General features: G+C 33.0%; 8 protein-coding genes across 9 annotated transcripts; 4 read left to right on the top strand and 4 right to left on the bottom strand.

Annotated features, from left to right (window-relative positions):
• The first annotated feature begins 18,956 nt into the window (after positions 1-18,956).
• Positions 18,957-20,580, top strand: LOC131848466 (transmembrane protein 11 homolog, mitochondrial). Its single transcript, XM_059198341.1, has 3 exons — positions 18,957-19,098; positions 19,288-19,508; positions 20,002-20,580. The coding sequence occupies exons 1-3, from the start codon at positions 19,076-19,078 to the stop codon at positions 20,280-20,282; spliced, it is 525 nt and encodes a 174-aa protein (XP_059054324.1). The 5' UTR covers positions 18,957-19,075; the 3' UTR covers positions 20,283-20,580.
• A 721-nt stretch (positions 20,581-21,301) lies between these two features.
• Positions 21,302-23,695, bottom strand: LOC131848463 (dehydrogenase/reductase SDR family protein 7-like). Its single transcript, XM_059198338.1, has 5 exons — positions 23,147-23,695; positions 22,886-23,029; positions 22,352-22,571; positions 21,961-22,206; positions 21,302-21,875 (listed from the first exon to the last, which is right to left on the bottom strand). The coding sequence occupies exons 1-5, from the start codon at positions 23,285-23,287 to the stop codon at positions 21,679-21,681; spliced, it is 948 nt and encodes a 315-aa protein (XP_059054321.1). The 5' UTR covers positions 23,288-23,695; the 3' UTR covers positions 21,302-21,678.
• Positions 23,696-24,552: 857 nt separating this feature from the next.
• LOC131848454 (nipped-B-like protein B) lies at positions 24,553-41,225 on the top strand. The gene is made up of 26 exons (XM_059198326.1): positions 24,553-25,096; positions 28,294-28,462; positions 28,816-29,417; positions 29,501-29,682; positions 29,758-29,989; positions 30,641-30,802; positions 31,228-31,415; positions 31,501-31,738; positions 31,886-32,163; positions 32,297-32,548; positions 32,730-32,948; positions 33,051-33,233; positions 33,307-34,059; positions 34,348-34,668; positions 34,748-34,886; positions 34,966-35,090; positions 35,179-35,413; positions 35,501-35,655; positions 35,914-36,178; positions 36,824-37,014; positions 37,407-37,603; positions 37,719-37,842; positions 37,926-38,072; positions 38,323-38,516; positions 39,249-39,423; positions 40,387-41,225. Exons 1-26 carry the CDS (start codon positions 25,030-25,032, stop codon positions 40,570-40,572), a joined length of 5,979 nt encoding a protein of 1,992 aa, XP_059054309.1. The 5' UTR covers positions 24,553-25,029; the 3' UTR covers positions 40,573-41,225.
• A 410-nt stretch (positions 41,226-41,635) lies between these two features.
• Positions 41,636-45,945, bottom strand: LOC131848468 (uncharacterized). The gene is made up of 3 exons (XM_059198344.1): positions 45,755-45,945; positions 43,322-43,510; positions 41,636-41,797 (listed from the first exon to the last, which is right to left on the bottom strand). Exons 2-3 carry the CDS (start codon positions 43,502-43,504, stop codon positions 41,636-41,638), a joined length of 345 nt encoding a protein of 114 aa, XP_059054327.1. The 5' UTR covers positions 43,505-43,510; positions 45,755-45,945.
• A 1,067-nt stretch (positions 45,946-47,012) lies between these two features.
• Positions 47,013-51,240, bottom strand: LOC131848458 (uncharacterized). Its single transcript, XM_059198331.1, has 3 exons — positions 51,142-51,240; positions 49,385-49,490; positions 47,013-49,264 (listed from the first exon to the last, which is right to left on the bottom strand). Exons 1-3 carry the CDS (start codon positions 51,193-51,195, stop codon positions 47,343-47,345), a joined length of 2,082 nt encoding a protein of 693 aa, XP_059054314.1. The 5' UTR covers positions 51,196-51,240; the 3' UTR covers positions 47,013-47,342.
• A 1,617-nt stretch (positions 51,241-52,857) lies between these two features.
• On the top strand, positions 52,858-53,649 carry LOC131848528 (uncharacterized). Its single transcript, XM_059198426.1, has one exon. It carries the CDS (start codon positions 52,858-52,860, stop codon positions 53,647-53,649), a length of 792 nt encoding a protein of 263 aa, XP_059054409.1.
• Positions 53,649-54,284, top strand: LOC131848527 (uncharacterized). Its single transcript, XM_059198425.1, has one exon. The coding sequence runs from the start codon at positions 53,649-53,651 to the stop codon at positions 54,282-54,284; it is 636 nt and encodes a 211-aa protein (XP_059054408.1).
• A 2,440-nt stretch (positions 54,285-56,724) lies between these two features.
• On the bottom strand, positions 56,725-68,255 carry LOC131848455 (VPS35 endosomal protein-sorting factor-like). 2 transcript variants are annotated; one of them, XM_059198327.1, is made up of 18 exons: positions 68,010-68,255; positions 67,522-67,612; positions 66,814-66,924; positions 66,222-66,363; positions 65,284-65,453; positions 64,403-64,575; positions 63,092-63,434; positions 62,427-62,605; positions 62,251-62,354; positions 61,600-61,781; positions 60,879-61,025; positions 60,143-60,312; positions 59,821-59,983; positions 58,939-59,122; positions 58,466-58,605; positions 58,017-58,185; positions 57,550-57,815; positions 56,725-56,900 (listed from the first exon to the last, which is right to left on the bottom strand). In XM_059198327.1, the coding sequence occupies exons 1-18, from the start codon at positions 68,045-68,047 to the stop codon at positions 56,814-56,816; spliced, it is 2,859 nt and encodes a 952-aa protein (XP_059054310.1). In that variant the 5' UTR covers positions 68,048-68,255; the 3' UTR covers positions 56,725-56,813. The 2 variants fall into 2 exon arrangements, with proteins under 2 accessions (XP_059054310.1, XP_059054311.1); XM_059198328.1 differs by having other exon boundaries at positions 65,284-65,438.
• Between the last annotated feature and the right edge of the window lie 3,834 nt (positions 68,256-72,089).

The following is a 72,089-nucleotide window of genomic DNA, read 5'->3' as shown; positions in this document are numbered from 1 at the left end:
ATTAAAGTTACCTTCGGCAGCTTTGGCAAGCGACCAAAAGGCACGACTTCCAGAAGGATGTCGTGCTAGTCGTTCTCCAATTTTACTGACGAAGTCGAATTTGGCTCTAGCAATTACTCTCTTACTAAACCTGGATGCAGCATTTAAATTCCGCCTTGCATCAGATACGTCAACATCACTGTTGGAACGAGCCGTGGTCCAAGCCTGATAAGCAGTTTGTTTAGCCTGTCTGGCTTCTCTGCATGACCTATTAAACCACGGTCGCTTTTTCGCCCCTGAAGAAACAAGCAGATTTGGAATAAAACATTCCATAGCCGCAAGTATGACTTCAGTAACGGCGGCTGTACAGGTATCGGCGTCTTCTGATGCAAAGCAGTACTGCTTCCATGATACGTAAAATTCTCGCAATCTGTCCCAATCTGCAGACTTATAATGTCACATACGACGTTGACAAGGAGGTCGGGATATGGCAGGTTTTGTGCACAGTACCTGGGATCAGACAAGGCAGTGATCTGAAGAACCAAGTGGTGCCTCCACGGTCACTGAATATCCGTCCGGTCGTGTAGTCAGCAGAAGGTCCAGTAAGGAGCTCGTATGGGTCTCGATATCAGGTATTCTCGTTGGAGAATGAACCAGTTGCGAGAATCCATAGGCCAGAGCAAACTCGTGAGCAGTTCTCCCCGCGTGGTCGGTGAGCCGAGAACGGAGCCACTCGATGTGATGGGCATTGAAGTCTCCAAGTATCACTAGACTTGCGGAGGGATACTGCTCAAGAACTTTATCAGACGTCAATTGAAGGTGCTCAAACAGACGAGTCGTATCCTCGTCACCGCTATGAGACCTGTACAGGCACGCATAGATGCCGGTGTAGTCACCCTGATCAATGCGAACCCATAGGATTGACAGGTCTTTTTCTTCTAGATCAAGAAGGCGGCGACAGCAGATATCTTCCCGGACATTCAAACAAACTCCGGCACGACGCACAAATTTGTGCTCGAGTTTATACCCAGGGTACAGCAGGTACGAAGTATCAGCCGGAGAGGATATCTGCGTCTCCGTAAGGAATAAAAGGGTCGGCTTGGTGGTCTCAAGGTGATTGGTGGACCGCATTGATGTTTCCGTGGAGTCCCCTGATAGTACAGAAATCCATATCTAATGTGGATTGGGGTGCCGCTGAAGTACTAAATTTCCTTTTTTTGCTTCTGGTCATGGTAGTTAGGCAGTATTTTTTTTAAGGTTAAAGGGGAATGTTTGCGCCGGTATCAGAAAGGGCAAAAGGTGCATCAACGCACCCCAGCATTGCACAGGTTGGGCGACTTGGTGGCACGGCGGCCGGAAGGGCCCCCGGTCCCCCCACTGGTGTAGCAGCCGGGTCCACTCCGGTTTCCTCCTCCGGCACGACTACTACACCAGGGATTATGCACAGGCGGCGGTTCAGCCTCCCAGGGCGGAGATTATGTAATCCCTGGGTTCGGGAACCCAACAACCTGCGGGCGGCCAGCGGTTAGCCGTTTCACCGGGTCTCCCTGAACGCCGCGCCACCACGTCGCGCCTATGCACTGTTGGACACACAGGTCCACCAATACCAGCACAACCCATCCCCATGGGGCTCTGGTCACCTTACTCACTACAGGAACACAGTGCTGTTGTGTAGTGCAAGTACAACACTGTTTGGCTGCGGTTTTCCGCTTGGTGGAGGTACTACGCCAGTTCGGGCCGCCCCAAGTCGAGCAAGATATATCGAAATACATCTTGCTGTGCTCTCCCTTCTTTGAAGGATGAAATTACGGAGATTAAAATACAATTTATTAGTATCTTTAATAAAATCCGTCTGTATTTTAGAGAGTCAGCTCAATTATCAATGTCTATTAAATTTCTATGGTTAATTCTAAAAACAAAAAAAAGATCATTCACCACTGTTCACTAAAATTAGGAACAGTTACACTACTGTTCCTAATTTTAGTGAACAGTAGTGAATGATCTTGTTAGGATTATTAGGATTTGGCAAATAAATAAGTAGACTGAATATAACTCTGTTCACGTGATTATTTGGCATTGTTGGATATGAAATAATGTCCTACAGTTCATAATCCTTGATAAAAAAAAATAACCATGAAAATTCGTATTCAACATTCAACTATATCTAATATAAAAAATCTATATGTTAACTATTTTTGAAACATCATATTCTTTAGAACAAAAAATTACTACATATAAACATATAAGCTTTATTGTTTTCAATAACATGAAGACTTTATTATAAAAAATTAACACCTTTAATCCTGAGCTCATAGTACTAAACTACGCCTGCAGGTTCAATGTGTTAAATACATATTTTTTTGTTATTATAATATTAATAGGTTTTAAACTACTCTGAACTTAGACAGTTTTATTCCTATTACAGCTTGCTATCAAATAATATTCACTAAAAGTTAATAAATTCTACCTGTTTATTAGTCGCTCACCACTACTTACGCTTACCATGGCATCACATCTGTATTCAAAAGCTATAAGAAACAGGCTTTAACGATTCGTGTAACAAGTCTTGATTATTTTTTTATACAGTGGCTAATATAAAATGTCTAGATTATATTTAGCTTTATTAGGTAGAGAAATACATCATTTTATAAACATCTAATTAAATTTAATAGATGTTATATTTATTGATACTATTTAGACTAGAAAAGTCAGGCCCTATAATGATAGGTAAAATACCTATGCATAACTTAATTGTTTATAGCAATAATTGTGTGAAAGACAGAATAAAATGACATTCGTCTATAAAGAAAATTTAAGTATAAATAGAATAAATAAGTTTTGTAAATAAATTTGAAGACAAAGAAAACGTAAGTCCTAAGTTACCTAACAAACAATATAATAATAGTTTTTCAGTCTTTAATATTTCCGAAACGTACAAAAAATTTAGACGATATTTTTTTGTGGAAATAATCACTTTATTACATACTGATATTAGATTGTAAGACTGTGGCGAGAAGAATCGTGTTCTCGGCGATTTTATTGCACTTAACATTTGTGACGCTTCGATGATTATGAGTAAATAACTATGCTTTTGTATTAAAATATTCTATTATGTTATCTGTGACCTGGTTCACATTAACAACAATATATTATTATTATATTTTTAGCATTATTCGTTGCTATGAGCTAATGAACGCGGTTTTAGTCATTTGCAAACAACACGACTTCTGTTAAGTCGAAACTGATGATGTCAACTGGGCGGATGATGACGGAAGCACCTACAAGGTAAGTCAGAGGTTTGTATCAACATACGGTTGCAATATGTTACCTACGAAGTCCTTCGTCGACTTTGATTGTTTAGTGAGCCAATCGCTTTTCGATAAGTGAAGTAAGAAGCGTCATTTTCGCGCAGAATAAATTCCACGTTCTTATAAAATATTCGCACATAAGTGATTTATTCAAAAAGTCAATTAATATGGAATAAATCACTTATGTGCGTATATTTAATAATTTTATTTACCAAAAATCTTGTCAATTTATCAAATAACCCTAAACAAGAGATCATCATTTATTCTTCAACTTTTGCGTGTAAAGTAACGCAACGTCATGTCCTTAAAATCAAATTCTAAATCGGACTTTATTATTTATTGTGCAATCATAGATCAGCATCGATGTTGGAAGGACAACGCAAGCTTATTTCTTTAAATAAAATAAGTTTAACTGTAGTAACGAATTACAGTCGCTCAGAGTTTGTTTCTGACAGGTCGAGATCCAATAATCAATTGTTTCTTTTTGTAGTGATGTGACCAAATAACCTTGAAACAGCGCAGTTTGATGTGGTTTGATTTTTAAAAACCATTGTTTTTGTATTTTTTAAGTAGTTTATAGTTAATAATTTTGGCCCGAAATTAATACGTTTATAGTAAGTTGAAATAATTAATACATTTTTAATGTTATCCACTCGTTAATAAGGCAAATAAAAGATATTAAAAGTTTGCCGTAAATTGTACGTCAGTTCAAAGTTATATCACCATTCGATCCCGACCTGTCTAAAAGACAAACTCTGATTGGCCAGCCTGTTTGTTTTTGTGTAAAATAACATTAATTCAAAAATTACATGTTATGTGATAAGTTGTAATATTCTATACTTATTGTAACGATTATTTGTTGTCAATTAGACTGCACCTAACTGGTATTTAATAGTGTAAGTCAAGACCCCATTATATATTCTAAATACATAGTAAGTTTCTAAATCTTCCCCCAATGACCAAATCCTATAAGAGTCCCTACAAAATTACTTGTTCCAAAAAACTTCGGCGTCCAATTTTATTGGTTGGTTATGTAATCATATTATAGCGGTGTACAGAGATAGGTATATAGTGCCGTTAGATGCGTGTACACAATAAACAAAGCTTGCAGCACAGCGCTTTATAATTAAACAAACGAGCAGTGAGAGACCAGTTTCCGTCAAACATGGATTTCACGGGAGTTCAATGCTCGCGCGTTTAAGCAGATGGTAACTGCAGCTTAGGCGACTATGAGACGACCATGTCTTACGGTATACTATGATCTTACCGGTGTCTACATCGGTCATGTCTCTCATCATGACCGAATAATCTAAGAAGCTAAGTACATCGACTATTTATTAGTCCATTAAACTTTGGAAAATATTGTAACAAATGTAATTTTATTATTAATAGACAAACAGTAACACTATATAATATTACTTATACCATGTGCATACGTAAAGATTAATTATTGATAAATAACTGCCATTAATATGGATGTATAAGGTGTTTACACCTACCCATAAAATACCGGTTCTTTGGAATTATTTAGCTGACAGTTTATTGCAGTTCGATGTCTAATGTCAGAAAGCCAAATAATATTCAAAAATTTATTCGACAAATAACTCATATTGCAAATTGAGCAAATCAACACAAGAATAAAAGATAATTTATTAAAAATCAAAATTAATAAATCCCCTACATAAAAATCCTTAGTAATACAGCTAAAGTTGTACATTTACAATATATATAAATGTATTTGTAATAGTTACTGTTTACATATATATTACAAATAAAAAGCAACAAAACTAAATGGACGCAATTTCTCATCTTTGAAAATTTGATATCCGTAATAATTAAATACTTTTGATTGAAGTTAACCCTCTTATATAAGCCCCACCTACACATATATATATTTATAATATGGTACTGGACTTTACTGGATAAATAACTAAATAAAATATATAATCAATAAATAATTATTATGTTAAATTTATAATTATAAAATAACCTTAAATGCATTGTAATAACGTAGTTACTAAGAAACAAATAGCAAAGCGAAATGAAGTTAATAGTTACAAATCAAGTATATTTCCCGTTGAACTCTTTTGTTAGTGCGCTCACTCGCCCAGCAATAAAGGTACCGCTCGCTTCCAAAGTAATAAGTAAAACACCGAACCCGTCACACAACAATGAAGTATTATAGGAAACTGGGCCCAACTTAGATTTCATCACAGATATTCAAAGTTACCTACTAAAGTTTATGAAGCGAACGCTACAGTGCCGCTACGCTTCGGAAGAAAGTTATGATACTGATCTTTGCCGTCATTAGACGCCAATTTTGCTTTTGATTATAATCTACGGATAGGAGCAACGTAACGTAACTATTCATTAAATATCGCAAACCCGATTAATTCGTAGTACGTAGTACATACTCATCGTTCTGTACAAGATTTCTTATATATTTTTTGCCATATGCCCTTATATGTAATTTTTGCTTTCTTACTTCATTCAAAAATGAAAATAATATCTAGATATCTCATCAGATACACAAAAACAGTGTTGTTTTTTATTAGTGACAGCATATAACAATTTATAGATACTTTTATCTCTATAGTTTATCTCAGTGCAGTCCTTTGTGGTTGTTGTGAATTATGTAATGAATATATAGGCAGTAGATAATCAGCCAAAGGTCACCGTGTTCACTGGCCGTGGCGGATGCGGAGCGTGCGGCGGGAAGAAGGTACGAGTACACCGACTCAGGGGCTTAGAGACAATAGCACAGTACCCGACATGTATATTAAATACAAGCAAATCCCGCGACTTCGTAACTGCGCACCGTGCTATTCAGAATCATAATAGTCAATAGCTTTTTGTTTGTAAAGCGATTAAAAGAATCAATCGATAAATTATATGCGAACATGACCACAATATATTTCTAAAAACTACACTTAGCTCAAAATTCTAACAATCATTGCTTTAGATTTTATTAAATTAGTAATGTCTCTAAAAACAATTTTTTCTCATCTATCTTCCATGTGCAGACAGTGTTCTTATATATAATAAAGAACGCTTAGTGTTAACATTAAAAACTCTGTATGTACGTTTTTCAGCCACATCATCGTCTAAATGCATTATGCGCATGTGATTATTTTTTTATACAGTGGCACTGAAGTAGATTCTACCGCTTATAATAATGAACCGGATACATCTAATAGTTAAAAGAATCATTTAGGTATGTCATTATGTAAGTACGTACCTAACATTCAGTCTAGATTATATTTAGCTTTATTAGGTAGAGAAATACATCATTTTATAAATATCTAATTAAATTTAATAGATGTTATATTTATTGATACTATTTAGACTAATTCTATTTAAAAAAGAAAAGTCAGGCCCTATAATGATAGGTAAAATACCTATGCATAACTTAATTGTTTATAGCAATAATTGTGTGAAAGACAGAATACAATGACACCCGATTTTCACTGCCTATACCGTAAAGTGATAGATAGATTTTTAGTTTGTTATAAAAAAATGACACTAATAGATTCGTTTCACGCAGTATCATCAAGTTCCAAAGCAGTGCTTATAGTTAAAGTAGCATCTGATATATATCTTTCATTGAAATAGAAAAATAGTTAAAGACCTACCCAGTTACCTACCCAGACTTTCCAAAATCTGTTGTTAGAATTATAATAACTATAGAGAATAAATTATTATTTTTTAATACAGTCCACGTCATTCGTTAAAGGTGAAAAAAATCAACTAACGAATAATATTTTTTTCCTTTATTTAATAGTTTAGATAAATTAAAGAACCACACAGGCCAATATAACCAGATATCGGAATTAATTAAAGCAAATGTTTGTATAACACCGATATTATAGTCAGCATTAATTGACAATGAGTAAATTAAAAACAAAGATTGAGATAAATTTTATTGTGATAGTGAAAAACAGTGAAATATCACATTATTTGCATTTTGGAGAAGCACAAACCACCAAACAATGTTGTGGCTAACTAACCGTGCAATCATTAGTAATAAGTCGAATTTACCGCAAACCCGCCGCAAGGGACCTATTACGCACTTATTATATGCAGACAGCCACACCGCCGTCCGTCCGTGGCATTGCCCAGGATATGGCTGCTTCCGTTCCTCGCAGTCCCATGAGGTGACTAGTCTAACGGTCATAAACTCAATAAACATGCCGTAACTTTCTTGAGGGAGAATAAATCTAAAGTGGCGAGAAGAATCGTGTTCTCGGCGATTTTATTGCACTTAACATTTGTGACGCTTCGATGATTACGAGTAAATAACTATGCTTTTGTATTAAAATATTCTATTATGTTATCTGTGACCTGGTTCACATACATGCCATCAGGACACAAATATAAAATATTCTTTAACCATAATATATATTCTATTAAATAAACCACAAAGGCTGTTTATCTACTAAGTATGATTACAGTATTATTTCTGTTACTTACATTAAATGTTAATATATTATTATTATATTTTTAGCTGTAATTTTTCACTCACACCTATACTATCCTGTTTGAGATAGTTTATAACATGGCTAAATTCTATAATTCTTGAATCTGGTAGTAGTGTTTTTACGTGGGAATAAAAGTGAAGAGCCTGTTCCTGAGTCTCCTCGGGTTTACCAACGAGACGAATTTATACCATATCTACTCGTAATACACTGTATTTGTTACTACTACCTATTTTTTTACAACTAATTAAACATTTTTATTTGCAGCGAAGGTACTTCATATAAATAATCTATGTTCTTAGAACTATTTATTTCTATAATAATTAATAATATCAATATTATATAAAATATAACACTTTAAAAGATAATAAATATTACAAATTTTAATAGTACAATAAAACAACATTTTAATTTATCAATCCTCTAGCAGCTATCGTTATATAATAATATATACTTTAAAAATGTCATTTAAACTAACAAAATCAACTAACAGACTATAAAATGTATGCATGCATGCATTCAAATATATGCATACTAAATCTTTAAAGAAAAAATATTAAATTCAATAACTACCATAATAGTATCAACTCTTTATGATAATGTATCATTTATTCGTGTCCAACAAGTTATATTGGGTACGATAAGAGCAGGCATATGTTAGTCATGACAATGTAATTAATTTTATTATTAAATAAAAGTATGAGCAATTTTGATACAATTACTATTAATCCCAACTCAACAGATAAATCGATGACCATAATCGATGTGTATTTTAAGCAGATCCATCTTATCAAATTTTAGGGGTACCGGAGGGTAATGTCGTACCCACGACAGCCAAACTGATCTGCCTTTGACTTGATTCAGCCTATAATTCTTTACTGGTACCCCACAAGCGGATACCGCTACCACAGGTGTTAACACCAATCCATCATCATTCATTACAAAAATCAATTGCAAACTGTAACACCAATTGATTTTGTTAAAGTCTATTGTGACTGCCGCAAATTGTATTATATTTAAAAGTATTAAGCATATTAAATAGCAATTAATATGCTCACATAGCAATTCAAGCTTCTGTTTTATTTAAAATGTCATATATACTTCATATTACCTTTTGTAACTTCCATTATAATTCATTTCATTTCCAGCGCTATAACATTTTATTTGGCTGTCGAGTAAAAAATAAATTATTATTCTGGAGGGCACTGAGTTCGTGGCATGTGATGTTGCCGTAAGTGGAATGATGCACACACATGTACACGTAGTTGGAGATATTCACATCCATATGTGCATGTGCAGTAACTACAGGAATGCACATCATTGTTTATATTTTGTATCGTTAGATTCTATAATAGGCGATTATATCAACTTTAAAGAAACCGTGCAATTTGTATTGTAACTCCACTATACAAATTGATCAGATATATTTACATAATTTAACCACAGTCTCAGTTGTGGAAGATATTTAAAGTAAGTATAAATTTAAAATTATAAATACTTGTTTACTCGTCAGAGTTTAACCTATTATTACCACACTGACCAAGCGCCTGCGATTAGAATTTTATTTTTAATTTTATTCTTCTTCCAAGGATATATTTATTTAAGCTTTGTTTTATTTCACAGGTACAAATACAAATCTACTTTATCTACTACCGTTAAATAGAAGTCGGTAGGTATGATAAGACATTGGTTCAAAGTAGATCAATTATGGACCATATTTCCTGCCTTATCCGCACAATAAAAATAGTTAAAAAAGAGAAATATGATATGTTGTTAGATGTCATATGTTTATATTTTGAATAGTCATTGTTAAGTCAACCTATTATAAAATCCCAAGAATGTAAAGAAACCGTGGCAATTTGTATTGTAACTCTATCACTATACGGATAAATTGTCTATACATCATATATTTACATAATTTAACCACAGTCTAGGTTAGTGTGCACGCTTTAATGATATTTGAACAAGTGAATGTAAGGGTCACTTACCTTTAAAATTATAAATTCCCATATGTTTACTTGTACCTTGTATGTTACACCTATTGCAAAATACACACACAATCGGACGAGAGGTTTAGTGGTTTCTTGCCCTATATTGCCTTAATATCTGTTAGTAGCTTTTTAGTTTCATCCCGAACACCGCTTATCATCTTAGCCCAAGCACAAGATGTATTCCTTGCTTTGTTTTACTTCACAGGTATTGAAATACAAATCTACTTTATCTACTACCGTTAAATAGAGCAGATGTCTCTTTCACCTGTCTTTTCATCCTTGCAGTAAGACATTGGTTCCTAGAAGTTATTGGTATAAAACCCGTATCCATACACATATTTCCTGCCTTATCCGCTTTCAAACACAAATAGTTATAATTAATTAGTATTAAATATGTTACATATTTCTGTAACTCTTCGAATTAATTATAATTATTCTCTAATATATGAAAATATTTAGAATTATAAATGAATAGTCATTGTTAAGTAACAACAACAATGACTGAGAATCTTGAAGACCCCGAAGGAACGTCGTAGTCGTGAGCGCAAGGCAAAATGGAGCGGGTCCGAAGCCGAGTTTTGAGTAGGGTTGCCAGAAAATTATATATATATATCTTATTCTATGCTTAAATACCGAACTCACAATTTTAAACTCTTTAAAATAATAAAGAAGAAAGAAAGTATAGAATAGAAAATCATTTATTCAAATAAACTTACATTGAAGAACGAGCAAGAAACTTACGTGTTGCTTTTTTAAATAATTTTATTATTACTTTACATTTTTAAGTTTAAGTATGTGAATACAAACCACCAATTAGCACTAATTCAATTAAATAATCAAATAGAAAAAATATTGAATATATAACCAACTAGTTAAACAATTAATAAGAGGAAATCAGTCATAATGATTAGAGCAGACCAGTCCCTACAAGCAGCACCCGTTCACGAGTATGAGGGATGAGCCAGCCATCACTGCGCTCGACCACATTTTAGGGAGCCCAATGACCCGGCCCATCACGCCGCCACAAGTCTGGACATTTTAGTGAGCATGACTATGACAAAACACTAGACCACAAAATAGCTGACTTTGGCACAATTGCCATCTGATAGTTATAGTATTCACATTTTACATAAGAATGCATGTGGCAATCAATATAAAAACCGCTTTCATATTTCTAAAATAATTAAATCAAGAAAGCAATAAGAAAAATAAATTATAACGTTGTATGCTAATAAACTAATTATTTACTTGATATGTTGTCATTTATGAATTCGTCTATCCTGTAATAGGCTTTCTTACACAAAAATTGTTTAATATAAGATTTGAATTGCCTCTCTGTCAAATTTAGTGCAAATTCTGGCAGTTTATTATAAAATCTTACGCAATTACCGTAGAATGAATTTACTGATTTTGTGCAGAAGGCATTTAGGTAAAATTAACTTATTTTTATTGCGTAAGTTTCCACTTGTACAGCCTTTGAGTTTTTTAAAACTCTACTTCCGTGTATACATGATATTTTCATAAATGTATGGTGAGGATATTTGATTCTTAAAAGCACTGAAGTAATGACTCTCTTGAACCCATACCATAAATAGAACGTATGGCTCTCTTTTGTAAAATAAACATAGTATTTATATCGGCTGGTTTACCCCACAGCAGTATGCTATATGACATTATGCTATGGAAATACCTAAAATATACAAGTTTAGCTGTCACCACGTCTGTTAATTGCCTAATTCTTCTAATTGCATATGCAGCAGAACTGAGTCTACTGTCCAATGTCTGGCGTCGACTATTATGGGACAGCCCCCATTGTAATTTCGAGTCCACTGTTATACCTAAAAAAATTGTATCATTAACAAAATTTACTATTTCGTCATTAAGCAATAACTGTGTATTTATTAGTCTTACATTAGGAAGTGAAAATTTGATACACTTTGTTTTGCTGGAATTTAATAACAGGTTATTACATGTAAACCAATTTAATATAGCAGATATTTACATCGTCTAATTGATTACTTTGACGTACTTGTACAATTTTAAACATTAACGAAGTATCATCCGCAAACAGCACTATATCTGCAATTTTTTCTACCATAAAGGTCATTTATGTAAATTAAAAAGAAAAAGGGGCCTAAGATTGATCCGTGTGGAACGCCCATCTTAATATTAGCTCCCTTAGATTTTACACCGTCAATATCTACAGTTTGGACTCTATCCCCTAAATAAGTTCTCATTAATTTTAGATCATTATCTCTTGTACCATAATGTTCGAGCTTGTACAAAAGCGTTTTATGATCCACGCAATCAAATGCCTTTGATAGATCACAAAAAACTCCGAGTGCATCCTGTGACTTCTCCCATGATTCGAAAATATGTGTTATTAGTCCTACACCTGCGTCAGTGGTAGACTTGCCGGCGGTGAAACCATATTGCTGACTGAGAAGCAGTCCGTTATCCCTGAAGTGTTGTAACATTTGATTTAACATTATCTTTTCAAACAGCTTACTTAGAACTGGCAAAATAGATATAGGTCTATAGTTCCCTGGCACAAATTTATCTCCTGATTTAAATAGTGGGATTAATTTGCTAAATTTCATTAATTGTGGAAAAACGCCATTATCAATACATTTATTAAAAATAGTGGCTAGATATGGAGCAGCAATATCTATGAATGAACTAACTACTTTAACTGAAATGCCCCATCTTCCGTATTTTTTAAATTTAACTGTTTGAATATTTTTATTATATGAAAAGGGCTGACGTGTGAAAATTTAAATCTTAAAGAACAACAACCGATATTAGTCTCTAGTAATGTTTTTGCTCGAGTTTTGGAATATTTGCATTTGAAATTTGGAATATTAGCAAAAATCTTTAAAAATATTAACTACATCTTTTGTTGTTGTTATTAATTTATTATCATAATTTAATGTAAATTGATTACAGGCTATTTTAGACCTTCCAGTTTCTTTATTTATATTGCTCCAGATGGTTTTAATTTTGTCAGAAGACTGCTTAATTGGTTTATTAATATAATTAGATGTAGCCAAAATAAAAACTTTTTTAAAAAATTTTGAATAATTTTTCACATATCTATGTGGTGAATTTGTCATCAAATCGATATTTTTTTGATTGTATAAATCAAACAAAATATTTCTACTTTTAAGTATTCCTACTCTTGCCCATTCGGTGAATTTAGATTAAACATGAACTTCTTTTTTCTTAAAAAAATGTTCATATTCTCCTGATAAAATATTGATTAGCTTGGTGTAAAGATAATCAGGATTATTACTAGATTGTAACAGCAAATCCAATTTATTTTTAATCGCGCTTTTGTATTTATTAATTTGTAAACATTTATTTGTCTTTTTGATTTTTCATTATTGTTGACTTTATTGATTTGACTGCTAAACTTAACAACTTGATCACAGTGATCTGAAGGAAGTTTATTTATTATGAATTTTTCTGTATACTCGCAGTTACAAAACACATTGTCAAGACAAGTAGCAGACGTGGCAATTACACGAGTGGGTTCATGAAAGACATGACTTAAATCAAATGACTGAAATAATTTTTGTAAATGTGGGTGTGTTACAAAGAATATCAACGTTAAAACCTCCACATACAATATTTTTTCATCCATCCATCATTCCATCACCCCTTCAAAAACATTGTAATCATTATTAGGAGGCCTGTACACACATATAAGGATATAATTTTCTAGTTCTATACAAGATAATTCTATACAATACTCAATAGAAAGTCTAACAATATCAGCACGTTCCTTTACTTTAATATTATTTCTTGCAATTACCATAGACCCACCTCTGTTAATTGACTTTCTATTGAAGCAGCTGACAACGTTATAATTATTTAAATTGAACATCATATTGCTCTTTTTAAGCCAATGTTCTGTGAAACAGACAATATCAATATTATACTTTTCTAAAAATAATTGTATAATTAACTCGCTGCCGGGAAATCTTTGTATGTTCTGATGAACAATTATTAATTCTGATTGCTTTCCCTTTGTCTTTGTGAGCAGTTTAAATCTGCAGTCATAGTACTATTAAAAGAATTATTTGTTATGTCAGTATTTTTATGTCTAAGTTTACCATGTAAACTGTTCATGTAGTCAATATTATAAGCCACTAAAGTGGCTATTTTGTTTTTAGATGATTTAGAAAGATATATTGTATCTTTTGTCAAATAAAAATCACTAATAAAACTATTAGTATCAAAAAATGTAAAAATGTCACTATGACGACATGTCAATGTATGTAATAAGTTATTCAGGTAATGTACCTTACTGTTAATTTTTCTATGAAGATGACTATTTGTGTAAGAAAAAGCGCACAATACAATCTTATACACATTTAATTAAATAAAAGATATACATATATAATAAATTAGTAAGGCGATATTTGGGTACCTACTGTATTTGAAGAAAGAATTATCGAATCGAAAGAATAATCCTACACTTCTCCGTGTTACTTCAAACATCGATAAAGTAATTACTACTGTTCATATTGTACATTTTGTATTGTATGATTAACAATAATTAATCTGTGAAGAAGTTTCTAGCAAATGCAAAATATTACATAAATAAAAAAAATACCTGGAAAGATTGGTACCTATGTTGAGTACTGCAATTAACAACGGATATCAGTTATTAAGGTCGTTATCCGATGCAATCACATGATATTATAAAAGTATTAATATACTCGTCATATAGGAGTACTTTTACTCTGTACAGAAATCCAAGCTTTGATGATTATTATCTTAAGATTTATGTGTTCCCAGCTGGTAACCCTAAATGCATGGCAAGAACGGCACAGGCGGGCGTAGCGAGCCGTGCGTCGCGGTCGTGATACCTGCGGATGGTCGGGTTCATTACCCGCGCCGGTTCCGTCGCACACCACCCACAGTACCGCCATACCATACGCGACTAAATATAATAAACCACCGTTTTTGTAACTTTATATGGAATTTCCATTAAAAAAAAGTTAATATTATAACCATAGGAACTAAAATATTAGTAACTATGTAACGGCTGACAAATGTATCTATATCTTGATTTATATGAACGGCACGAAAGAGTTCACTGTGCACACATATCGCCATTATGTTAGTATTCAATTGGTATGCTAGTACATGACACGTTTTTTTTAAACTATAGGTACTACCAGTACCTACCTTATATAATATAAATTTAATAATAAAACCTTTGTAGTAAATTAGTATCTACCCAATATTGGAATAATCCCATTCCATAAAAAGAATCCTCTAAATCGAATTCAGGTCAAACAAATCAAAATGTCAATTACAGACACTTATGTTAGCGAATGTTATTGTAATTTAATATAAAAAACATAATTATTAAAGATTAGGTTTAGGTGTATACAGTGACCGGCAGCATGTATTTAATTAAATTAATTTTCTGTAAATAAAGATTTCAATTCACACACATAAGATAACTCATTATATTACATTATTAATAATTCATACAGACAGTCTAAGAATTTTTCCTATTTTGACGTCGATTTATTATTATATTCGTATAAAGAAACTGTACCGAATTTTTCAAAGAAACTATGTCGCATCTGCGTAGCGTAACGGCTGTCTAGGTGGTAACTACACAAAGAAATAAGAACAATATTTGCATTTAATTGAAATAAAACATACATATATGTGTGTGCCACCTACTTTACTATGATGCTTTCGTAGAGGTACTTGGCCGCTCTTGTTTCTTTGTTATGATATAAACATGCGGAAGATACATATACACAATTATTTTAATTAGATATGCTTAATTATTATTATACGTAAATACTATGTAAAATTGACATATGCATTAATAGTTAACATGTTTCGAAACAAAAATATAGTGCACACTCAATCTCCCTTCATGCATTTAAAATTGACTACTAGATGTAGAGTTGCCAACCGTCCTATTTTCCCAGGCCATGTCCGAGTTTTTGTAGTATCCTGTGACTTTCTGTATAGTTTTTATGCAGCGTCCTCGATTATATTTTTTTTTATTTTATTCACCTAAACCTTAACACCTAAACTTCACCTAATTTCACTACATATTAATTTAACTCCTATAACTCTATTACGCCGTCCGTTTTTTGAACTAAATTGTCCTAGTTTTTCCAACTCCTAATCCTAGTTTGTTTTTAGGGTAAACCACGTAGCTATAAAGTCGCTAAAGTATTTTATTGTTAGGCGTTTGCTTATACTCAAGCTACTAAACGACACTTTAAAGCATAGAATACTAAAAACACATATTTTTACATATACATATACATATGTATATGAAAAAAATTACCTATAATATAACAACTACTTGTTTTAAATTCTAATTTTATAGACAAGTAGGTAAATTTAAAACAACATTTAATATAATTTTCCTTTAGGGGCAACAGGTGACAATCCTAGGTCTTGTTCTTGAAATAAAAATAATAATATCACTAATACTTTATTTCTTTAATATATAAGGTACCTAAATACCGTTAAAGATCTTGACTGTGTAAAAAATATGTAAAATAAAATAACATTTACAGAAAATCATCAGAATAGTAGTAGTTAAGAACCGTCCTTAGACTTCGCGCTGTTTTAAACCATAACTTTTTATGGTATACTTATATAGTATCTAAAATATGGCGAAAATTTAAGATGTTTTATTAATTTGCATAAATTTTTTACAGAAATTTATGCAAGTTTTTAGTAATTCAGGTATTTTAAATTCAGGTATCTAAAAATAACAACCTAGGACAGGGATAACAAATCCGAAGTCTCATCTTTTATCTTATTACCTACATAACACCACAATAGAAATAATAATATAATATAATAATATTTATTCTTAATTGATGATTTGTGATTCTTATTATTATTTCTTAATAACTATTCTTGATTCATGATTATTATTATTATTACAATAGAAATAGTAGTAGCAACACAATAAAATAGAATAAAAAAATATTTATACACAAAAGAAAATTTAAATTAATTGTACCTAATAAACATGCGAAGGGTAGGTATAGTATGCTTTATACATAAGCATACTATGCCTACCCTTCGCATGATACCCTAATCTAGATATTTTTAGTTTTTATTCATGCGTTTAGGCACTAATTTTTTGCTGTAGATACTGAAGGATATTTAGTAATAAAATTTACTACCGTTAATATTTTACCTTCTTCTATGCTTATGCACGTAATAAGAATTATTTTGCGTGGGATGCCGGGAAATCATACTAATGTTTAATGGAACCTGTGGGTAGCACCTATAAGGTCAGCCTTGCACCCACACGTGCCTTTTAAGTTTTAACTTACCACTGTGCTCGGCGCCAAGGAGATAATGAAAGGAACGCAAGTGACAATAGCTGAACAAGTTATACTATACTTTAATACATTAGCCACAAAAGTCAATATTATAAACTGGTATCTAATAATTTTTAGTTACATTTGTTAGAAACTCTGTTTGCAACATTCACCTTTTCCTTAACAGGCAAGCGGATTTTGTAATGGCGAGTAGTGGGCGACAGCTGAACGAGGCAGAAAATAGACATTTGTTTCATTGAATTAATACATTTATCTAAAATAATCTACTGACCCTTGTTGTTTAATAAAATACTAGCAATTTAAAAATTGCAAAATTTCTTTATTTAGTCGCTTCATCCATCAAATCAAAAAATCAAGAATCGGAATTACTCCGGCCTGAAGTCCGATCTTCTTGTCTACAGCCGCATCCGTCAATCTGTAAAATTGGAGTGCCTTTTGCACTCGTCCTCATTTTCGTTTAGTGAAGGTATAAAAGCCAGCTGCCATACAATAGTTAGACAAAAACTGTAGTTTATAAATTTAAAATCAGAAATAAAATTACTTTAAGTCTTAAAGTAACATTGTTAACAGCAAAGGCCATGTCGCCTAAAAATTTACGACTGTTCTTCAAGAAGCACAGAATACTTAGGCGGGAGGATTAAGGATAAGGAATGGGACCTAGTGGTTCCATTGAAGAAATCGCCACGATGGGTTGATTGAGCTGACTTTATCCTAAAAAGACATCCTTCACTAAAGGATGTCTTTAGTGGTGCCCCAGCACTAATAAGATATCATTATCGCCGATGAATACAATATTCATGAATCTTCCATAAAAAATACATATTATTTAAATAGTGGCGTCCGAGACTTCAGCTGTGGGTATATTAGTAGACGCCATCTATTGACAACAAAACAAACAACTACAATAAATTAAGCATTTATACAACGCCCCCAACCTTCACATCCCTAGGGGGGTGCGGATGACCAGACAGTAAATCAGCATGTTTAAAACGAAAACGTTTAAGAATCTAACGCTTTGAGCTTTTCTAAAATTTCCTTTGCCATGTTGCCTCACTTAACTACATATTGTCTGAAATATTCATTCTAAATCCTTTTACCTTACGTAAAACATATTAACACAAACAAACAGACAGTTTCACCTCGTCACGAGTTTCAATTTTGTTATATGTAAAAATAAAGTTAACTGACATGCAAAAGTTTTTTTTAATATTAATTTATTATTTCATTCCTGCTTAAAATTATAGTACCCGGCAACACTAATATTAAATTGCAAGGAAAACCTATCTTATATTAGCCTTACTTAACTGCACCCCATTCTTGAAAATCCATTAAACTTTATTAAAATTAAGAGTTTTCATTTTTGTACAAATTCTAAATAAATCATTGTAATTTCTTGTATATTTATTCTTTACATTATACACACCAATTACCTTAACGAATTAGCAGCACAACTTATATACTTTACAACTTTCCATTGACATTTTGCTATTATAACATAAAAAGGAAGAATGGAAACTTGATAATTAAATACAAAAACAACAAACTTATTATATAAATAAAGTATTTCTTAATAACACTGTATTTAATTGTTTTCAGAGTTATAATAATAATATTTCAGAGTTATAATAATATAATGGTATATTTTCCATAATTACGTTTTTTTAAATCATAAAAAATTAATCAACCTAAATATTTAATAATGTACGTAATTTAATTGTTTTATTATGGATAGATTATTAAAGATATATTTTTTAATTCTCGTTTAAGATAGTCAATGTTTTATTTTCTAATTTATTTTTCTTCAAAATGAAAAAAAATTAATTCTTTTACAATAACAAAATGAGAAAATAAACTTGAGTGTACTTAAATTTTACAATGTGTGACTTACCGACTTTATTATAATAGTAATTTGAATATTTGCACATCACTCACTAATTTCTCTATAATTGTCAATTGTCTTGTCTATAGTTAAGATGGCAGGTGATGAAAGTGACAGGTTTGTAAATAAATAGCAAATTCTAAATTTATTTAAATTTACTCATATCTTCATTGTTTTACTACCTTTACTGCATATCAATTGAACACAATAAAATATTACATCTTATTTATTTAAGTAATACTACCCAGTTTCTTAGATTAATTTAAATACTGCCCTTAAATTATAAATATTACTCGCTTATTCTAGTGATTTGAAGCCATCAAGTGTCGTAATAATACGAGAAGTTTACGACAGCGAAAATGCTCATATTAAATTTGAAATGGAATTGGAAAGAGCACTGGAGGCCGGCGTGAGTGTAATTGTTATAGAACCAGAACCTCTTGGAGAAGAAACAGCGAGATGGATATATGTAGGAAATCTTTTACACAAAGTTTCGGTCTACAGCGGACTTTGTAGCATTGCTTCAGGTAACTTCTGGTTGTGTTATCAACTTAAGATAATTCAATAACTTTCTGATATACTACTAAAAAATCAATGTTACTAAGATGTGAACAAATATATAACTAAATGATGAAAAAAATAAACTACATGCAATCCATACTGTTATATTTATGTTAGACAGGTAGAATTTAATTTCTATGCGAGATATTAGTTGCATTTTGCATAGCCATTTAATAAACAAACTGAGATTGTGTAATACATGTTTGTCTTCATTTATGTAATTTATTTAAGGTTGTTATAAATAGTCCAAATTGGATTTAATTTAAAATTTTATGTAAGCCATAGCATTGGGAGAATGATTATTTTTATTGACGGATGTTACGGTCAGTTTATAAGAATAAAACTATGCATGTGAATTTATAATAAGATACATCCAAATTTATTAAAAATTTCTATACTGATAGAACAATCCATTATCATGGATATGTATATAATTTTATTTTCTAATTCAAATTGCAGGCTTAGCATGGAGTTCACTGGCATGTACTCCATTTGGAATTGTCTCAGTCCTCTGTGCTGGATGTTACACGTTATCATGGCAGTGGGATCCATGCTGCAAATACCAAGAAGAAAAGAATCGCCGACATTTATCAACACTGCCATTGTTAAGTGAACTTACATCAGCATCACCCGTTGTACTTGTACATACCAATAATAGAAGAAAAATCTTTTTACATAGTACAGTATCAGTAGCTGCTGCAGCTATTTGTCTATGGAGATTATACAATACATTTAAATGAATGAATTAGTGTCTCTATTAGCATTATTAGACCATGCTTTAATTACCATCAAATGCTACATTGTGTATTTGATTCTAGCAACTACTAATATTGTAGAGCTTACTCATTTCTGTAAGCAACTGAGGGATACTGTAAGTAGATTGTAGGATGCATTGTAAAATATATAGGTATAAATATTATTATTAGTAGATTTAGATGAACAAGCCTGTACAAAACATATTTTCTCTATTAATAATAATTGCTTTTAGTTCAAATCAATTATAATAATTTGTTGAAAGGTTACAATATTGTGATACCAGTGATTTTAATTGTTCTCACTGTTATCAAACAATAAAATATTTAAAACAAAAATGTTATTTCCTTTATTTTAAATCCTTAAAATTTCTAAAAGAATTATATTTTTATTATAAAACAGTAATACTATATAGTAATACTGTCTTAATATATGTATATTATTCAGATGATATCAATACATTAAATCTTAAAATGAAAGAAGAGTATTTTGCATTTCATTACTTCCTCGCTTAGTGGCTGGACACACTATACAAATAATAAAATATATTTAAATAAATATAAATATGTGGAATATTTAGTCTGTGTCAATATATTTAAAAAATCAGAATAAATATAAATAAATAACTATGTTTTTTATGTTTACTTACATTTTCAATAAACTATTTCATCTCCAAGACGAAATGGTTTATTGAAATGTGCTTGTTACTATTAACATTTTGCCCTTGGTATGATGAGTATATTTCTATTGGTACTAATAACAAGTATTTCGAGAAATTACTGCTTAGTTTCAATATATATATGTAGATTCTTGACTAAATAGTATATATCAGTTCTAATTATAATAGCAGTATAATTAGAAAATGATGTAAATCATCATTCTGCGCTAGCATAATAGCATAAAGGATGATTACATTTTTTATAGTATTATAATAAAGCAGGAAAATATTGATGACATGAATAAGCCAAAAATAATGTACTCATTTTCAGATGAATAAATATACTATTTTTTTATATACCTCAAATGACCATTCACCATAAAAAAACTACTTTTACCAACTAAACCAAATCTAAACCCTGTGTTTTTTCTATTACGAAACCATACCTAATTTATTTAATGTAGTTAAATAAATTGTATATAACCAAACTAAACATTATTTTTGTGTTTACCTGTACCAAAGAATTTCTGATAATATCAAATCAATGTACTTATAAATTACGATGTTTAATTAAGACTGTTAAGGACTCAGTTACTGATTGCAAAAGAATTCAGTTTGCCTTTTAGATTGATCCAGTATCCTAAAACATGCAGAGAAATGAACAGTGCAGCTACAATTTTATGAATATTCCTGAGACTAGATGTATTAAAAGTAGACTGAATAGTTTATATTTCATTTGTACTGCTTGCCCTTTTAGCCATAACAAAGAAATATAATGATGGTAAATGATGTCTTAAATATATTGCTATGTTTGGTGTCAGTTGACTTAACACACTTTCTTTTTCTTTGTTCACTATCATATCTAAAAACTTCTCTGCAGCATATTCTGGTGTGAAGCCGGCGGCTGTACTTTCATCCATAACTAAAAAGTAAGGAATCAATTTAAATTACACCACGGTTATTCATCACAATTACTTACAACCATGTCTCAAATAACATAAACTTACCACCATGTACACTACCACTGCCAGTGAGAGCATTCAGGGATACAGCGGTCTTAACATATCCTGGACTAATAACTGATACATCGATGCAGTATTTATGCATTTCTGCACGAAGAGAATCTGCAAATGCTTGAATAGCATGTTTAGATGCAGCATATGCGGAACGCCGTGGAATAGCTATAAGTCCCTGCACAGAACTTATAAACACAATATGACCAATTCTTCTCTCTACCATTTTTGGAAGAGCAGCTAAAATAACAAAATTATCATATGTATTAGCAATTCTATAGCCTACATAATTATTTAGACTTATAAAAATTTATTTCTATGGGCCATTATTTGTTTCACACAACACAGCATTTTTCAATTTTAATTGACCAAATAAACCAGTTACCTTGAGTTAATGCTACAGAACCAAAATAATTTACATCCATTATCTGTTTATAAACTTTAATATCTGTATCTAAAATAGAAGCACGATGAGATATGCCACCATTGTTAATCAAAATATCAATATGGCCACAAGATTCATATACTTGTTTAACAAATAGACCCATATTATCAAGGTTGGATAGATCTAACTCCAACACCACTGGTTCTTGGACTTGAAAAGGCTGAAAGCATAATAAACATTTGATTATATAAATAAATAATGAATGATAATTGTTCTAATAAAACATAGCAAACTAATTTGTCATATTTCCTGAGTACTGCTGATTTTAATGGGTATTAAGTATTATTTAGTAATAATAAATAATACTATTAGAGTAAATAGTTGATGTGACTTCATATTATTAGTATACTTGTAACTAGAAGCATCACCATCTCTATTTGGATTTATTCAAATTAAACCATACTGAGAGTGCCTGAGTGCCTAGTGTACCACTCTGAGAAGTTGCTAAGAGAGACTTATGTTAATAAGTATTACCACTTTTTTAGACATCAACTCCTTTTTAACCCTATCAAGTTCTGTCTTCCGTCGTGCTGCTAAAACCACTGTGCTTCCTTGCTCATAAAACGAATGTGCTAATGCTTCCCCTATACCAGAACTGGCACCAGTAATTACAACGACCTGCAATGTAGAAAAAATATAATGAACAATTACAAAATATGACATTAAACACGTGAATGCCGTAAGCGGACTGTTGAATAACTGTCTTTTCTTTCTACTAAAAGTTCTTGACATTACCTTCTTTTGTAAAGCAGCTCTTCGCCTTTTATTTGATAAACGAGAAATTAAAGTATGTATAGTAATACATAAAGTTAGCGGTAAACCTACATATTTTAAATACCAACCAACGGAATTTATATTAGAATAACGAAAATTCATTTTATAAAATGTAATATAATTTACTATTTTATTAGAGAAAACAGATCTAGAACACTACAAGTCACGACTATGCTTAACAGTCTATGATGTATGATTAGATGGTGCAAAGTCTATATTTACAATAGTTATTAATACTATACAGCTATTGTATTCTCAATGTAAAAAATAAAATAGCACAGATCCTTGAGGGTATGTAATTAAATGGATTTGTTATTTTTTTAATTATAATTAAATCCAAATTTATATATGTAATAAAGTACAGGGTTATGTATTAGATTTTTGTAACAAACATCAGCAAATAACCAAATGCCACTATCACAAGATAAATAAATAAAATAGAAATAACTACGATAAACACTAATAACAATCACAAGTCACAATTTATCTACATTTGTAACCACAGAACCAAAATAATATCGATGGCAATGATTCACACAGTCCATAGAGTTCGATTAGGGATGTCAAAATAATTAATTATGGATAACTTAATAATCGTTTTATGGCTTATGTGTATTTTTTTATTAGATGGATTTGATTTATTAGAACAATTAAAAAGCGTCACTAGTCAAAAATTTTACAAATAAAAATAAAAGACTAACTGCAACCGGAAAGTACAATATAAAAAACAAATACTTCATCTCTCTTTTTTTAATTACAGCCCATTCACATAATCATGTCGCGTATGTACATTGGTAGTATTGATAAGTTACACATGAGTATTTTCTGATTAAATAGCAATAATTTAACTTTTGTTTACTTTTTATCGTTATTCGTAATTGGTCAACACGAACGAATCTTTACGATGTTATGTATGAAATCTAGGGATTATTAAATTATTTATGCAATATAAGGACTGGAATTCAATCACAGTATAATTAATGAGTGACAATATTCAGTATTCAACAGATTATTTATGTACTAATATTTCTTTATTCCTGAATGTTTGATTAGTTCCTATTTTAATAATTATATTTAAAATTTGTCCATACATGGCAGTGCATCGAGAACAATAAGAAGATAATTTTCTGCAACAAATTGCAATGTCTAGTGAGAAAACCATATTTAAAATTGCAATATTCTAATAGGCACTTACTTTAGCTAAAAAGCTTAAGGTCCCTGAAGATATTTCACAAATACTTTCCCCTACTGTAATACTGAAATAACATATATCCATGGACAAACTAATTTAAAAATATTGGTTTGTAATTATTCCAAAGTCTTAAAATCTACTTTAAAAAAAAATACAATTCTTGATTTCATCTCTAATGAAAATGTTTGATTTTGCTCTGCATAAATAAATTTAAATTATATATTACAATTTTATAGTGAGTACCTATCCGTGTATTTAATGTAAATGGAAATTTATTTTGATTGTGAAAGTCTTGTACATCATTTTCTTGTTGGGAGTGTCACAGATGCGCTGACCTTCGTTTGGATGCACAACGCACAACAAAGCATCAAATTGACGGCTGCCCTATTTTCACAACAATCTTGAGATTTGTTGTTAGAATTTTAATTATCCATTCCGTATAATATGCTAAATCGTCGAGATTTTTATGTTCGTAGTTGCTGTATTATGTGTTATATATGTCGAAAGTAAAATGAAAATGGAATCCACGACTACGCAAACAACTATATACGACTTGGATAACAGTTCAACACCAAAGACTTCTTCTTTTATGAAAGTGATAGTGGGCTTAGAGAAATAGAATTTTACTATTTATAACAGATTTACACGCAATATGAATGAAAGAGATATTCCTAGTGTCCCTGTAACAACATTGGCAGGTGTCGCCAGCTTGACAGATCGTAAGTACACTATTTATTTATTGTTATTATTGTTAATTGCTTATTTTACTGTTAATATAAATGCGTTGTAATTTCGGAAACGATATTTCATCGTGTAAAGCAGTCATAGTATTTTAATGTATAAAAATCTAATAACATTTGCTTAATTATAATTTTAAAGTAACTTTGACACTTTCCTATAGACCTACAGTCATATTTATCTTGGTAATAAAGTAAATAGGTAAAAAGTATAAAAGTTTAATTCATTTCAGTTACATTTTACTAATATTGTTTCATATTAATGTTATCTTTTGCAACTGACTCTGTACATAGAGCTGGATCAGTGAAATATTTTGCTATCTAAAAGGTTTGGCTGACTCAAATGTAGTCTTCATCTGCCCATCTTTGTTTTGGTGGTTAATGGGTATTATATTTACAACTGTGGCACATATGTTAGTTGATGGTTATTTATAAAAAAAATATCCTTTTTATATCTTCTTTTATAACTTTGTTGATTTTAATTGCTAAACTCTTTGTACTCTTAATATTTATTTCCATCTAACCATGAAATATGTTACCCATATTTTTCTCCTTAAAATTTTATTATGCAAATTCATGATAGCATAATAATAAAATTTTGTTTATTTAACTTTGTAAACACCTTATCCCCAATTGTATACTTGCCTATTAGTTCTCACAATCTGTTCTACAGTGTCATCTGTATCAAAAATGAAGGCAATAAAGTAACTCCTGATAATATTCTAATAATAGTTTAAATCTACAAAAAATTGTATACATCTGTACAAATTATCTGATTTAAATCTATATCTTAAAATAGGGGGTCCATAATTAAGTTTGTTTAGAATGCATTAACACAAAAATAATAAAGTATAGGTATTATTAAATATAGGGTTGTTATGTCAATAAAGATTTATTATTTTTCTGGTAGGGTAGTACTGTAATTTGACATCTACACCAATTCCGCCAATTCAATTTAGTCTCCAGATTATACTTATAGTTTAAAGTTATTATCACTTAACCCTTCAAATGTTTTGACACAGATCTGTGCACCTCTCTTAAACCATATTACTGTCTTGTCACAGATCTGTTCCTGCAAAGCCGTGACTTCTTTTTAAAAAATTTAGTCCTTATTATAATATATAATGATTTTATCATTCATTGATCAAGATGTAACCAAAGCATACCATATTAGTTATTTATTTATTAATAATTAATTTAAAAATAAAAATATTTAAATCTATTAGCTGATGCTAAAGCCCCATTTGGATCATCTAACCTGCACAGATCTGAGTTGTAAATGCAGTTATTATAAATGTAATATAGTAGGATTTTTTTGATGCTCACTCCAGAATTAGAAATAAAAATTATCTTTATTCCATTTAGTGTAATATAAGCATTATTAAATAGTTGTTTAATTAATTTGAGTTCTCCATATACATAGCGGAACTTAAGTCTAGTCACCAATTTAGAAATATGGATACCACATTACAGCTTGAAGTCTAATTGTGATAACTAGATACACCTCATCATTAACAAAATCATTATGTTTACTGTCTGATACATATTTTTAGTCTACCTGTCTCATATTGTAGAGTGTAAATTTAATACACAGCATTATTTGTATTCTTTCTTTCTAAAAATAAAAAAAGGGCTGAAAATAAAAAAAGATTGACCCTCCAGGAATACCCAATACCACTGATGCTGGCTCAAGATTTTATCATATTCTGATCTTCATTTCCAATACTATAATGTTCTAATTTGTGTAAAAGTATTTTATGATCAATGCAATCAGATGCTTTTGAAAGGTCACAAAGTACAGTGATAGCAACCTGAAACGTCTCCCAAAATACAAATATATTTGTTAGATACAATTGTAGATTAACACCAGCATCAGCTGAAGATTTACTGCCCATGAAACCAAATTGTCGAATGTGAAGCAGTTAATTTATTTAAAGTGTAGCCACATTTGATTGAGCATAATTTTTTCAAACACTACAGTACTAGTAAGATAGATAGGATATATGGGTCTATAAATACCTAGTTCAGTTTTTTCTCCTGACTTAAAAAGCAAAGTTATTTAACCTACTTTCATTAAATTAGAAATAACAACACATTATATGTTTTTCCTAATATATAATATATCATAAATGTATTACTGATGACATTTATTAAAAGTAGTTACTATACAGAGCAATCAATTAAAAATTACCTCTATAAATGTCTATAGAGGTAATTTATGAATAGATTACAATGGAATAATGCACCCACTTGCAGTAATGATTTATGCTTAGGGGCACACGCTAAGGAAGAAGTAATGTCAATAGAGTTGTTGGACAATATCTTAAGAGATTGTTAGTTATTATTATAATTAATATTTAAAAACATAGAATATACTTTTATCCTTCAATTTCTCTATTTATAATATTTCACAGGGTCTTAATATTATCTTTAAATTCCTTATTTTTTTGAAATTATATATTGTTATATTTTACTACATTACAAACCTTTTTAAAAGTTTTATAGTATTTTTTACATGACTTAAAAATTGAATATACTTTTATCCTTCAATTTCTCTATTTATAATATTTCACACTGTCTTAATATTATCTTTAAATTCCTTATTTTTTTGAAATTATAAATTATTATATTTTACTACATTACAAACCTTTTTAAAAATTTTATAGTATTTTTTACATGACTTAAAAATTTTACAACCAATTTTCTATTTAATAATATAATGTATGTTTTTCTATTGTAACAAAGACCTATTTCTTACACTTATTTTATGGTTTTATTTTTAAAATTTGTGTCTTATATTTTATATTGTTCAAAATTATCCATCTATATTTTAAATGGAGTACTAAAAGACTGTTATTGGGCTATTGTATAGATTATTGACAACACAAATTATTCTAATCTGTTTAGAAAATAATCTCTCACCCTACAATTTTTTAAAGAAATTATTATCTATTTATATATATATATATTTCCTTTTTTATCATATTTTCTGAACTATTACACTGTTTACATGTTAACAGTTTAAGAGCTGTTTGTTATATGTGGTTATTTTAATATGCATTCTTTGAATTTTTATGTTATTTATGTTTATGAAATTCATTCATGATTTTTCTGCATTGATAATAACAGTGAAATTAGTTCATTCTAATAAAAATGCTAAAATATATATTGTTTTGCAGTTTTGCCAGTGTTACCACTTCCTACTCCTTTACCATCGACATTAAATAACAAATCTCAGTTATTTCATCCACGTGTTGCTGAAGAAGCAGCAATATTGTTGGCTACTCAAGATGAAAATTTGGTGACTTTGTTGCTGCAATCACTAATGCAAACTTCAGTTCAACATATGTAAGAATGTCTTTCTTCATTCAATAAAATAATATATTATTATATACAGTTAATCTATGAACCAATTCTATAAAGATATTGTTAATCATTGGGGATTAATGAACACTACAAAAATATACACTTTAAACTGTGTAGAGATATTTGTATATAGATATTTTAAAAATCTGAGTTTGAGATATTTGAGATTTTTTAGCTCTACACAGTTTAACAGATCTTCATGTCTTATCAATGTAAAAATTTCTCTCTGACTTCTAAATGATAACAAAATTCTGTCATATATCATCAGTTTCACTTACACTTAAATGCAAATTATTATTTGTGGTATCTAAAATTCTAATTATGTTTGTTTTTAGAGATCTTAAGGATGAAATGATATCTAATGCAGTTAGCCCTGCACCCCAACAGGCTACTCCTGAATTGCTGAAAGCTATCTTACATGTCAAACCTGATGTATTTGATCAGCAACAAAGAAATCATTGGGGCAATCATCTCCATACATCAAAGTTCAATGGGATGTCTCCTTCTGCTTCATATAATTCTTATACTGCACACAATACTGTTCATTCAAGTCCATCATCACATGGAACAGCTATACAATCGGCAACAATTCCAAATCAACAGTTATTAGCAACACCATGTCAATCCTCTCCTCATGTTAATATGGGCTCACCACCCTCCCAGTCGAGGCCAGGTACCCAAGTCAATATAACAGCTCAAAACAATGTATCTCCATTATGGAATAGTGCTAATTCTTCCAATGTTTATACAAGTCCCTTATCAAATACATCTGGCACTAATTCACAAAATGGTGGATTCTATAACAGTCTAGGCCAAGATAACAGAAATTTTGGCACTAGCTTATGTGAGGAGAAAGATCCTCTTTCTATGTCACCAACAAATCAGTCTGACCCTCAAAGAGTCCATATGCAGTCTCAAGATAAAGCATTTGAACAAGGTAAGTAGTACAATATATTTTTAATATATTACTACTGTCTTCTATATTAAAAATACATTTTTTGAGTTCATATTTTTTTGTAGGTCAATCCCCAGCGCAAGCGAGTGTTGCACCATCACCACTGCGGCTGGAGCCCCATGTACCGCAACCATCGATGGGTGCTCCGTATGCCCCACCTTCAGCCCAATTGGACAAACTGGAATCTACCAAAAGTATGAACATAACAAACAACAGATATCCAGTTGTAAAAATTGGACGATTATCGGTAAGTGATCATTAATATTATAAAGAGGAATATATTATGCTATCAATATCTATAAAATACTTTTACATTCCTTAGGAGGGTGTGTTGAAAAAACATGAAACACCCAATGAAGATAGGTCAAGAAAAAATAGTACACTTGAATCTGACTCTGATGATAATATTCCACTAAAAACAAAGTGTAGTAACTCAGCACCTCCTGTAGATAAAGAAAGAGAAGCGATAGATATAGCTAGAGAAAAAAACTGGGAAGCAGTGAAAAGGAAACATGAGGAAGCTAGTAAAAAGGAAGAAGCAGAGGCTGCCATTGGTATTTATTTAATAATCCTTTATTGCACATAACTTATAAGTGTAAATCTCTTTGTAGAAGTAAAATAAATTGTATTATATATGAAATTTAATAATAATATAGTGTACTCAAGTATATACCTGAGTAACATTTTTTAAATTAATTCCTCATAAATCAAATTCCATAGAAGAGTGCTTACCTTTGTAAATTTGTTAAAGTTGGTTACACAACTAAATGTTACAGTACATGTGTAGATAGATCACAACCATTTTTTCTCTCTTGGTTCATAATTTATTTATCTGTCAGACGGGATACGACCTTCAGCCGCTCCATGAGCCCTTCCGTGGGTTTGGAGTGCCATCTGCACTCGTTCCTTATCGTCCAGAAGAGAGCTGTAAAGACCAATTGCGGCCAACAGCATTAGAGTAGTCAGAAATAAAATATTTAAAACATCCTATATAAAGTGCTAATATTAAATACATTCAATTTTTTTATTTATTACATAATTGTGCATACATAGTAAAACTTGTCTATTCTCTAGTATAGTTTATTTTTATCCATTAAATGTATGCAAATTTCTTACAGATGTATATTTTATAGTAGACCCTATCTAATCACATGTATATAATAGCATCCAACAAGCATATTAAATTTAGTACGTGTGTTTTACAGTTAGACCCAAATTACGGAAAGTGGAAAGAAGGTTGGTTCCTGTGATAGAGATGTTGTCAGTAGATGAACTTATGGAGTCTAATACGTATCAACGATTTAACAAGTTGATTGAGTCGGTATTTGAAACAATTGATGATGACATTATAATAACTGATGAGATGGGTAAGTTATAAATGCCACAACTTGTTCAACAAATTTATAATCTATATTATGTCAAAAGAGCCACTAACTTAATCATAAGTTCACTTTTGCCTAACGACTGCCTTTTGTCACTGAATTTAGTATTTTGAACTTCCTGTCTCAACTTAGATGTGGTACCTACATCTACCGATATAACGATAACCAAACTTCATTTTGAGTTGCCTTATTAATTGAGTTCCGTCTTAGAGTTCCGAACCTAAGAGGTAAAACAATACAATCTGGGCATTTGTCAGTCTATTACTGTATTATATTTCAGTATTTACCCCCCACCGCGCTCGTGTAATAACTTTGTATATATGATTTCTAGCCGACTGTACATAATTTATTTATATACAATCGAGTAAAAGGAAAATGTATTCAAAACAAATTCTATGCATTGTTTGTAGAAGGAACCGATATTCCTGAAGAACTTTTACTTCCACGATATCAACTCCAAGAGCTATGCTCTGAGGCTGCAAAGCTAAAGAATCTTAGTGCTATGGAGGCAATTCCTTCTGATAGATTAGTGCGATTATTGAATATATTGGAAAAAAATATACGAGCTGCTGAGAAAATGTCTCTTCTGGGAGATCCGGTATGTACAGATTTTATAATTATTCACTGATCTAACTAAATATTATAATGGCACCCATAATCTGAGGTAATACATTCATTTTCAGGAGGATAGTGAAGAAATGAGACAAATATGGATTGAATCTGCTTTGGAAAGAGTAATGTGTGCTTCGGATGCGTGTTTAACATCATTGTATGTAATGACCTCACCCAATATGCCGAAGCGGGTGTTTCTAGAAGATGTAATAGATAGAATCATTATGTTTATAAAATTTCAACTCAATAACACAATCTATTGTGTATATGATCCTGTATATAGTATTCAAACTACATCTAAAAAGAAAGGTAAGCTGTGATATATTTATATGTCGACTATTCTGAGATTCAATAAGATACGTCACGTGTTTGAATCTCTGATGAGTTGGGAGTAAAAATATTTTCGCGTCCGTAATTGGGAGGAGCGGAGTGTACATGAGTAGCGTTACGTGACAGTGGACGGGCGCAAGCGGCGTGGCGGCGGCGCGGGCGGCGGCGGGGGCGCGCGGCGCGGCGCGGGCGGGGGTGGCGGGGGTGGCGGCGGCAGCTCGGGCCGCGCGGCGCGCGACCTCTACACGCAGGTGCACGAGTGCGTGGCGCTGCTGGCCGAGCTGCTCGCCGCGCACCACCTCACCGACACCACCGTGCTGCACGCCTCCACGGTCGGCGTCTCGCCCTTCTTCGTCGAGAACGTCAGCGAGCTCCAACTCGCCGCTCTGAAGCTCGTCACCACGGTTAGTCGATTATACGTCTCTATCGAACTTTATTATGTTCTGCAGATCAGCTAAATATATGAAGACCTTTTCTATTTCCGTCGTATAATTACACATTATTTTAACAGTTTTCAATGTAACAATATTTTCACAGATCTTTACGAAATATGATCAACATCGACGGCTATTGCTCGAAGACATATTGGCATCTATAGCACGCATTCCCAGCTCGAAACACAATTTGCGATCCTTCCAGCTGAGCTCGAATCAACATATACAGATGTTGACGGCACTCGTGCTTCAGCTAGTCCAATGTGTGGTCACTCTGCCCGAAACTCTCTGCAAATCTTTTGAAAAGGACAAAGACAAAGATAAAGAGCCTAATACTGAGGTTGACACAAAAAAAGTATGTTTTATCATCATGTATAATTCATTAACTATTTTTTTTAATTAATTATTTTAAGTCAGTACTATATATACTTTAAAAATTTAATGTATAATGAGATATTTTTAATGAAAATATTGTTATTAATATTGTTTTATTTGTTTGGAAAATATCTGAATAATTCTTTATACCATTTTTATAGCATGTGGACAAAGATCTATTGATTATATCCAAGTACGAAGCAGCAATTAGTGTCGGCGGTACATTTTTAACCTCATTCTTGAACAAGTGCCGAAGCCGCTCGGAAGAAGTGGACTTCAGGCCTTTGTTTGAGAACTTTGTACACGATCTCCTTACCACCGTTAATAAACCAGAGTGGCCTGCCACTGAGCTGCTGTTGAGTCTTCTCGGGACAATGCTGGTTAGTGCCTCAATTACGTATTGTTGTTTTAGTTTTCTTGTCAGTATAATAACCTGCTCAACATTTGGTATAGGTGCTTACAAAGTGTGTCGTTTGTATTAGGTGAAATACATGTCAGATAAATCAATGGAGATGTCAGTGAGGGTGGCGTCGTTAGAGTACTTGGGTTTGGTGGCGGCGCGTTTGAGGCGGGACAGTGTTCATTCCCGTACTAAACTTGCTACGATGGATGCTGTTGTGAGAGATATACGTGCAGAAGAAGAAAAAGATGGAAACCAAACACAGGTATGATTGTTCTTGTATCAATAATAAGATGACTAAATGAAGTTTTAGACTCACGATTCATGTTAATTTACAGAGTGTTACATCAGGATTAGATGAAGATGAAGAAAGAACAGAGTTTCTTCAACGAGTATTGCTTGATTATTTGGCTATCAATGGACAAAAAGATCAGGCCTGGAACTGTGCTCGACATTTCTACATAACACAGTGGTATAGAGATATGGTAGTGCAACCTAAGAGCTCCTCGCCTACTAAAAGACCAAAACACAAAACAAAGAAACGCTATAAAGATGAAACTAGTGACGAAGAATCTGATGCCGACGATGACAGTGATAGTGGTACAAAAGACTCAAAGTCAGACAAGAAACACTGTGCCACCGCTTTGATGTCCGCAGAGAAATTCAAAACTATCGAAAGGCGGAAACATTTCTTTATAGAAAAAATAAGACCATTCCGCTATCAGGGAGGAGCACAGGTGCAAGTGATGCAGTCTTATATTGACTATAGTGGAGCAGAACTGATATCACAATACTTGGCTTCAAAGAGGTCGTTCTCGCAGAGCTTTGATCGGTACCTACGAAAGATACTGGTGATATTGTGCGAGAACACGATAGCGATACGTACAAAGGCGATGAAGTGTCTTGCGATGATCGTAGAAGCAGACCCTGCGGTGTTGGCGCGACCGGACATGCAAATAGGCGTCAACCGGTCCTTCCTCGACCAGTCGACGGCTGTGCGGGAGGCCGCAGTCGATCTTGTCGGCAAGTTCGTACTCAGCCGGCCCGATCTCATCGACAAATATTATGGGATGCTTTCAAATAGAATATTAGTAAGTGATGCGACATATCTCTACTTATAATAACAATGTATGTATTTGTGATTATTAACCCGTAAGGATCTCATACAAATTTATATAATTATATCTGTTGCCAATGCCAAATTATTCTATAAAATTATTTTATTTCATAAAATAATATACCTACTCATGGAATAATTTGTCATTGATGATGATATGAGAAGTTGGCGAACAGAACACTTCACTGACTGAATGTTTTTTTATAAGTAAGATGCATTTACAATATAAATTATTTAAACTTTAAATGTTTCATAATTTCAGGATACTGGAGTATCAGTGCGAAAGAGGGTAATAAAAATCCTTAAAGACATTTGTATAGAGTGCCCTGAGTTTCCCAAAATTCCTGAGATCTGCGTAAAAATGATTAGGCGTGTAAATGATGAGGAAGGCATCAGAAAGTTAGTTATGGAGGTGTTCCAAAACATGTGGTTCAGTCCATGCCCGAACTCGATGCGGCCCGGCTCGCTAGATATGACTGCAGCCGCTGCCGATCCCCTTACTAGGAAAGTCCTTAATATTACAGATGTTGTAATATCCTCTAGAGACATGGGTCTTGAATGGTTCCAACAACTTTTGATGAGTGTAAGTTTTTATCTACATTTTACATTTTATGATATCGTAACTTAGAAACTACTGTTCTTACTTAAACCTATATTTACAGTTATTTAAACCTAAGGAGGACAAAGATGACTCTACTAAAATTATTCATCAACCATCTAAATCGCTTTTAGTAGCATGTCAACAAATAGTTGACTGCCTTATCGAAAGTCTACTTCAGCTAGAGGAGTCCAGCGCAGAAGGTGAGTTACGCTAAATAAAATGTATTTATAATAATTCTTAAATATTCTATAATTAATTTTACTTTTTAATAATTTACAGGTTCTGGTTCTTCTCAGCGTATTTTAGCGTGCCTTTCCACATTACATTTATTTGCGAAAATTAGACCACAATTACTAGTAAATCATGCTTTAACACTGCAGCCGTATCTAAGTTTAAAATGCCAGGTAATTTTTAATAATATAGGTAGTGTAATACTTAAAAATAAAATGATCACTGTACCAATATCATATATCATTTGTATATAAATTACAGAATCAATATGAGCAACAAATTATGTCGACTGTGGCGTCGACATTAGAACTAGTGGTACCGTTAATGGAACATCCGAGCGAAGTATTTCTCGCTCAGCTAGAAGAAGACGCTGTAAAACTGATCTTACAACGAGGACAACTTGTCATAGCCTCCTGCATTGCCTGCCTTGCGGCCATTGTCAATACTCTTACACACAACTATAAACTTATTAGAGATGTCTTCAATAAATATCATGGTAAGTTTGAAATCAATTTTATGATGAAGTATAATATAAATGACATTATTCGTGAATCGGTTGATATTTTTCACTTTTGTTTTTCAGGAATACTTCTTCAATGGAAAAGCAGTTGGCAACGTAACCCAGAAATGACAAGAACATTAAATACCCGACCGCACTTTCGCCGCGCACTTTTTATCGTAGGATTGCTATTGCGGTATTTCGATTTCACAGAAACAAAAGTTATCGAAGGATTACCGGTTAGTATTGATTATAGTAGAATGCAGTATTAATATATTTTAATTTAATTCAAGATTTTATTACAATTCTATAACATGCTGTTTTACAAGTCCTCTGCAGTATTTTGTTTATATTAATTATTATTTATTAATGTTTTGATACTATTTAGCATTATTTTTTTTCCCATTTTCACAGGTTAATTTATTTGTATTTATTTAGAGTTTATGTGTATATTTTTAAGATGGCATGAATAAATATGTGTTTATTGTTTTGTGCAGAATGATATTAAAGAACAAGTATACACAACATTAATGTTCTTCGTAAATCTTGAAGATGAAGATTTTGTGTCACATACGTTAAAGGCGCTGGGTTCAGTTGGCGTGCGACATTACGAATTTATGTTAAGGCCAGAATTAAAGGAATTTTATCACCAATTACTAACATCTGATCTAGCCCCTATAGAAATGAAAGCTGATGTCCTTAGAAATATAGAGATGTACTTACAGGAGGAAGAACAAAGAATGATTAGACAAGATAAAGAATGTAAGCTTATTATAGTTTCATATGTATATACTCATAATACTGTCGCTAACATTTTGCATCGCAAACTGTTTGGTTAGATAAGTAGTTTACTGGGTGAGGGAGGCAGGACATGTAAGTCTTCAAAGTAGATTTTACATATGGATTTAATGTCTACTACTATCTATTTATTTAAATCTTATTGATAAAATTTTTGTGTCACACTATTAGTTACCGTACTCCACTGAAATGCCTTGATCGATTTTTATGAAATTTTGTATGGATATTCAGTAGGTCTGAGGACCAGCTACTATCTAGTTTTCATACCCCTATGTGATAAGGGTTGTCCACACCTAACATTAAGTTTTTTATTGTTTGGACAATTTTTTTTTTTATATTTTTGTAATATGGCATTAAAAAATAATTCTCTCACCAATCCACCACCTATTTTTTAATTGCAATTTTAATTTATGTTGTAAAACAACGTTTTAAACAACGAAAAGTAACTTAAAATCGTTTTATTATTCCTATAACATTGAATTACTTATTGTTAAAATCTTAAATGTGTAATCTCCTTTATATTTTAAAATGTGTCTATCAACTTAAACTCCCTAAAAGTCAGTTTTACAAAAAGGCGCGTATTTATTCAAATCAATCTGAATATTACAGGGTCAAAGCGTTCAAAACATGAAAATCTGAAGGAGATGGGTGACGTATCGTCTGGCATGGCCTCCACGGTGATCCAATTGTACCTGAAGCAAATCCTAGAATCGTTCCTGCATGGCAGCACCGTAGTGCGCTCCAGCGCCATGAAGGTCGTACACTTGGTCTTAGCACAAGGTCTCGTACATCCAGTACAGGTATGTGTTACATATTTATTATTTCAGATATTTCTTAAATTAATGATATAAGAAATTTTACCACCTTACATGCTAGAACTTTGCCAATGCAATGCTTATACTTTGAATTTTTATTTGGAGCAGCGAAATTATTTATACGGTGCTATTCGCCGTTATGTAAAATTTTGTTATCAGAAAAATAAACTGAAATAATAAAATTCTTTCACTGTTTCAGTGGTATGTTATTCCAAAGGATATATAATATGTCAATAAATATAAAATTTACAAAGAAGGACTGGAAGTCTATTTGTTTTATTTACAAGATACTATCTCAATATAGTACATTCAATTTATTTGCTCGCTAGTTACATTGGGCAGCCAATCTCAAATGAATTTTACATTACACTTTTCAGATCGTTCCCTATTTAATATGTATGAGTACAGACACTGAAGTGACAGTGTCACACACAGCAGATAAACATCTGCAAGACATAGACAAAAAATACCCAGGTTTTATTCATATGAAGGCTCAACTTGGTATCAGACTGTCATATCAATTGCAGAAAATTTTACAAAGTAGCGGAAATAATGATGTCATACGAGGGTTCAGGTGAGTGCTATAACTCTGTGCAAAATGATATAATATGAACAATAACTAAATCCATCTATATCTGTGCGATGTAAATAATAACAGATTTATAAAAATATAACATTTTTCTTTTTAGGAAAAAGGAACAAGATGATCTACCTACTGCACACAATGGATTTCTATATTCCTTACTGCGTAATACGAGGCCGCAACGGCGAGCATTGGTTTTGTCGCTACTGAAACAGTTTGATGATGTTTCTGTTAGTATAAACATTTCCAAATGTAAAAGAAATTTATTAAGTTTTACTATGCGACAAATAATCACAATTACTTTTTTCTGCAGACCGCGCCCTTGGATCAAATGTTGTACCTGGCAGATAATTTAAGTTACTTTCCCTATCAAGTTCAAGACGAACCACTATTTATTATACATCACATTGATATTATAATTTCAACCTCGGGGTCGAATTTACTACAGCTTTTTCGCGAGGTATGTAAATTGTATATAAATGTTTCTAAAATATTTTATTTTTTCATAACACCTTATCATACAAACTAAATTAATCAATTGGACGTAATAATGCTACTATTTTTTTTTTAATATGTATCGATTACAGTTTTAGTAATTATTATAAGCAATAAGATAATAAAACCTATATACTAAACATAATATGTGTAGACACAAAAATAAAATTATGTTTATATGCATAAACGTAAATATTAAATAATAACTAATACAGGGATTAATAAAAACGAACACGGAAGAGAAAGAGCAGTTGGACGAGGAAGAGGATGATGAGGAAGCGGAGGCCCTGGTGGCGAGACTGCCAGTGAGCACGCGGCCCTTGCGAGACGCCATGCGGCAAGCACGCGGCTGTCTTTTGCTGCTTGTCCTCAAGCAGCACCTTAAGCAACTTTATGGCTTCACTGACGCGTTAGTATCTTTATGATTTTAGAATAGACATAACAGTTGGTGTTGTTGTTGTTGTAATTAGAGAATTCTTTAAATGGAGCTTACTTAAAAAATAATTTTATCTAAAGTTACTAATTTGTAACTTTAGATAATGTTAATAGGTCTTTTACAGGAATGGGTATTATATTATACTATATAATATATTATTAAATACTTATTGAATAAAGACTATTTATTACTCTCTGTTTGGCGACGACCTTTTATAGCGTTGTTCAGACAACAGATTCTGTATTTTTAATATGCTAGACATACACACTACTTCAATGTTATGCAATATTTAAAGATTGAAACTAAGTAAAAAAAAGTACTAGTTGGGTTTCGTACCAGCCCTTCTCAACAGAAGTAGCTAAGTGAGCTGGACCGTAGGAATAGTAATAAAAAAATATGACACACAAGAGGCCGAGATATCAATATGAATAAATATAATTTTTAATTTTATTTTAACTAATTTGGAAAATTATGAAAGTAGTACAAAAATATGATTATATTAAGTAATCATAAGCAGAATTGGTAATTCATTATTAAAAGCAATCAATTATTTATCGTTTTATACTGTAAACATGGAATGCAATAAATATTGAGTGTTTCCATTAACCAATTCACCTATTAATAACCTTTTTGTCAGAGAGTTATAACTCCCTTCCAATCTTTATTCTTACTTAGTATATATGTATTTGTTTTTTTTTTATGCAGAAAAATTAATCAGTACTCGCCTTCGGAGAGTGTAAAAGTATACGAGAAAGCAATTTCGCGGCGACACGCTCCAATATTCGAGCCTAAAGCCACTATCGCGCAGCTTAATGATGTTGACGATGATGATGAGCTCGATGAGCATGGTTGTCGACGGCTCGTCGATGACTATTTAGAGGTGAGTCAGCCCGTACATATATAGAAATTTTATTATAATAAAAATGTGGATAAGAAAAAGTGTTCATTTTGCATTCAATAGCTCTATGCTAATACTAAATAGATAGAGACACAATTTAACATTTAATGTTACGCAAGAAGAATGCGCTTATAGTGATTTACCATTAATATTATCTCAAATTTATTAACAAACTACTCACCAATATGAGTATTTTGTTAATAAATAGAGGAAGCAGCGGTTGTTTGCGCGAGTATTACGACAGGTGAAGTATACAGATGATTTACGTTTTTTTTTATTAATTATATTATATTCTACATTTGTTGTTAAAGAAAATAATAGTGTGTTGATTCTGTATTTATTAAAAAGTTTCATTGATTCTTAAGAGTCGACTGTATTATCTCCATTGTGAAGTAAAAAAAAATTTACTGTATTTCACGACAGCTAATTTATTTATATAGGAAACAAATATACAATGTTAATGATTAGATGTACAATCCATAGTAATGTATGTTTTTTCTACAGTCTCAAATATATTGTCGTGTAATTATGAGCTAAGGCGATGTAGGCTACAGATTTCGGACTACGATAGACCTATATACATAGTAATGGTCGATTTTTGTCCTGTTACATTAACTCAGAATATTTCATATAGTTCAAACCTAACCCCAACTTACCAGTGTGTAGTAGACGACTATACATTAGAAGTAGATAAATATATTTAAATTAGCTGACCAACTTCGTCTGCATTGCACTTGCCATTATGTTTCGCCCAATTTACATAATATATTTTTGAATTATAATCTTGTGTTATTCTGATGTATAAGTTATATATATTAATGTAAAGTTGCATCAAAATCCGTTCAGTAGTTCTTCTGTGAAAGAGTAACAAACATCCTTCCATACTTACAAACTTTCTTTTCGTTCTTTTTTGGTCAGATTTGAGAAAGTAATATTTTTTCACAGTTCAAGCAATTAATGCTGAAATTTGATCCGGAAGAAGAAGATGACGACGATGGTGCGGCAACGAACGCGGCGGGTGCGGCGGCGGGGGCGGCGGCGGGGGCGGGGGCGGGGGCGGGGGCGGGCGGCGCGGCCGCCGCAGCCGCGCCCGTCACGACGCCCGCGCCCGCGCCGCCCGCCGGCACGTAGCGCGCGCACTAGGACCACAGGGGATTGCATATCGTCCGGCGTGCGTGCTAAACTAACTGACTCCTATTATGTGGTTTGAAGTGGTCGACGTTTATTGTTACTTTTCTCCGTTTATTTGGTTATGGGAAGATAGTTTTTCTATCGACTTATTAACTTATCTGCAGTAAAATTATTTTCCGGTAATTAATTGCGACACAAGAAAAAGAAACATTAAATTGCGATCGTCTTCAGACTATAGTTTTGAGTTATTTAGTTCTTCACTTACGGCATGTACAGAGTGAAGGCTTTTTGACCAGTGCTAATTCTGGGAAGATGTACCCTTCCATACGGAACGCGATAACTATGAACAATACTGTCGATATTTAAGAGAATATGTGATTGGTTCGTGAGTGGTTCATGTTTTGTTCGATTAATGCCACATTCCAGAGCCAGTGGTGTTGGCTTACACTCTGTATATTGGGTCCTCTGTGGCGGGGCGCCGCCGCCGCCGGCGAGGCCTCTGCTGTACATTACCGCCGCCCGCCGGTCAGAGCCGCGCCGCCGTCCGCGCACTTTCTCTAAGTGAAATTATATTTGAGAAGCTCGATTTTGTTTTTATATTAAAGTCTTGTGTGTAGATAATTTTTATGAGGAATATAAAGTATATGTACCTACTATGGCTTGAATTTTTCGAGAGGCGCTCTCATTATCGGCCCATTAAATCTGTGAAGGTACAGTCTGACGCACTTCGTTCCGAATGACCGTATATTTGAGACTTTAAAAGCAGTAGCTTTTGTCGCGCGGAATAGAGCACTATCATGTTGAAGTTACTCGTGACTTTTGTACATTCGAAGTTAATAAATCATGTAATATTATAATTAGTTAAAAGATTATGTTAATATTTGAGGGTACTGCAATAAACTGCATTTCTTATGATAAGAAAACATTAAAGTTAAAAGGCTAGATTTTTACAAAATTATTTTTTGTATTTACAACCCTGTTCATATCACTTCATTTTGCGAGAATTTTACCGGACCAAACAAACAAAACATTCTATTAATTCCAAACATTTTAACATAATAAATCAAACAGATACTTTATTCTGCCGTTCTTCTGAAACAGCAAACTTATTGCACAGGAAAAATATCAGCGTCTCTGAAGTAGGGTTCACTTTGCCCTCAGCTATGAGCCTGCGAAGGTTGCGGATGCGCTGCTTGTGTGGATATTCATGCGATACGATTTGTTGCTGAAACAAGTCACATATGTCATACAATGTCAAATCAACTATATCCCTCCGGTGGTTTCAATTCTTACTGTAGTTTGATTTTATAATAGAAAGATAATAAATGCAAGAAGTCTGTGGAAACTAGATACAGGCCGCCCCATGAGAAGTAGTTATACTTTTTCACAAGTCGCTGTTTTTTTTTTTTTAATATTTAAGAAAGACTCATAATTTCACTTTGTCATTTTATTTTTTTCCTTTCACGTAATGAGCAATATTTGCTGTACTTTTCCTCAAGAATTCATTCATTTATGCCGGTTTTTTAGTTTTCACTCCATTTTATCCTCATCACACTCCTCACTCTATTTTAGGTACAAAAATAGTATATATGATAAATAATAATGTATATTTCTTAATTTCCATAGAGCTATAAATATTCTTTTATTTGTGAGAGTATGGTTAAAATAAAGTTTTTCTATTTTTAAATTATAATAAAAATATAAAAATCTAAGATTAGAGTGAACTAATTTGACATTACATACTGTTTTGTCATACCTAAGCAGGTACTACATTTTAAAAGAAACTTGCCTTCGCACTACTGTTATGCACGAATGCAGTGGGCCAGCTCCGTATATTCAACAGGTTCATGTGCATAAAATTTACATATTAACGCATTGATCAAAATAATGACAAGTAATGGTGTGACAGAAGCCACCTACTTCCGACTAGAATCTTTTGATAGTAACAGTGACGTTACTACTATTATAAAGATGAAAATGAATCAAACATTTTCTCGGTTACTACTAACTCTGTATGACGTCAATGCATTAAAATGCTGAAGTAGCTGTCTTCCTTCATTATTGACTATTTGTTTAGTTATATATTCGGTGACATAAAAAATATATATGGGGAGGATAAGTTAAAATAAATCTGTACTGATGACGTTCTTGTATTTAGATAAAAAGTCAAGGCAAGACCGGCTACTGGAAATAGTTATTGTTTATGTATTATTGGAACTAGTCCAAAATAAATGACTACGCACTATGAGTATAATGGCTACAAAAACAGCATATCATGATTAAATAATATTATCCTTATTCATATGACATTAATAACGTAACTCTAGAATCTAATCAAGTCTGTCATTGCTCTAATTGTATGTGAATTGTAAAACTCCGAACCGCTTTGTTGCATTTGAATTTTTTTACCGTAAAATTATCTGTTTTATGAAATCTTATTTGAAAGATATACGGACTTTACAGTAGCGGATACAAATGAAATTTGAGGTGACAAACAAGTAGGAGATATCGTGGAACCAATTTAGACTAATAAGCAATTATTTTGTATATACTTATTGTAGCGACCTAAGTTTTAAGTAGTACCCTTTAAAACTTACACTATACGTACTTGCGGGTCGAGTCCTATCTCAAATATGTTTGTCTGACTGAGTCAAACATTTTCGACATTATTTGATGTCATATTACGTTAAAACAGAGGTTGAGAATTCATTGTAAAATCGATGTGGTGAGTAAAATACTTGTTACCAACCTGCTCTGTTTGCAACTGGTCCGTTGTAGCAGGTTTCCCAGCTATTGAATCGTCCCACATAACTGGATGCCAGGGACGGCGCAACGGCCGTTCAGGTAGGAGTGCAGGCTGCGGCGGTTTTAGTGGGAGACTTCGCACATCTACATACTCTTCATCTTCAAATTCGATAGCCTGCTTACTCATCGTTGTCTACATGTATTAAATATTAATTTTATTATAACACTTGAGCATATCGGTATACTAGTGTGGTAGGTATAGGAATTTAAGAACATAATTTTTGTTCATAAATTCCTATACATTAAATTGTGTATAATATACATAATTATGATTTTCATAATAATCCATCATTGTTTCTCTGCTGGGCCTTATATCCTGTAATATAAGAGGATCTGCTCATAAGAGATATTAGCCTATTTTTACGATACTGACCAAACGATTCTATATAGGATTACATTTCGAGAATTCTTTCTTTTGCGATCTTTCTACTTTACCGTACTTAGTCGTAAATTTGTCATTACGTATTTTGTTATATACAGGCTGTCCCAAGTCGACGATAAACCGAATGCAGCAAAATAGAGCAAGTAATTACAGCTATTAGAATAACAAAATAATATGGTTACGTTAGGCCTATAAGAAAAGATAAAAATCAACAGCCTGTGATTATTTCAACCTTTTTGCTACAAATTATATCTTTTACTTGATGTTATTTTTTTTATTAATGTTTCTATGAATTGTAGTTGTAAATCTAAGGTCATCTATCTTATGTAATTCAGAATAAAAATTCTTGATATTTTTCCAAAACAAAAATTTAAATAAAATATTTAACCCAACTAACCGCTGTACTAAAAATGAACTAAGTTTGTTTCAAAAGCTTGCTTATTTAATAAAGATTTCATAATGGTGTAATACTTAATAATAACAATAATAATCTCAAAACAATTCATACAGCGCTATCTAGTCCCAATTTAAACTGGCTTGGCTGGCTGGCTAAAGCTTATGTTATAGGTACTAGATAACTGATACAAATACATAGATTTTTTTTTCGTAAATAAATACGTATTATACATAGAATACACCCAGACCGATACAAACAAAGGTTGTCAACCAACTTGCTAGATTACTTCTAAAATAAAGCAGTTTTGTCTTGCTTTCGGTGTATTGTCCACTTTTGGGACAATCTTATACCCATTGTCATGTGCAACTTTGCTCCTGAATATTTGTACATCCTCTTTCTGGCTCCAAGGCCTGTAGCCCAATACATTATCTTTGCTTAAACTATTCTCTAATGAAAATCTCCTTCCTCCCAGTTCACCTTTCTCAATCTTTAAATGTTAAAAACAATAATTGTTTTTGCTATATTTCTATTATTCAATGTTTTTTAATTTTGTATCCCCTAGCAAAGTTAACCAAGTAGGAGCATAGAACCATTAAACGGTACTCTTTTTCATTATACTTCAAACAAATCAACTTAAACAATACAAAAAAATAATCAAATAACTATGCGTACCTATATAAGAACACGCATTAATTTATTGTAATTATACGTAATTGTGACGGAAAGCGTGCAAGCACCATGTAAATCATGTATCACCTATTAACCATGGTAATACTTATACATGGATTGCGTTGACATTACTGAGAACTAAGGTTTCAGCTTTTTTAAGAAAATCTCATTCCTTCATAATTTAAGAACAGTGCTCTTGTCGATGGAGATCTTGCTCATACATATACTATCTCAGTAAAATTCATAACATCCTCTACAATTGTTACATGTCACTAAGCTACTTTCCTGTCACAATAATATCCTAGAGGATATCAGTACGAGTATGTGGGTTCGGCGGAATAAATATTTAAAGCTTTTCACCACTGGTGGGTGAATAGTAGAAGATATTAACAGAATAATGCCGGGAAGAATCAGCCCTTCGTAACTAATTCACCAGGAATTTGTTACCATGGAGACAAGACAAGACATTGCAAGTCTGGTCGGTCTACCTCTACCGGGTGGGTCCCATTAGAAAACACAACTAATGAATGAGGCTAGTAATCCTTATTACTTAAAATCTCAAACTTTATTATAGGTCCATTACTATTTTACATTATACGTAGATACATGTATTGTTTTTTTTATTTGCCTAGGTAGTTTCATATGAATGGCGATTAGCAACTTGGCAAAGAAACAAGAAATTATTTTTCGAAGACGTGTGATCAGTTGAAAGTACAAATATATACCTACCTCAGTTCTTGTTATCGTAAATTATTTTTATCATTTTCTTTTTAGAATAATAATATTAAAGTTGTATTCGAAAGCACAAAATCACTGAAACAGTAATCAACGGAAATCTTTGTAGGTATCTATTTTAGATAACAATATACTTAGTAAATAATAAACGCTCAAGCTTAAGAAGTCTTCGCAAAAAAGGACACTTTACATACCTTTAATAGACAAATAAAGAGACTAAAGAAGTCCCTAGAACCTTCAAACACGATCGCGAACTAAACAGATAACCGTTTAATATCACTACCTATTTGTTACTGGCCACCAATTTCATACAGATTTATTTATAATCACAGCACAGCGTACCATTGTATGTGCTGAATACGACTGAAATTAATTACTTTCTCAGTCTACGATACGCAATACGCTCCTTCCTGACATGCCAGTATCTTGGACAAATCCCAGTAAAAATAGGTACATTAGAAACAGTATCGACATGTAGGACACTGACCGTATGCTATGCCAACTATTGTGATTTGATGATGTTGAGCAGCGTCACAGGCACTTATTTATTTATATGATACAATGTATTTATCTTACATGACCTATTCATATCAGTTCAGTACTTAGGGATTAACAGAAATAAATTAGACGCAGTTGTATACTAATAATATAAACTTCAAAGTTTTATGACCATATATAGATGATCGTTAATTTTTTAGGAAACAACTTCTGGAAATATGGAAATAAATAGAGCACGCAAGTAGATCATATCCTATATTAACACATTGGATTTACTTTTACTTATAGGGGTTCAGTCAATCAGTGATAGATATACATATAAATTCACAAATACAATTCTATCACACTTAAATTTATTAATAATAATAATTCTTTATTTAATTAATTAATACTTTATTATTTAGGGAAATAAGTAAAATTATTGTATGCTGTCTAAAGGGCACCGTAGTGTGATCTGTTATATATTAGCACTGTTCGGGTTTATAGGCAACAGTTATTATTATCTGCCGGCTTACTTTTCATTCCAATAATATTTATAGGACACAACATTACTTGTACAAAACCACTACATTACAGTTCACTGTGAAGTGAATTCATCACTATGGGCTAAGTTGTGGTGGTGGTGTAGTAACAGTGTATAGCCGTAGCGGAATCGGACCAACTTTCCGACAGATATCTAAAAAACGTCATAATTATTCAACTCCTTAAATTTATTTTTTTTATTTATTTTTATTTATAACTCTTTATTGCACCTTAAAAACAATACAAAAAAAAACAATATTCATAATATACAGAAAGGTAGGCAGGTACAAAAGGCGGTCTTATCGCTAAAGCAATTTCTTCCAGACAACCTTTGGGTAGAGGAGAAAAGAAAGAATTTATTAAAAACTGTGTTAAATAAAAACTATGGCTCATAAAATATCCAATTTAATATTGAATCTAAAACTAGTTAACAAATATCAAATAATAATTCACAGTCAAATATTCAACAACATAATTAAGTATTTATATTGCATCAATATCACATAATGTCGCCTGTTGTATTACAGTCAACAACCATAACATAATGTAAATAACTTTCTACTTATTTTTTTCGTTCCAGTTCTTTCAGATTTGTTTTGTAACTTCATGCTGATTAGCAGCACGTCTGTCTGTGAAATCTTAGTTAATTACGTAACAAATATCTGTTACCCGTACCTTCTGTTTCGATTTTATTTAAGTGGTTTTTACAATCGATACGCTCTATTAATATTGTACTGAAAGCAAGATAAGTAGTCTTAATCACTACACACCAGCGATTAGTTCGTCAAATGAAGCTTCGTGTTCTGACCTTGACAACATGTACTCAGGTAAAGTCACACCTAAAGCTGCACTATATCTAGGCATAGTTTCGGCCCAGAAAGCACCCTTAGAGCTAGCTCCTGCGAACTCTTCAGGTGCCGCTATGTTAGTTTCGTCAACAATTTGAGCTCTAGCCTCTCCTTCTGATACCACGCTTCTCTTTTGTCGTTGCGTTGCCGTTATCGGTTGTTTGGATGGTAAAGTATGAGTAGCTGAACTTGCCACAGGGTTTGTTGCTGCAGCAGTTATGATGGCCTGAGGAGTTTTCTTTCGTTTTAACTTCTTACCGTAACCAGTATTTGCTACAACGTAGGCAGCCGATTTCGGTTGTGCTGGCGGTGCACTTGTAGTAACTGTTTGGCTCTCAGCACCTTCGTTACCTCCGTCAATAGTGGCAGGTTTTGATGTAAATTCTTTAAGTTCCTGATAAGCAAGGTGGCTCCGCTTTGGAGCAGATTCAGACACAAACATACATTCCTCGTGTTTTAAACCAGTTTTGTCCAGACACTGAAAGCATGTCATTCCATTCTTTTGTACTTTTTTGCAAGCTGACCTATCTTTTTTTTTAAATTCAGCTAATACATGTTCTACGTCTTTCTTAGGTTCGTTGTCAGAGTAGAATCCAGGTAAGGCCTTCTTATAATTATAAGGTTTAGCTAATGAATCAGTACTTTCCTCAGAACTTTCCTTTTCGCTTGCCGCTCGCAATGCTTCACTTGGCTTTGGTTTAGACGTATGTACATAATAAGCTTTATAGTTGTCATTAGAATTATCGTCATCTTTGTTTCCACTTTTATAATGACTATAAGGTTTTCCAGATTCCGCGCCAGAATCCTCTTGACTGTCTTTAGCTACTTCATATTTTGCAGATTTTGATGGCTGCTCCTGTTTTTGATCACTCTCTGGTTCATCAGGTTCATCATTGCTGTCAAACTTTTTTTCTTTTGAATATGCATATTTATTATTTTTAGGTTCCGCCACATAAGAACAAGATTCATAATTTCCTCCTGTTTTGGGATCTTTACAAATCATACAAGTCATGTCATCTTTCTTAACTTCCTTACAGTTACCAGGATTTCTTTTTATTTCTGCAGCTTGTTGTTCAGATAATTCCTTTATTCTCTCGTATTCTTTATGGTCATATCCAGAGTCGTAATCGTATGGGTATTCATAATCTTTTTTAGGGTTTTTTTCTTCTTTATAAGCGCTGCTATAAAGTTCACTATCAAAAGCTTTGGGTTTTGAAATATATTCCGCTTTATAATCGTATGGATCATCATCCTCCTCACTGCTCTTTCTTAAATTTTCTCTCTGCCTTCCACCTGTGTACCGTCGTATACGTGCGGGTCCTGCAATATAAGCATTTAGCTTGTAGTTTTTATCATTTTCAGAATTATCTACCAATTCTTCCTTACGATAATTTAAAGGATGAGAGACTTCAACGTTCGTAACCGAGGGTTGAAAATATGCTGCAACAGAAGGGTTGTTCTTCAATGCTGCTAAAATGTCTTCACCCTGTTCTTTTTCTTCAGGTTTGTATACCTTATAATCTGCATCATGCACAGTTCTAATGTCATATCGTAAGGGACCGAGCTGTTGCCCAATAGGCACTAAATGTTGTGGTTGTTGGATTTGTTTAGAATTTTCAACTAATTTAGCTGACTTCACTTGTGGATGAAAACTTTTACTAGCAATAGGATCGAAACCGAAATGTTCAGCTGAAAAAGCGCTTTCTGCTGGAGAGAGGCGAGTTTGTAATGAATCAATAGAACTACTGACTACAGTATCGAATAATTGTGGATATTTGCTCTTATCTACATTAAGTATCGCCGCTGCAATAGGTTGCGATGCCAGCGATGCGATGCCTGAAAATGATAAATTATATGACGATTTCATGTGTGACAATTGGCTGTACAAATATAGCAATAGATTCCGCAAGAATTATATAAATTACAATAAATCTAAACATTAACATAAGTACGCACCGGAATCGCTGGATTCAAATAATGAACCAAAATCCAAAGGCTGAACGAATCCCTTTTCTTCTTGATCGCTTGAAAGTACACCTTCACATATCGCCCACAATAATAACTGGAACAGGAATGAAATTACATCTGAATCTTATTGCTATGTTAATTCCGTTTAATTAATAACACTATGTCACTAAATCGTACCAGACATCTGAATCTAAACATTTTTCAGTATGGGTATAAACCCAAATATAATCTCTAAGAGCCCGCAACTCCGCACAGTGTTGAGTTGTATTTCACGTTTGAGGTGGGATGAAAGTAACGTCACAAAATTGCAATGACAAGGTTTTATAGGCGTCAATATTGCGCAGGTGAAAGATCGGTGCAACAGACCGCGCACACCACTCAAGCGTATCTTGCTGGACAATGTCCGCTTACTCCATCCGGCGGTCGACTGTGGGGTCACCACTTAGACCAATTGGCCCATTGGTAGCTACTTCGACATAGCTGGTGACAGTCACTTTTTATAAAGGTTTCCATCATAGAAATTCTAGAAGAGACAAATGCTAGAGTCGTTTTGTCTGTTAACAGCTAAACTAGGCCACGCGTGTAAATATATTAGGTAAATGATATTTTGCTTTGGTAACTATAATAAACTTTGTATACTATAATATAGTAACGTGGGTATGTTTTAATAAACAATTTAAACATATAATAATTCAAATCAACACAATAGCTCAATAAGACCGTTACGAATACTTATATTAAAAATTATTTTATAAATTGGTACCTAATAACATCTACGGCAGCAAACACAATCGTTCCCAAACATAAATGTAAATCCGGACATCATAGAACTAGGTATAGGTATATGTAGAATTGTAGACTATACACAAGTAGTTTGTACATTTAATCTATTTTACATTAGCGTTCCCTATATGACTAACAAATTTAATTTAGACTATTTGTATAAAACAGACATAGACAATTAATTCATCATAAACTATCCAATCCAGTTTCCAAGGTGTACCGCGTAGAGGTCGACCTAACAACTACTTTACTGACAAAGCTGTGATTAATCCACATGACTTATATACCCTCCAATCAGGTGATATATGGAAAAACTGTTCCAACGGGGTAGGTGTGAATTTTTAATAATAGGGAGAAGTGGCCCCATTCTAGCAAATAGCTATGTCAGGTCTTCAGTTCAATGCCTCCCGTCCGAATTCACCAGAAAATCATCGTGGATAATTCCCAGTGAATTCGCCATAACGAGCTAACTACTCTGACTTCATGAATATTATTCCAGGCTCTACTGTTACCCCGCGTTAGTGCATGCAAGTGCATCATTCCATTATCTACCATTAAAAATACTCCACAAATAACAGCCCAAACTTGTGTTTGGTGTATTTATAGCTCTTTTGTTGTTACAATTCGAATATCGCCCATTACATTGCCTAGAAGAGATATATATATTAGCAACCCTAGATCGTCACTTTATTCGAGATGGGGCAAAAACTAAATAATCGCCGGCCTACTCCCGCTCCCGTTTCCGCCGCCCATGTAGGTCATATATATATATTTACATTGCAACATGCTATATATTATTATATACAATTTAATTAATATACCTGACATATACCTCTTTGTCTTACCCATTATATTTGGTAGATTTGTAGGTAGAATTTTTTACCGGTATACTAGTGAGTATACCGGTAAAATATTCTACCTCATCACAACATATATAACGCTACAGTGATGAGAATAACCACCGCTCTACAATTGGTGACCCCGACGTGATGAATACACCGACGAGATGAAGACATCGGCGAGATCAAGATACCGACGTGATCAAGATTCAGCTTCCGCCGCCGACGACAATCATGAGATCAATTGCATCAAGAGAGTGTCAGCTCCCGTCTCCAAAATGACGAATCAAACTCCACGTATCCAGCGGCATCGCATCTAATGAAATCTCTATGAATCAAGAGGAATATTCAAAATTATATATGAAAATTATGTAGTTGCAACGGTCCACACGTTATACACAATGTTTCTCAAGAGGGCGAAATCCGGCGACAACAAAAAAGGTGCATCCTTTCCACCGCATGTGCCTGACCGACTTACACAGTGGTGTACGTTATTGGTGGACACAAGGACCAGCATCTATTTTACCTGCGATTAAAAAACCTACAAATGCGAAATCTACAAATTTTATGCTGCTAACGGTAGTGAGATACGAAGGCACGAATCTAAATATTATTGCTTAATCGACGTCAAGCATAAGGTCTACATAAAAATTATGTAGACCTTATGCTTAACGCCGACTTTTTAAGCCATCACAAGCTATCAGTCAACGTCAGCGGTCGAAAACTTATTGTTAAAGTGACCAATCAAAATGCTCATGGATCTATGGTCACTTGTATAGAAGCTTCGATTCAAACAATCGGACATTACAAATACATACTGCAATTCAGTATCTACGTGTCCTCATATCATAAAAATAGTGCGTTACAAGAATGCGCCTTAACATATTTTATGCATATTTAAAAAAAACGAGATCACAAGCCACTCGTGTACTCCATACATAAAAAAGCTGCGCGTGACAGTGATACACCTCGACAATTGCGACTCCTTGATTTTATTAGTCAGGTCTGCACACAAATTAAGCATACGCAAGGATTGCAGAACATATATGGTTGTATACGTACATATATATTTAGCAGGTAGATTGTTACCGCTATTACTTATATATCCAGTGTTCATCTATTATAGGCAGCAGCAGGAAAAGCGATGATAGAATGAGACCAGTCGTGGCTTTGTATATATATGTGTATTCTTATATTATTTACAGTAGTGAATGATAATAATAATATAAATGGAAATTATATAAGAAAAGAAGTGATTCGGTCCGCTATGACAGGATTGTTATTTTTCTCCCTCTTGTGTCGCCAGGCAACAGGGATGACACACGCTGTCCGTAGATTCGCCACAAATATATTGTATAGGCAGCGCGCATGAGAAGCTGCGCGCGCAACTTAAATATGTCACTTTCTTATCTCATATAAAATTAAATTAGATAAACGTTTGCTTTATAGTTTTATTTAAATATATTTAGCGTGTAAGATGGGGCCGCTATTATTTATGATTATGTGTTCTTGTGTTCATGTAGAAGCAGCAGGAAAGGAGATGAAGTGATAGATCCAGTGATTGCTATTTACATTATGTATATTAACAAAATATTTACAATTGATATATATATATACAAGAAGGTGATTCGGTCTCGAATGACAAACTTGTTATTCTATTCTTCTGTAGTAACTAGGCAACGGTGTTGCCGCGCGATAATAGTTAATTCGTCACATATACATAAATATAATCCAGATTAAGCCCATAACTCTTGGACAGAACCGTAAGTATATATAATTCATATTTTTAAAGAACAAAATTACATATAAAACACAATTTTACTGATATATATTAACATCATGTCTTTGGAAAATACAATAGCTACCGAACCAACTGAACTGTTCAAAGTCGGAATACGCGTTCCTCCTTTCTGGCCGGAAGAGCCAGAAATATGGTTCGCACAAGTCGAGGGACAATTCGCAGTTTCAAATATTACATCGGATATAACAAAATTTAATTACGTTATTGGACAACTGGATCATCAATTTTCGAAAGAAGTCAAAGATATTATAATCTCTCCACCTTCCACTGAAAAATATTATAAATTAAAAACAGAGCTTATCAAACGTCTAAACGCCTCGCGTGAAAAACAAGTAATACAACTTCTCATGCATGAGGAAATAGGAGACCGCCGCCCATCTCAATTTTTGAGACATTTACAAAGTCTCACAGGACCCAACGTTCCAGAAGACTTCATCAAGACTATCTGGACAAGCAGACTACCACACAGCGTACAAACGGTGATAGCCGCTCAACCCACAGCGTCACTAGAGATACTTTCAGACCTGGCAGACCGCATCCAGGATATCACTCCAGCCACACCGCAAGTATCAGCAGCTTCAGTGCCAGGATCATCGCTAGACACCATGGCTAACGAGATAGCTGAGTTTCGAAGACAGATGAAGATGCTTCTAGATCGTCAGTCTCGTTCCCCGTCTCGTCAACGAATTCGCAGTCACTCGAAAACGCGATCAGAGTCCAACTATAGAAAATTCCCGACCTGTTGGTACCACGCAAAGTTTGGATCAAAAGCGAAGCGTTGTGTAAAACCATGTAAATATCATGCGGGAAATGCAGAGAGCGGTCTATAATGGCGACGTACGATCGTCCCAATACGTATGGTCGCCTGTTTGTTGTAGATCGTCGGTCGAAGATGCAATTTATTGTCGATACAGGTAGCGACATTTGTGTCTTCCCACGGCGAGGACTACATGAGCGTCGTCCTAAATCAGATTTTGAATTATCTGCTGCAAACGGTACAACAATTAACACATTCAGATATACTCATCTAGATTTGGATATTGATTTACGTCGCGATTTCCCATGGCGTTTCATCGTTGGTGATGTCACTAAAACAATTATAGGAACTGATTTCTTGAAGTTCTATGGCCTTCTTGTAGACATAGGTAACCAACGTTTGCTGGACAATACAACGAAATCTATCGTTTGTTCTCCTGCTCACTCATCAACTGCCATTTCTTCTATCAAGATACCAAACGGTGACTCACGGTACGACCAAATCCTGAAAGATTTTCCTGAAATCACACAACCATCTGGAAGACAAGCTGAAGTTAAGCACCGTACTGTTCATTTTATCAGGACCACACCAGGACCACTTATATCCTGCACACCACGCCGCCTCGCGCCAGACAAATTAAAAATAGCAAACACAGAATTTGAGAATATGCTGAAATTGGGTATTACACGACCTTCAGAAAGCTCCTGAGCTTCGCCACTACATCTCACCATAAAGAAAGATAATGGATGGCGACCTTGTGGAGATTATCGAATGCTGAATGCTCTCACCATACCTGATAGATATCCTGTCAGACATGTCCATGATTTCACACACAGTATATCAGGCTGTACAGTATTCTCAACAATTAATCTTGTTAAAGTCTTCCATCAGATTCCAGTTAATCCAGGCGATATTCATAAGACTGCCATCACAACACCATTCGGATTATATGAATTTCCTGCCATGACCTTCGGATTAGGAAATGCAGGTCAAACTTTTCAGCGTTTTGTGGATGAAATTACACGAGGGCTAGATTTTGTCTATCTATACATTGCCGATTTTCTAGTGTTTTCGAAGAATGAAGACCTCCATGAAGAGCATCTGTGCATACTATTCCGTAGACTGAAGGATTACGGTATCATTATTGATATTGCAAAATGCAACTTTGGTCAATCTGAAGTCAAATTTCTTCGATACAGTATATCAGCTGATGGAATTAAACCTCTTGAGGAGAAAGCTGAAGCTATCAAATCTTTTCCACCTCCGAAGAGAGTTAGAGAGAGAGAGAGAGCTTCGAGGATTTTTAGGAATGCTTAATTTCTACAGACAGTTCCCGGACCTGCAGAAACTCAAGCACCCCTTCATTCTCTAATGATTGGTTCTGTAAAAGGTTCTCACCCTGTCAACTTATGTGGTGACACGCTTCAAGCCTTTGAGGATTGCAAAGAAAGTCTCTGTCGTGCTACACTTCTCGCTCATCCCGATTGCCAATGTAAATTAGGTCTTGTCACAGATGCATCAGATAAAGCAATTGGTGCTGCATTACAGCAATATAAAGACAGTGACTGGCAACCGCTTGCTTTCTTTTCACGCAAGTTAACCGCAGCCCAACAAAAATATTCTCCATACGATCGAGAACTTCGCGCGATTTACGAAGCATTAAAATATTTTAGACATATGGTTGAAGCCAGAGATTTTACAATTTTCACAGACCATAAACCATTGTGTTTCGCATTTCATCAACGCAAGGATAAATGTTCACCGAGACAGTTTCGTCACTTAGATTTTATATCGCAATTTACAACTGACTTAAGACATCATTAAGGTAAAAATAACATAGTCGCTGACACATTGTACAGAGTAGAAGAGCTAGAACTTTCTATAGATTTCTCTCAACTATCTGAGTCACAGGCATCCGATCCAGAATTAAGAGAAATGCTGGAACACAAAACATCATTACATTTCGAAAAGGTAAAGATACCCGGAACTCACGCCGAATTATATTGTAACGTGAGCACTCCAATTTCAAGGCCCTTTGTTGGAAACTATTTTTATACCTTTTTTATTATCTATGTTTTTTTATAATATTATATTGTTTTTATATGACATAAGTCAATTTAATAAAAAAATATTCTATCAACTACAACGGTGCCGTTTTACTTTTTGCTCGTCATCTTGATCTCCATCCTTCACACCCTTTGTTACAAAACCACTGCGGAAACAAATTTTTAATAGCCTACATGCGTTAAGCCATCCTGGTGCTAATGCAACGGTCAAGTTAGTAGCAGAACGCTACGTATGGCCTGGTATTAAAAAAGACTGCAGAGAGTGGACACGTACATGTTTACCTTGTCAACGATCTAAGATAACTAGGCATGTATTTATACGTACATAAATATATTGTATAGGCAGCGCGCATGCACACCTGCGCGCAACTTAAATATGTCACTTTCTTGTCTCATATAAAATTAAATTAGATAAACGTTTGCTTTGTAATTTTATTTAAATATACATAAATATAATCCAGATTAAGCCCATACATAGTCGCAGATGCACTTCTAGAATTGACGAAATAAATTTGCATTCTCAATTGGATGGCGAGTTACGTATGTACTTTATGGGAATTTAAAAACTCAAAATTCAAGAAATTGTATTATCCTCGTTGCACCCACTGGAATCACCACGCCTCATCTATTGAAGAAATTGCGTGTTACAGCCTACAAAGCATTAACGAATACAATCATGGTGATGCGCGTGCTACTAGAGAAATTATGAGCAACAAATATTTTTGGAAATATGTGAACAAAGTCATTATTGAATGGACAAAATCATGTATTGTCTGCCAAACAGCGACTCTGTCGCCTCTCAGTTCACTTCCAAACAGCCATAAACTCTATGGCGAAGCAAAGACGCTTGCACCCACTTGAAGTAACATGGATAACAGCAAAAAAAATTTTTAATTTCATTTATCTCTCGTAGGTAATTGTATATTCACATAAAAATTGAAGATCCATTTTGTTGTATTTACAATGCATATTTATACAAAGAGAAGATATATCGTGGAAATTGAAGTCGTTCCCACAACGATCTAAATGATTTTTATTATTGAAACATCAATTGGTACACTAAATACCTATATTATTTATTATTATAAATACAATATTTATATTATTATATTTACATAAACGAAAGTTTTCTTTATAATTACTATATTAACATTCATCAATCAAATTAATTTTATGATTTAGAATTTTCTTCAAGTTTCTGAAGTAAACGTTTACTTGCTGGTCTATTGTCATTTTCCAATGATAGCAGCATAGTCCTCTGTAACAGAATAACTCTTAAATAATAGCTACAGTTCATAAGAAAAAAAACCAAGACGTGACAACCGCCAGATTAATAACGCTATGAGCTACCGCTATTGACTCACCAGTGTGATACAAGGTACATTTAATGCGAATGACAAACAAACTGACGGCTCACTTGATGGTTAACGGTAACCGTCATTTATATAGGTAAATAACATTATGGACATCACGTTATCATATGCCGCCCGTCACACTACTCATACGTTGCTATTCCAAAGGACTAAGATGTCATGTCTCTTATCCTGTAATTTCCCTGCCTAATCCCACCCTACAACTGAAATACAGTTTACAAACTAAACTGCTTAACGGCTGAAATAGGTGAAACTCCACGTAAACGCAAATACAAGATATGACCCACAATCATTATGTATCAGTACTCACTAGTCTATTGGGCCTTTCACATAATCTTTGGTATGATTCAAGTAACGGAAGCGCCTATATTTTTCGATTACACGTACATAAATGTTTCGTTATCGTAATAGAGACAAAGTTAAAGCTTTATACAAAAGTTCACTGATGTAGTATTTTAATAGAGAACACCGACGATAAAAAGCAATGGTAAGTATTGTATTTTTTTTTTCGTCTACTGTAATCAGTTTACTTACAGCGAGTTTATTATTAGAGTCCTGTAGTTTTTGCGATAACATCCATAAATTAGCTCCTAAACTCAGCATAGGTCCCTGGTGTAAATCACCTCGCCTTATAACTCGCCAAAATAGTTCCAAAGCTAAATTATATTGTTTCTTGGTTTCTTTAACATCGCCAAGCATTTTCAAAACCACTAATAGCTCTTGGCATATATTTGTTGCATAGTTTTCTATGACACTGACGAACTCCGACTCTGATCCATATAGAACATCATTTGATAGAACTAAAATGTAAATCGAAAGATAAGTATGTAAAAACAGATTAACGTTTCTGCTAATTAAAATTTTAATTAAATTTCGAAATGTTAAAATATAAGTATATAAGACGGATTATTTCTTCAGAGAATAAAGTTAATAAAAAAGTTACTACATATTTTTAATATACACTAAGACACACAAGTTCAGTATCATGAATTGTTACTAACCACAATCTAAATGATAAGCATATTTTTCTTGCATCAATTCACTTAGTAGATCCAGAATACGAAGTAAGGTAGAGTAATATAATGGTTCCGTTTTCTTCCAATGTATTCTCTCAATTGTTTTTATTAATCCACTCAATATATATACTTTGCAGTTGCTATCCAAATTATCCTAAAATATATAAACATAGTAACAAACCAAACCAGTTTTAAAAAGGATTACAAAAAAATCATTAATAAAAAACATATGAAGTTTATGTGAGATATCAAAATTCAATTAAAATCATTAGAAATTAAATTAAAAAGAAAAAGTTTATTATGTAACAATAATTTAAGTACTTCATCATTTTAGATTTTGTTAAATCATGAATTGAATGTATATAAATGTTGCCATTGGAAATACGATTAATAGTAATAGTTTATAATCTATCTTTATTTAAATAAGTACCCACGGGCAATATCAACAGTGTAGACAAAAAATCGCTCAGAATCCCTGCGACTTTAATATGCGTTGGTTTCTTCTGACCATCTTCCAATACGTAGTCTGGAATGTCTGGTATTAGTCCAATGAGTGCTTTGAAATTGGCCTCGGCTATTGGATAGAAATTATATTAATAATTAATAATTATATAATCAAAAATAATATAACAATTTTTACCTATACCGCCTATCCTATACTACTAAGAATATTGTAGAAAAAGTATCATTCGTCCTGTCTTTTCTATCGGTTTACAATAGTTTGAATTGTGAAGAAGATAGTCAGTGGTGGAGAACGAGTGAAATAGTTCGTAAAATCTTGGCCTAAAAAGCAAGATAATAAGAAATAGAAATATCAACGGTTATATTACAAAATCTATTCTAACATAGCCCATTCGATACCAACGAGAAAGCAGGCAAAATAAATACATAATTAAACGGCAGTAACCTTGACCGATGCAGTTATTAAGCAGCGCGACCTGTCCCGATAGCAGGTAGAGGTGCAGCTTGGTGAGTGCGCAGTGCAACGACGGAACAGTAATGAAACAGTACGCCGCGCACGCGCGCTGCAACCAGCCGCCCGCACTGGCGCCCGCACCGCCCGTATCGCGCACCGACAGTGCGTTCACAGCCTACATGTAATGCATATATCAACTATTATGTCTATAAGTTGCAATTATGTAACTAGCAAACTATGCCCGCGGTCTTACCCTGATAATTTTTTTATCATACAAAAGGTACACACTACAACCTATGTTATTTTTGTGTCAACTGTCGAGTATGAACTTTCTTACGGATACTGTAGTTAGTACTCGGATAATTTATTTTTTAGGTTTGGTTAGGTATCTTACAGGTCAAAGCCAGGATAGGGCAAGCGGCCCACCCTGCCCCACCGCGGCTACGCCCATGTATGTGTTTAGTACGAATAAAATAAAAAGTTATTTATTACATTGTATAATCAATACTTAAATCGGCTACTTCCGGTAATAACAATATGGAAATGTCAATCAAAGTAGCTCGCTGTAGAAGTTGTTTAAAATTTATAGCGGTGGGTATCAATACACCACCGAAGCGTTTACAGCATTGCTTTACTGTAGGACTTACATTTTTTGACGATATTCCACTATTATTACTCGTTTATTATTGTAAGTTATATAAGTAATATTGTTGATTGCATGATTAGGTATATTAGGCACTGAGTAATATTATGATGGGGATATTACTTAGAAGTCTATTCTTATAAAAACACTATATGATGTAAGCTAATTGGTTTTCGTCGTCATTGCTAATTTTATGTATTGTTTAAGGTAAATGGTTATATATTACTCACATGTACCAAAGTGACTAGAACCGCATCTAGCTTGATGAATGCTGATCGAGACTCTACATAAAAATTAAGCTGTTGCTCGAAGTCATCTTGATAACTGACGGCCTGTATGTATTTATTGATGAGATCAGCAAATAATTTACTCTCATCTTCAACTGTTACAGCACTTGAAATATAAACACAAAGGTATATAATATAGTCATATCAAAGTCAAAAAAATTGTATCTTTATTTCACACATTTTTTATCACACAATAATATATTAATAATATATATATATCTGTATTATAGTATAATATTATGGTTCAAACTTATTAAAAGTTTACCTTATAGAATCGTGTAATATAGTACACAACCTCATCAAGCTTGAAATTATAATAGGATCCTCAATGCAATCGGAACTGTACCGTGAGAAAAACATTGACAACACAGTTTTAGCCATCATTGTGCGCGCATTTGGCGTCTGTACTAACTCCACTAGCGGCATAAATGCATCCTGAATATAATAATATACAAAATTATCAGGAAACCCAATTATCAACAAAAATAAATTTAAAAGAGAAGCAGATGTTATATGTCAATAGTTGGCTTTATACGACACGTTCTCTCACGCGGACTCAGAAGTACTACCGATTTAACGGAGAAAAGCGCACGCTTAAAGAATCGCTCATAAATACACGCGTGCAATTTGAGGGATTATTTATATCTATTTTTTACATACACTTATTATCTAGCTAGCTGTTGCTCGTTTCTTACAAGAATGAGTTTTCTGGTGATTCAGTTCCCTTTCCGTATACACGTTTCTAGATTTATAAAATTTCAACTAAAATATGAAGTGTTTGTATCAATGTCAAATATCAGCCATTTTGGAGTGATAATTTGTTATACCAAAAATGCGCGAAAACAAGCACGTTATAAAAATATACAGGAATCCGCGAAAGCACGGCGAGCGTGCACGTATTCTCGTTGTCTTTGTTTACCTTTCCGTAGACACACATTCCTGTGTGAAAGGCGATTTGCGAGTGAAAGAGCGTATATGTGAAGGCAGCTAATGAGTCTCACCATCAGAAATAGTTCTTCAACATCTGGAATGGACTTCAACATTCTTTTCACGACAAACTGAAAATTGGCCGAGAACTCATCGGCAGGTCTGCCACATTTTATCATGTAGCGAATAGTTCCTCTCAATATAATATTAACATGTTGTGTCTGCAAATTAAGAAACTTAAATGTAATAAATTGTATAATCCACACAATTTAACTACTCACTCCAACTTCACTGGACTGGACCGAAATATACCTTCATGTCAACTTGCATGAGTTTCATTCTTTGACAGCTGTTAGTTATCATAAATGATTCAACTGATGTGATCGATAAATTGAACAACCATTAATGAACATAGAATATACTTGTATACTAAAGCGAATATAATAATAATAATAATCTCAGGACAATTCACACAGCGCCATCTAGTCCCAAGTTAAGCTATCTAAAGCTTGTGTTATGGGTACTAGATAACTGATACAAGTACATAGATATTTTTTTTTTCGTAAATACATACATATCATACATAGAAAACACCCAGACCGATACAAACAATCATACTCATGAATACAAATGTTTGTGCCGTGCGAGGAATCGAACCCGCGACCATCGGACGTAAAGCGATGTGCTAGACCGCTAGACCACCGTGGTCGTCGAATGCGCAAATAGACTGAATGTTATACCGAAGTCTAACGGTGATTGCCGATTAACTAGACTAATAAAAAAATATATACTCACAGACAAATGTGTACATGCAAACTGAAGCCATGGTTCCAAAACCTGTAAGAAATGAAAAGCTGACTTCATGTTGCTTGCGACCTTCCAAAATGTTTGAATCAATGTTTCAGCGGACTGGTGTCGGTAGTTCTCCGCCGTGCTCAGATGTTCTCCAAAAGACGTCAGAATTTCGTTCAATAATACTGTAAATAAAAAAAATATATCTGGTTAAAAAAAAACAATGATTAATAAATATACTTAAATAAATTAGTGTATGACGATGATGTATATATGTATCAGTTTGTTAACCCCAACTCCTATGCAACCTGTATGCATGATGCTAATTTTTGCGATCATGATTTCCACGTGCTAAGTGTCATAGAGTATAAATGAGGATATTTCATTTGGTCTAATACTAGTTTGCTGAAAAATATCCGCCTACTTAATAACAATAATTTCATTATTATGCCAATATTTATATATTTTCCCTGGCTATATAGAATTTTTTACCATTAAAGCTTTTCCCACAGTGTCTCATATAGTCATATCACACCAGAAAGCTTGATAAATCTAAACATAAAATTATATATCAGATTATTTACGAAATATGCCACTGAAAGTGAAACCTAAACATACCTACCTAATAAAATATCAAGTAAATTAGACACTCACCCATTTTATCAGTGTCCTTTTCAATCATTTCTAAAATATATAAAGATTTCTTTATAATGCTCAGGGAGTCAAAGGCCGAAACAACGCAACAAAGTAATAGTTCACTGCAAAAAAATAAGATTAGAAATAAACTTAATTAAATAAGTTGAAAAGAACTAAAGCATTTGTGTACTAACTTATTTTCAATTTCTTCACACTGCCTCAGTAATTCTTCCAGGAGGGTGTCTTTACATTTACTAGAATCGATAAGGGTACCATATAATAACCAATCAACAGCTGGCACATATAGGTTTAAATATTTATCTAGAGTTAATAACTGTCCTTCATATTTCTTCTTCATCATTTGATGGAATATCTGTAATGACATTAATATAATCAAATAATCATCATCAAAAATAGATAAATAATAATAATATATAACAGTATTATAGCAGTAACCTCGTACATATTTATTCATACATGTATATTATGTAGAATAAAAATGGTACTGATTGGTTTCATCTGTACATGAAAGATATACGAGATAAACTATTATACGAAGACAATCGTAACTCAAAAAATTTATTGTAAGAATTTTTATCCCTTTCTCTATGAGTTTTCCGCGATAAACTCAGAAACGCACTCGACATAAACTATTTAAGTGCGTCTTTAACAAAATATATTGTAATTTCATTCCCATGTCTCAAACTTCAACCAAAATACATCTTACAAAGCCAAGTTCAAATAGATGAGCCAGAGGTACCCACACAAACAACTTTGTACCAGAACTACCTCGGCCCAAAGAATTATTGTTAATTTAATTCATTCATTCATTCACATTTTTCTACAGATATTGACGTACCTGTTGATAATCACATAAAAATTCTTTCAAATTATTATAATATATTTCTTCACTTTCTTTTCCTAATATTTTGGAAGCCACATGGCATAGGTAAACCCTTAAATATGCAGCAACCAATGGGTTTCCTATACCCCTAATCATTTTAGTAAGCCTTACCAAGGCGGGCTTTATTTCATTCTTTGAAATAAATAAATAGCACTTCAATAAGGACATTTCCATGTAAAGACGTGGAAGCAACTCTCTTATAGAGGCCATTTTAAAAAGCCAATTTTGGCATGTCTCTTTAGCTAACTCAGACACATCTGCAGGATCAATGTCTTGTAAATTATTTACTCCAACTGTTCTGTAATAAAATTAGGACAATCATCACCATTATAGGATCACGACAACTTATTACCCACCCTTGTAAGAACATAAATGTGTGTATTTTTTTTATTTCAGTACATACGTAGGTATATATTAGTTTACAATATATACCTACCTACTTAGTAGGTACGTAGAGTATATTTATAACTTAAAGAAACATACAAGGATTGTCATATTATTACACTAATATAACAATTTGAAGCCTAGCGGTTTAGCGTACCGCTTTACTTCCGGTGGTCGCGGATTCAATTGCTCACATGGTACAAACTAGAGATGTGACTTGTCGGCGACTAGTCGGTAAAGCCGACTATCCGTCGGCGAATAGTCGGCCGGTACGGCGCTTCGGTCGGGCTTTTTACTATTATTGGAATTACATTCCACATTTTTAAATAAAGTAAAATTAAATGTTTCTGAAATGAACATTTGATAGCAGATAACTAACTGAGGTATCAGAGTTGGATGTCGGTACTTAATATGGTTGTACGTTATATACCGAAAACTTCATCGCCTTGGCCGATTAGTTGCCGGACTAGTCGGCTTCTTTACAGCCGACTAATCGGCTAGTCGGCTAGTCAGCCAAAGTCATGATCGGCACATCCCTAGTATAAACATTTATATTTATGAGTATAATTGCTTGTATCGTGGTGACCAAATTAAATAAAAAATATTGTAAGGTTTGTTATCCGTGTATTGTTTTGATGGAGGCTCGATCGGTCAAGTCATTTCGGAGGAGTATCGTTACAAAGAGTGCAAATCTGATCTCTACAACCGCTCCACACTTGGAGCTCCGCTCAATAAAAATCGATTGATAATTGATAACAGTAAATAACGATAATGTTTATACATTACGTAAACAAAAATCAGGGATGAGTGCAATTGAATGATTATTACGAAAGTAACAAACGAATAAACAACTATAATGTAACTTAAATCATATTGACTTACCCATAACTTTTAAATTTCAGTCTATCAAATACTAAATTGCCGAACGTGTCCAATATATCTGTGATCAATACAAATTTACTGGGATAGAATTGCATAACATTCACGTCAGATAGTAACTTTGAACACTGTATACCAATTTTAAATGCTTTCACCCTTTGTTCAGTATCCCAAGCCTGCAAAAAATGGTAAAACTAATTTTATATCCTTGGTTTCTTATAACCAGTGGTTCATAGTAACATCACTCATAACACAATTTTGACAGGGGGGAAGGGATTATTAGTAATGGGGTACAGTAGTACCCTTGCTAACAATTTACCATGTTAGGCCGACCTCCACGTGGTCACCTCTAGAAACTTGTTGACGAGTGAGTGCGGCGATGGGTTAACTGACCTAACTTCATGCTCATCCTTATCATCCTTCACTGGTGCCCCGCCTGCGTAAACCGTTAGCACAGGTGTATCATTTCATTATCATCCATTAAAAGAAACAAAACTGGGACCACTTTCTCGGGTATAGTTTTATCCGATAATAATAAAAAATATAAAATGCGTCAACACATGCAGAAAATTAAATTTATATATTTTAATAATTGAATATGAAAACAAAAGTTTTTGTCATAATAATAATATCTGATGAAGATGCGCTATGCGATCATTATTGCAAATTAGTTGATTACAATTGACTGCCGATTGCCGATTCCGATTACAATTGAAAGGAAGCTCTTAAGTCGAGTAAATTCTTTGTACATTGTGATATCATCGAAAAAATTGCAGGGATTTAAATTATTATTTTTAACATAATAGTGTGTGTGTCTGTGTGTATGTGTGTAGCAGTTAATTAATGGCAGAGACTTTACTATTAGATAAAAACATAGGTCAAACCTTCTTTATTTCTTCATTGAGCATATTAATCTTAACAACAAATTCTTGTTGACTCAATCCCATCGTTTTTCTGACAGAACTTTCGTCGAAATCATCTAATTGTTCCAGTCTATGTTTAACTTTCTCATTGAGATTTGACACTTGTCTTATAAGTGCTGAAAATGAACTAACTTAAAGAAAAATAAAAATAAAAAAAAAATAACATGTTAATCATACTTTCAACACATACAATATTTACATACAATATATTTACATATAAATTTTTGGTAATGTTCATTTACATTTCTGATAACATTTGCAAACCTGAACTAAGATACTAAAATCTTAGTTCAGGTTTGTGAATGTCATCAGATATAGCGTTAATACAATTCAGTGTGTACAGCGGACACACTGGCCTCCCTTGAGATTCTCGACCCCCAGTCATCACACCATGTAGTAAGGAAGTACTACTAATAGACAAGGTGTCCTTACCTTCTTACATATCAACAATGTCATAATAGACGATTTAGTAAGCATAGTAAGCTAACACGATCGATATTCTATATTGTATAAAATATAGAATATCGACTAGCAATAGAATATATTGTATCTATTTGTTTATAATAATTATACAGTTTATCCAAACAAATACATATAAAAAAATTGAGTGTCTGTTTGTAACTTTGAAATATCCGTTTCTTACTACATGCATAATATAAATACAATTTTTGTCTGTCTGTTTATTCCGGCTAATCTCTAAAATGGGTTGACTGATTTTGACGGCACTTTTATCGACAGATAGCTTATGAGCTATCTGTCGATAAAAGTCGTTATTTATATGAATAAGGAGTAACTCAGGCTACTTTTATTTTGGAATAAATCTTTTAATTTAGAAAATAAAGTTACATTTCCCACAGATGAAGTTACAGGTACAACTAGTTAATTAATATAATACATACTTTTTTCTCCACCAGGTAGAAAACTGCTTATAATTGTTAACTTTTCTCCTGTTGTATATTTACTTAGTATTCTGGATCGTTTTGAGCTCCATGTTTTAGAATAATTGGGGCCTTTATTAGTTACTTCAATATGACTAATTTCCTAGAAATATGTATACAGAATCAGAGAGTCGTAAAGGGTCATATAGCAAACTGAAATCTAGATAACACTATATTCATGAAACTGTGTGTCTTTTACCAAGAAGAAAAATAGAAATCTAAAAATAATTTTAGAATATTAAATTGAACACATAACATGCAGTTGACATGAAAATATTTTCAGGTTTCCACTCTTGCTTGGGGAAAGTTGTTGAGACGCATGTATGACTACCATCATTTGCTGCCCACATATATTTTCAATTGGTATATACATAGATATAGTTATTTCATGATAGTTGTTACATCATCAATAATATTTTTTTTACCAATATACAAATTGTAGCAACAGTGTTCTATCACAGCTTACCCCACCACAGCCAGGCTTGAGTACTATATATATATACATATATATTAAGATTACAATCCACATAATTTGTAACAACTTAATACTTACATCTTCTGTATTGAGTTGTTCAAATCGCAGCAACGGATCTACTTCTACAAAGGCAGAACTCCATTTGTTTAGGCTTTCAATAATTTTTTTACTCGTACTAGTAGTATCATTCTGTGAATAAACATAAAATCATATCAATGATGATATTTCCAAAAATTTCATAGAATTATAGTTTTAAAAATCTCTGAATCAGCAGGATTAAAATAATTTAATAAATTATAACATTTAACTTAAATTGATATTGAGATAAATACATAAGGACAATTATTTAGAGCATAGAATAAGTCATAATAGTTATTAGAAGATTAATTTTTTATTAATAAAAAACAAAAATAAGACTATAAATTTCAAATATGTTTCATACATTTTATTTTCTATTACTCTGATAATTATCATGACTTATTCTGTTACCTGGTATGACATCAACTTCTGGAATACACTGTATAGTACAAGCAATGAGAGGCTGTTTTTATCACATAATTTTAATTTATTATTGCTGGTGAGGATTGTTGAATATTATTATTTTAATATTAATCTTTAGTCAAAAGTAATCAGGTTTGGTCCTTTTATATTCCTAACTGAAGTTAAAAAAAATATTAAGTTTCAAATTAAAAAACAAAGCTAAATTTTCATTCTTTATTTGGGGAAAAGGAAAAGACATGATCCAAGCAAGTGTAGTGGAGGTAAAAAGTTATTGATGATACATACCATAGTAGTTACATTACTTTTTAATGGATGACTAGACAATTCAAATCTAGGGCATTCTTGTTTCCTGCAACCCTGTTTTTTTAAAGAGGACCTGTAACCAAATCAGTAGAGTACATATAATTTACATTTAAGTAGTCAAATATTTTTTATACATAAATATTTTTATCAATTTAGTATCTTGCAATTTTCATTTTTCTATTATTGGCCATAATATGGGCATAAATATCAATTTATTTTTGTATTTGATGTTATTTTAGGTATCTTATGTTGACAAATCAATTCTAATTTGCAATATTTGCATACAAATACAGATAGCAAGTGACATTAAATTAGTTATTTTTAAACTAGTGTTTTGATAGGTATTAATATAATTAACCGGGGTTAAGCCCTGGTCGTCGTCGAGAGGTAAATACCTCTATTTACCATAAAAGTATTAATAAGTACCCGATTATTTATGATGACATTACACTATTTAATGAAATTCTTACCACTCATAGTAAACCGGCATTATTTGAGGTGCGAGCATTAAATCAGCTATAAAGGATAATGTATTGAGAGTAGTTTACAATGTATTATGTAAAAATCAGGATAAGACTAGAGTACTGTGATTACATGCATAATTATATAATTTCCAGAAAATATATTTATAAATAAAACTTATTTCAAATTAAACACGTCACAATAATTCGAAATAATTATAACTGTAAACAAATTACATAAATACAAATAATACACAAGTATATAGACTAATTAACAAGAATGAGAAACTCGTGCCTAGTATGCCTCATGACATAAATGAATGTCAGTCGTCACCTCAATATAAAACTACATGTACTCTGTGATTCATTAAGTGCCTTTACACTATACGTTCTTAACCGCGAGAACAGAGTACCCCCGATAATTATCACGCTATTTTTTTTTTTTTTTTTTTTCTCTTCTTTGGCAAGAGGCTAGTGTTGCCTATTATGCCACTAAAAACAGGAAACGAGACGGGATAATGGAAAGGAACGGGTTAAATTTTGAATATACTCGGAATTAGTGATCATGGGTTTTAAAGTTTAATGTTATTATGGGAAATAAAAGACGCAAGAGATTTATAAATTATAGGATTAGGATGAGCTAATAGGCATACAATGGATGAAGGAAAAGGAATTTCTAATGAGATGAGTGTCTCTATAAATGAAGAACGATCGTAAGAGGAGCAGGAAAACACAATATGATTTAGATCACCCACATCTTCTCCACATTCACAGATATTATTGTCTTTTATACGTAGTTTTGTTAAATGTTCAGGGCTGCAAACATGACCAATTCGCATACGAATCAAAACACTAGTTGATCTTTTATCAAGATGTAATTTGAAAAACCACGGTTTAAGAGCTATAAACGGTTGGACTAAACAGTACTGTTTCCCTTTAATTTTGCTACTTATTGTCCAATCTTGACTCCATGAATCATGAAGACAAGACTTAGACAAGGCAGTCAGATCATGGCAAAAGTTTTTATAAGGAAAAAGATCTCCAGATAATATAGCTTCATTCGCAAGCAAATCTGCTTTTTCGTTGCCCCGAATGCCACAGTGACCCGGAATCCAAACAAAAGATACAATATGTCCTTTGAGACGAATGCTATTCAACATATCTCGGATATCAAAAATTAGAGGATACTGTTTAGATGATTTGAATGGACATTTAATTAGAGCTTGAAGAGCACTTTTAGAGTCCGTAAATATAACAGTTTGCTTAAGATTAAAAATTTTAATATATTCTACTGCTTTAAAAATTCCATAGCATTCACCAGTAAAAACAGAGGTCTCTGGTGGAAATTTAATTTTCTGAATTATATGATATTGTGAGTGGTAAATTCCTACACCAACATTTCCTGTATGTGAGTGTTTCGATGCGTCACAATAAATTTGATGATGGCTTTCCCATTTAGAGTTTACTACTTGATTAAACATTGCATTTACATTAGGATGTTCTTTTTCTATGTTAATATCAAAATGAACATCAGGGGTAAAAGTTAAAGATTCATATGCTGAACTAAATAATGGAAGACAGGGAGATCGATGAGTGGGAGCTCGGATGGCAGTAAAAGTTCTGTAACTTTTTACTAAGCAAGGTAGAGATTTATGAGACCAATAGGATGACGAAGAAACAAGATCAGAGAGCGATTGCAATTTAGGGATCAGAGGATGATTAGAAAACTGTAAAATACGAAATAAAAATTTATCAGATAAATACTGACGCCTTAAATACAATGGAGGATCACAACATTCTACTTGCATCGCATTAATGGGACTAGATTTCATGGCGCCCAATATAATCCTTAGAGCTTTAGCTTGAATATTATCCAATTTTTTTAGGGCTGTAGCATTAGCAGGTTCCAAAATAAATGTACCATAATCCATAACACTCCTTATGAGAGCATTATATATTAGTTTTAATTGAAATGGATGGGATCCCCACCACACACCCGTAAGGCATCTTAGAATATTAAGAAGTCGTTCACATTTAGCTGAAACGTATTCACAATGTGGTAAACCAGATAATTTAGAATCGAGAATTATGCCTAAAAATTTTATTTTTGTCTTTACTGGGATACACTGATTATTGTAACAGATATTTATAGGGGGTGGAACTCGCATTCTAGAAAACAGAACAACTGCACTCTTAGCCGCAGACAATTCAAGACCGTTACAATCCATCCAAAATTTTAATTTTTCTAAAGAAGTGGAAATTAAAGAACACGCTTTTTGAACAGAATGATCAATAAAATACATCAATAAATCATCCGCATATTGAAGTACAACGACTTTCTCACTGTTTTGATTTACATATGACTCTAAGTCGTATGTATAGATGTTATATAAAAGAGGACTGAGTGGTGATCCCTGCGGGAGACCCTTCCATACAACTCGAGACAAAATATTAGAATCAGACAATATAACGCTAATGGATCTTTCCGTCAAAATATTAATAATAAAGTTAGAAAGTATGGGAGGAACATTCAAATCGCAAAGCTTTTTCCATAATATGTTAATATTGACATTGTCATACGCAGAGTTAATATCTAAGAAAACTGAAACTACCGACTGATTTTTAGAGAATGCCAAACGTATATCTGAAACGAACAGACTGATTCCATCTAATGTACTTTTACCCCTTCTAAACCCATACTGACTTTCAGCTAATAGTTTTTTACTTTCGACATACCACTCTAAACGAGTTTTTACTAAATTTTCAGCAATTTTTAAAAGAACTGTGGAAAGAGCTATAGGACGATATGAACTACTGTCATCGGAAGGTTTGTTGGGTTTTTTAACTGGCAATACCGTGTGATGTTTCCATGACGACGGAATATTCCCAGTTAACATTACTGAATTTATGAGATTAAGGTAATACAACATACATTCATCATTAATATTCGCTAAAAATGAATATGGAATGTGGTCATTTCCTGGAGATGAATCTTTCGTATGAGACAGAACGGTTTTAAGTTCCGTAAATGTAAAAGGACTGTCAAGAGCTGAAGAGTTTATATTTTTATTGGTGGAAAGTGGCCGCGTTATGGGATCCATATGAGATACGTAGGGTGGTGCTAAACGATCTAGAAACTCGTTAGCTGTAGTCTCTGATAATGTAAAAAAAGGAGAATCTTGGAAAGCAGATCTGTATCTTTTTATATTACGCCATACAAGGGAAGGATGAGTATGAGGCGAAATAGAAGAACAGAAACGTTTCCATCCTTCTGACTTCTTTTTCTTTAAAAGTTTCCGGGTGGAGGCTAGTAGGGCAGATAGATTGGTGAAGTTTTCTGAACTCATATCATTACAATATAATCTTTCTGCCAGTTTCCTGGATTTAATAGCTGTAGTACATTCATGGTCCCACCAAGGTGGAGAAGGAATTTTATTATTATTATGTTTGTTTACAGGAAAAACTTCATCAGCGACTTGTATCAAAATTTTGCTGAGGGCTTCAGAACAGTCCGATTCATTACCAGAAGTAATAGGAGGGAGAGATGATAATTTATTTTGTACACCAATTTGGAATTTATCCCAATTATTATTATTATTTAACTTATGTTTGTAAAAATAATTTCTTTTTCGAGGATGTTTTTTATGAATTGGTAATGAAATGATAATAGGAAAATGGTCACTCCCATATGCAGATGAAAGGATAGACCATGATAGAGAGGAAGATAAATTGGAAGAACAAATAGAGAGATCTACAGCACTATTTCTTTCAGTGGGAGCAGTAATACGAGTAGGTACTGGGTCATTTAAAACACACAGATTATGGGAATCAAGAAGGCCTAACAATTGCTCACCATGGTAATTAGAATAGGAGCTGCCCCAAGCTTGATGATGGCAATTGAAATCACCCATAATTAAAAAAGGTTTAGGAAGAATTGAAAATAACTCATTTAAATATGCAATAATTGAAGAGGAAGGACGAGGTATATAAAGGGAGACTAAACAAATATCGCTGACAACAGCAGCAACCATAGAAATATTGTTTTTGTCAAAAAGAGGTAAAGAAATAGAAGAAAAATGAGTAGCTTTA

The sequence above is a fragment of the Achroia grisella genome, unplaced genomic scaffold (assembly GCF_030625045.1).
Source record: "Achroia grisella isolate CSIRO2021 unplaced genomic scaffold, CSIRO_AGI_Agris_v1 utg558, whole genome shotgun sequence".
NCBI classification, from domain to species: domain Eukaryota; kingdom Metazoa; phylum Arthropoda; class Insecta; order Lepidoptera; family Pyralidae; genus Achroia; species Achroia grisella.
Note: the sequence above shows the minus strand (reverse complement) of the source record. Positions and strands in the feature narration are given on the sequence as shown.

Coding starts and splice junctions, on each gene's coding strand:
- LOC131848527 (XM_059198425.1), top strand. CDS start 53,649: ATGGCGACGTACGATCGTCCCAATACGTATGGTCGCCTGTTTGTTGTA.
- LOC131848463 (XM_059198338.1), bottom strand. CDS start 23,287: ATGAATTTTCGTTATTCTAATATAAATTCCGTTGGTTGGTATTTAAAA. Junction 23,030..23,146: donor GAGCTGCTTTACAAAAGAAG/GTAATGTCAAGA, acceptor TCTACATTGCAG/GTCGTTGTAATTACTGGTGC. Junction 22,572..22,885: donor AGTTGATGTCTAAAAAAGTG/GTAATACTTATT, acceptor TTATGCTTTCAG/CCTTTTCAAGTCCAAGAACC.
- LOC131848468 (XM_059198344.1), bottom strand. CDS start 43,504: ATGAGTAAGCAGGCTATCGAATTTGAAGATGAAGAGTATGTAGATGTG. Junction 41,798..43,321: donor ACCAGTTGCAAACAGAGCAG/GTTGGTAACAAG, acceptor GACTTGTTTCAG/CAACAAATCGTATCGCATGA.
- LOC131848454 (XM_059198326.1), top strand. CDS start 25,030: ATGAATGAAAGAGATATTCCTAGTGTCCCTGTAACAACATTGGCAGGT. Junction 31,416..31,500: donor TGTCTCTTCTGGGAGATCCG/GTATGTACAGAT, acceptor ATTCATTTTCAG/GAGGATAGTGAAGAAATGAG. Junction 34,060..34,347: donor TGCTTTCAAATAGAATATTA/GTAAGTGATGCG, acceptor TCATAATTTCAG/GATACTGGAGTATCAGTGCG.
- LOC131848528 (XM_059198426.1), top strand. CDS start 52,858: ATGTCTTTGGAAAATACAATAGCTACCGAACCAACTGAACTGTTCAAA.
- LOC131848466 (XM_059198341.1), top strand. CDS start 19,076: ATGGCAGGTGATGAAAGTGACAG. Junction 19,099..19,287: donor GCAGGTGATGAAAGTGACAG/GTTTGTAAATAA, acceptor CGCTTATTCTAG/TGATTTGAAGCCATCAAGTG. Junction 19,509..20,001: donor ACTTTGTAGCATTGCTTCAG/GTAACTTCTGGT, acceptor TTCAAATTGCAG/GCTTAGCATGGAGTTCACTG.
- LOC131848455 (XM_059198327.1), bottom strand. CDS start 68,047: ATGCTCGCACCTCAAATAATGCCGGTTTACTATGAGTG. Junction 66,925..67,521: donor AAAGTAATGTAACTACTATG/GTATGTATCATC, acceptor GTTTATTCACAG/AATGATACTACTAGTACGAG. Junction 58,606..58,938: donor TAATAACTGCATCGGTCAAG/GTTACTGCCGTT, acceptor TCTATCCAATAG/CCGAGGCCAATTTCAAAGCA.
- LOC131848458 (XM_059198331.1), bottom strand. CDS start 51,195: ATGTCTTCATCTCGTCGGTGTATTCATCACGTCGGGGTCACCAATTGT. Junction 49,491..51,141: donor GGGTCACCAATTGTAGAGCG/GTGGTTATTCTC, acceptor TTCCTGTTCCAG/TTATTATTGTGGGCGATATG. Junction 49,265..49,384: donor ATTTGAATCCAGCGATTCCG/GTGCGTACTTAT, acceptor TATCATTTTCAG/GCATCGCATCGCTGGCATCG.